This window comes from Melospiza georgiana, chromosome 6, assembly GCF_028018845.1.
Source record: "Melospiza georgiana isolate bMelGeo1 chromosome 6, bMelGeo1.pri, whole genome shotgun sequence".
NCBI classification, from domain to species: Eukaryota; Metazoa; Chordata; class Aves; order Passeriformes; family Passerellidae; genus Melospiza; species Melospiza georgiana.
The window spans coordinates 22,345,811-22,414,955 of NC_080435.1; the positions used below are offsets into that span (position 1 = coordinate 22,345,811).

General features: G+C 50.8%; 7 protein-coding genes and 4 pseudogenes across 7 annotated transcripts; 2 read left to right on the top strand and 9 right to left on the bottom strand.

Moving 5' to 3' along the window:
* Positions 1–2,682: 2,682 nt before the first annotated feature.
* LOC131084515 (mas-related G-protein coupled receptor member A8-like) lies at positions 2,683–3,618 on the bottom strand. Its single transcript, XM_058026058.1, has one exon. It carries the CDS (start codon positions 3,616–3,618, stop codon positions 2,683–2,685), a length of 936 nt encoding a protein of 311 aa, XP_057882041.1.
* A 14,370-nt stretch (positions 3,619–17,988) lies between these two features.
* On the bottom strand, positions 17,989–18,873 carry LOC131084913 (mas-related G-protein coupled receptor member D-like; annotated as a pseudogene).
* Positions 18,874–21,907: 3,034 nt separating this feature from the next.
* Positions 21,908–22,903, top strand: LOC131084914 (mas-related G-protein coupled receptor member A1-like). Its single transcript, XM_058026678.1, is given in 4 exon segments — positions 21,908–22,088; positions 22,091–22,354; positions 22,357–22,601; positions 22,604–22,903. Coding segments are annotated over 4 exon segments (990 nt in total).
* Positions 22,904–25,532: 2,629 nt separating this feature from the next.
* Positions 25,533–26,453, bottom strand: LOC131084525 (mas-related G-protein coupled receptor member H-like). The gene has a single exon (XM_058026067.1). It carries the CDS (start codon positions 26,451–26,453, stop codon positions 25,533–25,535), a length of 921 nt encoding a protein of 306 aa, XP_057882050.1.
* A 5,186-nt stretch (positions 26,454–31,639) lies between these two features.
* Positions 31,640–32,506, bottom strand: LOC131084915 (mas-related G-protein coupled receptor member H-like). The gene has a single exon (XM_058026679.1). The coding sequence runs from the start codon at positions 32,504–32,506 to the stop codon at positions 31,640–31,642; it is 867 nt and encodes a 288-aa protein (XP_057882662.1).
* Positions 32,507–36,564: 4,058 nt separating this feature from the next.
* On the top strand, positions 36,565–40,130 carry LOC131084916 (mas-related G-protein coupled receptor member X2-like; annotated as a pseudogene).
* A 73-nt stretch (positions 40,131–40,203) lies between these two features.
* On the bottom strand, positions 40,204–41,124 carry LOC131085000 (mas-related G-protein coupled receptor member H-like). Its single transcript, XM_058026772.1, has one exon. The coding sequence runs from the start codon at positions 41,122–41,124 to the stop codon at positions 40,204–40,206; it is 921 nt and encodes a 306-aa protein (XP_057882755.1).
* A 4,258-nt stretch (positions 41,125–45,382) lies between these two features.
* Positions 45,383–46,315, bottom strand: LOC131084917 (mas-related G-protein coupled receptor member H-like; annotated as a pseudogene).
* A 6,172-nt stretch (positions 46,316–52,487) lies between these two features.
* Positions 52,488–54,151, bottom strand: LOC131084918 (mas-related G-protein coupled receptor member H-like; annotated as a pseudogene).
* Positions 54,152–58,173: 4,022 nt separating this feature from the next.
* Positions 58,174–59,151, bottom strand: LOC131084564 (proto-oncogene Mas-like). Its single transcript, XM_058026136.1, has one exon. The coding sequence runs from the start codon at positions 59,149–59,151 to the stop codon at positions 58,174–58,176; it is 978 nt and encodes a 325-aa protein (XP_057882119.1).
* Positions 59,152–62,714: 3,563 nt separating this feature from the next.
* Positions 62,715–63,712, bottom strand: LOC131084919 (mas-related G-protein coupled receptor member H-like). The gene is given in 2 exon segments (XM_058026681.1): positions 62,715–63,343; positions 63,346–63,712. Coding segments are annotated over 2 exon segments (996 nt in total).
* Between the last annotated feature and the right edge of the window lie 5,433 nt (positions 63,713–69,145).

Sequence of the window (69,145 nt, forward strand, 5' to 3'; positions counted from 1 at the left end):
ATGCCCCTGCTGCCTTCTCCTGCAGGAATTGAGGTGGGAGGGCGACTCTGGGGATGTTTATTAATCAGGTGACTCAAGGAAACCCTCAGGCAATGCCCCAGGGTGCTTCATCACTGCAGTGGAAGGGATCAACAGGCTCAGACTGCCATGGAATCACTGAAATCATTCCCTGGTGTAATCATTGCTGCTGGCAGTGTTTTATTCTAGCCCCCCAAAGACCTTCTGGAGAAATTTCCTGAGGAACACATGGAGTAGTTCTTCCAGCATCTCTGTGAAAAACACCAATCACTTGTTTTTAAAATGTTAAAAGTTTAAGGGTAATAAAATGGTTATAAAATAGTAATATAATTAGAGTAATAATATTGTGGACAATTAGGATTTAGCAAAATATGGGACAATAAATATAAAGAGTTACAGACAGTCCAGGTGCATCTTTCTGGTGAAAATAAGCCTGAAAAAGGACACCCATTAACAGAGGATTAACCCTTAAAAGTAACAGCCTGTTGCATATTCATACATCTCATACATGATGCACAGCTTCCATTTAAACAAAGGATTCTCTCTGGTAAGTGTCAGCTTCTTCTTCTTAATTCTGATGGCATCTTCAGAACTGTGTGAGGCAGGAAGAAGTTAGTTTCTTCTGATAAGGGAGCAATAAATTCTTTTTATCTGAAAAATTTAGGTGTCCTGTGGTTGCTATCTCAGTATGAGTAACTCATTCCTCTCTTTTAATAAATGCATCTTAACATCCTTACATTTGAAACTTCTCTTTTTCTGTTCTTGGAGTGTTTTTTTCCACCAGTCCTCATCTCAACACATGAGCCCTTTGTTAATTTTTGTTTCCCTCTCCTCTGCCCAGCTGAGAGCAGGAGAAAGTGAGTGAACGGCTTTCATGGGTGCCTGGTGTTTGGCCAGTGCCAAACCATGACAGGCTTGCAGCAGGTTAGCAGCATCAGAGCCCACATTTTTTTACTGACAGTACCCTTGATGGTGCAATAAAAGTTATTGGAGATCAGATGTTGGGGTGCTGGGGTGCCCCTTGCAGCCTTTCACCAGAGCTCATCCTCCTCCTCCTCAGCCTTGGGAATACTTGTGGTTGTTTTTTCCTCATCTCACCCTTTGCAAGCAGGGACACCTTCCACTAGACTGGGCTGCTTCAAACCCCACCCAGCCTGGCCTGGAACACCTCCATGGATGGGGAGGCCACAGCATCTCTGGGAACCTGTGCCAGGGCCTCTCCAACCTGACAGGGAGGAATTTCTTCCCAATATTCCCCCTAACCCTGTTCTCGGGCAGTGGGAAGCCATTCCCCCTTGTCCTGTCACTTCAGGCCTTTGTCCAACGCGCCTCTCCAGTTCTTGGAGCCTCTTTAGGCCCTGGAAGGGTCTCTAAGGTCTCCCTGCAGCCTTCCCTTCTCCAGGCTGAACAGCCCCAGCTCAGAGACCTCAGAGAAGCCACAGGGAGGGGGTTGATGCCCCGTGGAGACAACGGTGACAAACACAGGTGTCACCCTGCTCCTGGAAGGGGGTGGCTCTGCTGAGGAGCACGGACTGCTCCTCCCCTTGGAGTTGCACCATCCCAGCCGGCTGAGGGAGAGGCCAAAGCCAGGGCAGGAGGAGAATTTCTGAAGGCACAAAACCACCAGCAATGAAATCAGTAAAAACCAGGTTTATATTAGGCACCAGCACACCAAAGTGCTGTCCCTGTCTGTGTGTTTGAGCGTGAGTGCAAGGGCAGGAGACAAAAGGACAGTAAGGATAAGGATTTAAAGGAAAATGGCCTAAAAGCTTTACAGCACTCCAACTTAACAGTACTTCAGTTACACCTTAAACTCAGCAATTCAGCAGAGGATTATCACTTAGCAGAATTTAACTTTATTTACGCCTGATAGTTCCTTCCAGGCCTGCCCCAGTGAGATGTCTCAGGTACTAACACAGCTGAGAGAGCAGCATTTCTGCCACATTTGCCCCAGCAGATGCAGACGTGTGTGCACACAGCCAGCCAGCCAGGCAGAGTGAGTGCAAGGTGCCTGTGAGCAATTGCCCTGGCAGGCAGTGAAATGCTCCCTGCGGATGCCTTTGCATCTCCTCCCTGGGCCAAGGGCTGGGCCTGCAGCCCTGGCGGGATGGGCCCAGGAGCCGTCGGCGTTCGGGGATCAGCCCAGGGCAGCAGCCGGGAGAGATCCCAGCTGGGAGAGGCCCCAGTGCCAGGGAGCTTCTGCTCAGCACTGCTGGGCCCAGCAGAGCTCCAAGGCTCTCCTTTGGGGCCGCTGCTCACAGGGCCCCAAGGCATGGGCGGCACTCACAGCAATGGCTCAGCCTGGCCACACTTGGGGCCGGCAGCTTCCTGGGACAGTGGCAGAGCAGGGATGCTGTGGCATCCAGGGCAGTACCATAATTTCCAAGGATGTTGATGAAAGATCAGGAGGTGGTTGGACAGCAGCAGTTGCTGAGAGCAGAGGGTGTTTCTGATCAGCGCCACAGGAGCTGAGCCCAGGGGCTGCTCCTCAAGGCTGAGGCCTCCCAAGCACGGATCAGAGCCCAGAGCAGCCTGGAAAGGGGCTGGGGATGCAGCAGCACAGGGAGGGTGATCCTGTGAGTATTTGTTGATCAGGAGACTCAAGGAATCTCTCAGCCACTGTCCTGGGGTCCTTCAGCAGTGCAGCAGGAGGAATGGACAGACTCAGAGCACTGTTCCCATGGCAGGATTATGGCTGTGGGCAGTGTTTTCTTCTGGCTCCTCAAAGACCCTCTGGAGGGATAGCCGGAGTGACCCCACAGTGCAGGGCGTCCAACACCTCCCCACAAGGATGTAGATGAAGGGTTTGATGGTGCTGTGGATGCAGGCGAGCAGGAAAAATAAATGGGAGGGCACAATGGTATAGGTGAGATACTGCAAGAAATTGCAGAGACTGAGGGGCAGGGTGAAGAGCAGAATGAGGCAGATAACAATGTCCAGCTTCTTGGGTTGCTGCTGCTGGGACCCAGGCTTGAAATGAGTGAAGAGGATTGTGCGGGAAATGAGCAGGAAGGGAGCACAGAGGAGGAGGTTGAAGGTGCGTATGGAGCTGAGGGACATCCAGCAGGCCTCAGATTGGTGGAACATGCACAGAGAAAGCATCATGGCAAAGACAATGACGAGAGTGAGGAAGAAGGCCCTGAGCAGGAAAAGCATGACCTTCAAGAGGTGCTGGGAACGGTGGCAGCAGAGCCAGAGTGGGCAGTGGATGGACCTGCCCCTCTTGATGCTGATGAATGTCAGCGTGTACAGCCACAAGCTGTGTGACAACAGTGACGTCCAGATATGAAACCTTATGTGTGATAAGGGCATGATGATAGAACAGGACACCTCCTCCAGCAGGAAGAGCAGAATGGACGGCAACATAATGAGGAGGAAGAAGAAGTCCAGAAGAGACAGCATGAGGACGTAAAGGATGGTGCTGTTCCTGGATGAAGTGCAGGAGCCAAGGAGCCAGAGCACAGCCCCGTTCCCAGCCAGCCCACAGAGGCTGATGGGCAGTGTCACACTGTGTAGGGCCACACTAGTGACATCTGTCTCACACAGATCATCTCCTTCAGTGGGTGAAGCAGGAGGTGGGGACACGGTGGTCACCTCCATGGATGGACACTGGGCAGGCAGTGGGATGTGGCCCTGGCTGTGGTCAGAGTAGATGGGCAGTCAGTGCTTGGAGAATCCATGGATGGACCATGTGGCTCCTCAGCAGCTCCCTGCAGTGGGAAAGATTCAGTGGGGAGGAGTGAGATGTGCAGGGGATTAAGACAGAAGAACTTGTGGGGTGGGAGAGGGAGGGTTTGGTTTTTCAGCAGTGGATGCAGAAGCAAAGCACAGGCCAGAGAAGGGAAAACCTCAGGAGGTCACTGCAGTCACCAGGAGAGGAAGTCAGGAACAGAGCAGCTGCTGCAGGAGAGGAAGGTGGGGTAGGGAGGAAGGCAAACATTCCACTGACCTGTTCCCTGTGGGGCAGCAGCAGGCAAAGGGCTCTGTGCAGATCAGCGGCGCTTCCTGGTCCCTCTTGCTCCTTTGGGATCCATGTCCTAAAGCGGCTCCTGCCAGGTCAGGGACATGAAGGAGAAAGTGCCCAGGTCATCAGGAGCTCCCCATTCCTATCCTGCTGGCTCCTCTCTGTGCGCTTTCCTGGTGTTGTTTCCCTACCCTTGGTGGAGTCAGGAAGGAGTAGGAAATTACATCTTTGGATACTTCCTCGGAGTTGTTTGTCTTGACTGTTTTTCTGCCATAGAGGATGAAGCTTGACATGCAGATTTCTTTACATGGCTGGTTTCCTCCTGATTAGAAAGTCTTTTCCAAATGGGACATTCTCCAAATGCTTCCCCTCTCTCTGCAGGTTTCTACCATTCCTCATTTATCTCCCCTGAGAGGTCATTGTCCCTCCAGCAGCAGAGAGCTGCTGGTGGGGCTGGTGGCACTGGAATGCTGCTGGCAGTGCTGGAAGTGCTCACAGCATCTGAGTGCTCAGAAACAACTCCCCTTCTAGGAAGAGGTCTGGGATCATTGCCAAAATTTTCCCTGGCCCCAAGAAAGAAAACTGAGCTGAGATTTCCCATTTTTGTCATTGCAATGCAGGCTCATTGCAATGACAATGCAGCCCAAGGGAAGTACAGCACTCAGTTGCTTGCAGCAGGTTATCAGCACTTACAGCCCACCCTGATCACTGCCAATCCCCATGATCATGCAATGAAAGCTATCAGGGACCAGGGTGCTGTGATCCTCTTTCCAGCCCATTTTTAGGGTCCAGCCTTCTCCTCCTCAGATTTGGGAGACCTTGGGTTTGTTTTACCTGACCCCATCCCTCAGGGCAACCTGTGCCAGGGCCTCAGCACCCTCACAGGGAAGGATTTCTTCCCAATATCCAATCTGACCCCACCCTCTGTCAGTGGGAAGCCGTTCCCCCTTGTCCTGTCACTCCATGCCCTTGTCCAAAGTCCCTCTCCACCTCTCCTGGAGCCCCATCTGCTTCTGGATCATGAAATGTTTGCCCTTGGAAGGACTGGGCTGGTGAGGGGGTGTGAGATTCCATAGCTGGGAACACAAACACGGGTTCAGCAGGGAAGAGAGGTGACAGTTCTGGTCCCAGGGCCAGCAGTTTGCAGGAGGAGCATCCCAGATCCCTGAGGCACATGTCAGCCTGGGTAGCAATCATCTCACCTCAGCTTTCTAGGAATTCCTTGAATTCACTGTAGTCTGCTGTCTGACTGCCAGAGGAGTGTAGATGATGACTCACAGGAAGCCTACATCTTTCTAAGGATTAATGCCAAGTGAACAGCATGGATTTCCCACGTCTCCGAAGAAATGACATCCTAAATCGTCCCTCTATTGTGTGTTTTGCTCCAGCTCGCACACAGAATTGATTATTGCATGAATCCTCTTGGAAACTGAATGGTGAGTGCTACTGAAAGTGTGGTATGCAAGGGCGAAAACTAGATTTGAATCAGAAATCAATGCTTCACAGGACATTTGTAGTGCAGGGTCCTGAGGATCCATCCCAGAAATAAGAATGGGCAAGTTCATGCACTTCAAAAGACAAGATTTCTGGATTGAGGTTGCCATAAAATAGAATAGAAGCTGAGCTGGAGCCCAAGTGCTTTGGGCACAGGTGTGGTTGCTGAGGCTCTCTCCCATTGCTCATTTCCCGGGCAGAGTGAAGAGCAGCTGAGGAGCAGAGCCCTGAGCCCGTGGCAGGCTCTGAGGCAGTTGCCTGTGTGTGAGAGCCCTGGAGAACACGAGGCAGCACGGAGAGCAGGGGCTGTGGCAGGAGCTGGGACAGAGCCCGCGCCGGACGCTGCTCGGGCTCAGCCCGCGGGCTGCGCTCCCCTTTCCCAAGGGACCATTCCAGGGAACCTCCTGCAGATCCCGGCCCAGGGACAGCAGCTGGAGCCTGGCAGCTGAGGGCAGTGCACTGCGGGCAAGTTCTCCAGGCTGCCAGAGGAAACCAGCTCAGACTCTTCTCTTCCACCTTCATCAGGGCCCCCTCATTGGGTGGAACCTGGTTATTGATTTTGGGGGCAGAACTGAGGTCTGTAGGGAATTAAAAGCTATAAATAGTGTGAGAAAAGGGATGGAATATTGAAATTGGTGTCCTGCTGAAGGAATCCAGCAGTTCAGTGATATCAACTGACACCTGAGAGTCCAGCTCAGATCCATCCCAAAGCCATTTGCTCTCTGATATCTCCATGGGCAATCCTCTCCTTCTCCAATTGTTTTCCTGCTCCAGCTCTGTCCTGTCTGCAGGCAGGAAGGAGGTATTTCCCTGGCTTTTGTGCCAGGCACACAGGACCAGGCTCCCACATCCTCCTTGCCATCTGTCCTGTCCCTCACCCCTCCCTGTGCTGCTCCACATGGAAGCTGTGGGTGGGAAAAGATGGGAAGAGCCACGTTTGGGGGACAGCAGCGTTGCTCTGGTGTGTCTGTTTGTCACCCCTGCAGCTGTGTGAGGGCAGGAGAAGCAGCAGAGGTGTCCCCATGAGCACTTTGTCCCCTGGCACGGAGGGAGCCAGCCCTGCCTGCTGGAGCCAGCCCGGTGGGAAGGCATCCCAGGGGAGCTGGAATGAGGAGAGCCACGACAACTGGAGCCAGTGTGACAGCAGGCAGTGGAGCAAAGTGCCTGTCCCGCTGCTGCTGCTGCTGTGCCTGTGTGGGATGGTGGGAATGGGGCTGTGCTCTGGCTCCTTGGCCAACAGCAGTCCCCTCCCTCTGATTTAGTTCCTGGCTGGGAGCTGTGAAAGGAATTCACCCCCTCTGGTAGTGCTGCCTTCCAGAGGGCTTTTGAGACTTTAGTGCTGTGCCAGGGCATATGGACAACACAGTGGAATCATCATCAAGTGGAATAATCATGAAAGATACTCAGCATAAAATAGAACCATAAAATATCCAGAGTTGGAAGGGAGCCACAAGGTTCATGGAGTTGAGCTCCTGGTCCTGCACAGGACATCCCAACAATCCCAGCCTGGGCCTGAGAGCATTGTCCAAATGCTCCTTGAACTCTGTCCAGCTGCTGCTGTGTGCAGCAGGGGAACTCCTGCCTGGGGTGGATGCTTGATGACATGAGGAATCCTCATGGAATGGTTTGGGTTGGAAGGAAGTTTAGAAATTATCTCATTCCAAGCCTTCAGTTGTGGGTAGGGGTACCCAGGATACCTCTTGCTTTGGTATTTCTGCTTTGAGTATTTGCTATTCAACATGTCTGAGCTTTGTCTGTCTCAGAAATGAGCTTCCCTACCCTGTGGAATATTAAAATTGTGTGGCCAAGGCTGAGAGCTCTTCCCATTGGTTTTTCTTGGTTTGTTTGCTTCAAACCAACAAGTAGATGGATAAAAAGTCTCAGCACAGCAGAGTAGAACAATTCCTGGTTGAATCCTATCCCTCCGCAGCAGCTCCTGAGAGATGGGAATACAATGTGTAGGCTTCACTCTGCGCGCTGTTGCACAGTGGTTAGAGGGGTTTGTGATGGCCTCTGGGAGGCTTTCTCCAGTAGGCATTCAAAATTTGGGCCTGTGGGCTATCTTGTTATGTGGAGAAGGTTGGTCTTTAACAATTCTTCGCACCAAAATTATTCTAGGATTCCGTGGAAAAGGAAGCTCATGTAGAGAATAGTCTGGATGACACAGGAGACAAGAAAGGTGCTGGGAAGTAGAAAAAGTACATTGGAGGATCATGATCCTCCTGCTCTTCCCTTGGGAGAAACCCCCGGGCTGAGTTGTTTTTCCTAGGACAAGAGGTTGTACCTTGGAAAGTTTCTGCTTTCCAATGGACAGGGAAACAAGAGTCAGGGAGAGAAAAACCCTCTCAGATGTCAGTCTCCCTCTTCTGTTCATTATTAACAACTCTGTTAATAAATGCTCCTTAGCTGTTTACCCTCACGTGTGTCTCCAAAGCCTGACTCACCACCCACAGCTTTCACTCTCGTTTCCCTTTCCAGAAGCAGTAGCACATTGGTTTCCCCTGGATTTAAGGCCAGTGGGAAAAGGAGGGACAACTTCCCCCTGAGCAAGAGATGTGGCTGCTGCCCAGGTCTCTCCCAGGAGGAATCAGGAGCTCTTGGTGCTGCCAACATCATCCCAAGCACTGCAGGCACGTGCCTTAGGAAGGGCTCTGGTATGAGGGACCTGCCCTGCTCCCAGACCAGCCAGAGGCTTTAGAATGGGATAAAAGAAGGAAATGAGCCATTTTGGACACTGTTTAACAGAGACAGGCTCTGCAGTGAAGCCTGGATGTTTATGCAATGAATTCTTGGGCCAGAACTAGAACTGTGAAAACAAACAGAAACTGTATAAGCAAACTTAGTTTAGTGACTAAGCAGCGAGAGAACACATGCAATCAATCAATATGATTGGTAAAGCAAGCTTCCGTTTATTTGGAGTACAGCGGCACTTTTATATGTTTTCAGTAATTATTCATACTCGTCGTTAGTTCATTGGTATAAAGCAAAAGGTTATGTTTACATACTCCTCTTACTTGGTGGTTTCTAACACAGAGTTCTTCCTCATTCTTGTCTCTTTTACTTCTCTATTTTTGAATTGCAAAACCTCTTTTCTTCTTCCTTCTTGCTGCTGTCCTTGCCCTCTTGACCTTGTCAGCATGATGCAGCATACTTTGCAAACTCCTTACCATGATTTAAGGTCTAGTTATGTCAAGTGAAGCCTACTTATGCTAAGCTAACAGGGGGTTTGCTTGTACAAGATTTCCAGGGACCCATGGCTCTGTTCATCCAGCCATTCTTCAACAGTTTAGGGGTAGTTTCTGAATGACAAAGATCAGGAGAGGCTGGGCTGTGGCTGGAGCTGCTGTGCAGAGTGGCTGTGCAGCTCCTCCTGAGGGTGGCCAGGTTCAGGATGGAGGTGCTCAAGGGCTTCCCTGGACACTGATGCTGGGGAACCAGAGGATGGATGGCCCCATTCTGCAGAAGAGCAGCATAACCCCCTAATTTCTGTGCAATTCAATGGTCCAAGCATCTGGTGATGGGAATTTCCATATTCCATGTACTTTCTGGATACAGGCACAAAGGATCAATTGAGTTCACTATCACTGCACTTTATTCAGAAGGATTTAATTCTGGAATTGAAGAATGTGAGACATTCCCACTGAAAGGATAAGGGAATGTTGCTGTCCCTCCCCAGCTCTGCAGCCCTACCTGGTGTCCCTTCCCATCAGCTGGGAATGCAGAGCTGGCTCTGCTGGACAGAAGGGGAAGGATGCTCCCTGTGATCCCAAGCCCTCTCCTGCCATCCAGAGGCACCAGCCCTGCAGGGATTTGGGAAATCACTGCCACTCCATGATGGGTGTGTCCCCAGGGATGAAGGTGTCCCATTCTTTGCAGGCAAGAGCTCCCTGGAAACACCATGAGAACTCATCTGCTGAGGCAAAGGAGATGGAGTTCATTCCCTGGGGCCGAGGCCATGAGGGTCATTGCATGGGGAATGGAGCTGGGGAACAGCACTGAGCCCAGCTGCACTGCTTGGAGCCATGTGGATGCAGGAGGGAGGAGGAAAGCCATGCTCCAATGTGCTCCCTGCAGAGCATCCCATAAAAATCACCCAAGGCAATGCCCATGCTCCCTTCTCCTTCAGGAATACAGCACCATGGGGAGGGTGATCCTGTGGATATTTATTAATGAGGAGGCTCAAGGAAACCTTCAGCCACTCTCCTGGGGTTCTTCAGCAGAGCAGTGGAAAGGATCAGTCGCCTCAGATCCCCATGTCCCTGCTGGCATCATCTGTCTGTGTTCCTTCTTCTTTCTGCTTCTCAAAGACCCTCTGGAGGGAGTCTCTGAAGGCCCCCACTGTACAGTGCCTCCAGCAGCTCACTATGGAGCAGGACCTCCAGGAACTCCGCATGGAGTTTTCTGTCTTCCAACTCCCCACCAAGAAGTAGATGAAGGTTTTGATGCTGCTGTGGATGCAGGTGAGCAGGAAAAAAATCTGTGATGGCACGAATGTAACTGAGCTGCTGCAGGAAATGGCAGAAGCTGAGGAGGAGAATTAACAGTGCAGTGATGTGGATAACGATGTCGCGCCTCTTTTGATATACATTCCAAGGCCAAAAGTCATCAGCCAGAGCAGCACCCAGTAGCAGGAGAACAAAGAGAGCCGGAAAAGGAAACGCAGGTACAGCACGGGCAGGATAAGAGAGCAGGACATGTCCTTCACCAGGAGGATGAGGGCAGAGGGGACTGTGAGGAGAATGAAGAGGAAGTCAGTGACAGCCATGCCACAGATGCAAAAGTTATCACCCTTCAGGCTGAGGAGGCCGATGACAGCCCCATTCCCAGCCAGCCCACAGAGGCAGATGAGCAGGGTCACACTGTGTATGGCCACATCAGTGATCTGTCTCACACAGATCATCTCCTTCAGTGGGTGAGGCAGGAGATGGGGACACGGTGGTCACCTCCCTGGATGGACGCTGAGCAGGCAGTGGGATGTGGCCCCTGGCTGTGGTCAGAGTGGATGGGCAGTCAGTGCTTGGAGAATGCAGGGATGGACCATGTGGCTCCTGAGCAGCTCCCTGCAGTGGGAAGGATTCAGTGGGGAGGAGTGAGATGTGCAGGGGAGGAGGGCAGTGGGAATGGTGGGGTCGGAGAGGGAAGCAGTAAGGTTGGGCTGTTCAGCAGGGGATGTGGAAGTAAAGCACAGGGCAGAGGAGGGGGGAGCTGGGGAGGGCCCTGCAGTCACTGGGAGAGGGTGTCAGGAACAGAGCAGCTGCTGCAGGAGAGGAAGGTGGGGTAGGGAGGAAGGCAAACATTCCACTGACCTGTTCCCTGTGGGGCAGCAGCAGGCAAAGGGCTCTGTGCAGATCAGCGGCGCTTCCTGGTCCCTCTTGCTGCTTTGGGATCCATGTCCTAAAGCGGCTGCTGCCAGGTCAGGGACATGAAGGAGAAAGTGGCCAGGTCACCAGGAGCTCCCCATTCCCATCCCTCTGGCTCCTCTCTGTGTGTTCTGTCCTGATATTGCTCCCCAGGGCTCAGTGGAGTCTCAGAGGAGTTGCAAGTTGCAGCTTTGGTTATGTCAGAGCCTCATCTCCTCTGAGATATCTATCTTTGGTTTTTTTTTGCTACAGAGGAAGTGACTTTTGTCAAAATCTCCAAATGAAATATTTTGCAAATGCCTCCCTATTTTCTCCTGATGAGAAACATTCCTGTCCTGCAGACTGTCCCTTTCTCCTACTGCCTTTTCTCTCCTGAGAGACTTGTACCATTCCTTCTGTTTTGCGGAGAAAAGAAGAAACTTCACAACTTTATAAAAGTTGTAAAGTTCGGTATGCAAGTCTCCCTACAAGGCATGCATACCTCTGAAGACCTCAGGTCTTCTTTTATCTCCCTTTCAAATGCATATGCATACAGTTTCACAATAAGTTCATACATATTCATTCTGTGTGACATTTAGCACCAGTTCTTCTTTATCAAAGGTATTTCTAAGTCGGGGTTCAATCGACCTTGTGGTCTTTTCTGTTTTTCTTTCTCTGTCTCTTTGCTGTCTTGGCATGCAAGTTTTTCCTTCAGCTTTGGCCTTACAGACTTTTCACTTTTTTTAGACACTTCACTTAATTCAGAATGGATCTTTACTCTGTCTCATTCCCCCCTTTCCTAGGAAATAAGTAAATTCTTTTACTTAATTAAAACCCTCACGACAATAAGTGTCTTTTAACGCTTCACTATGTACGTTTGACAAAGAGGTTAGTACAGCTGTTTGTTGTAGCATTCTCCAGTTCCAAATTAACAATATAATAGATAAGCTTATCCCAACTAATATTAGTAAAACTACAATGGGGTGGCACAACTTATTAAAGATTCTATTCGCAGTTGGTGACCACCCAAAGATCACATCCCACCAGTGATGATCCATATTTTGCTTTATTCTTTGTAGAACTCTGGTTATCTCCTTTGTATCATGTTGGACAGTAATTAAGGTTTCCTTTCCGCTTCCTTGGATTTCTTTCAAGCCTTCTAATAGGTCTTGGTGCTTAATTAATTGTTTTACCAATATAAGGTTCATCCCACTAGGGGTAGGTGGTAGTCTGTGATACATTGTGTAATTGGCTTAAATCAGCTGGTGGGATGTTACTGGTACTAAATACGAAAAATCACACCCAATAATCTTAACACAATCACAAATACAGAGATTAGAATGGTTTCTACTAGACAGAATAACATCATTGCTATTAATTTGTACAGCAGCACAGGCAGTTCTCAAGCATACACCCTTTTCCAGTATATACAGTTTTCTGGTCAGTGACTGGATGAATTTCAAAGTGACAAATACTCTGTTCAGTGTCTAAACACACATCTTGAACATTAATAGTATTGCTTTCACAAATGAATCTCATCTGTTCTCTAGTAATGCAGGATTCTAAGTTTACTGTCTGCCACTTTTCATTCATCTTTCATGCCCACACTCTATGTTCTGAAGGATAGAGTATTGTTTTTTCATGGTTTAAACTTAGAGCAACAATGGGATGGATAACATGAACAGTGGCATTATGTATGGTAAGCACAAAGGCAGTTGCCACATTATAAACAGGATCATAGGTGAAATTCACCATAGTCCACCAAGACTGAAACTTCCTTTTAAAATCAATTGCCTTATCTCACACAATTTCTTGAATTTCAGCTGGAAAATTACTTTCACCCTTTTCCCGTATGATCAGAGCTCTTGTTGCTTGCATCCATAAGTGTGCTTGTATACAACTGAAAGCTAAAGACACATTATCTCGAACTATACTAAGTGCTTCTACTATCAACTTGTGGTCTTGGTCCTCGGCCTTTTCATACTTCTTTACTTTGGCAGTACTTTTGAAATCTGTCACTGGCTAGTTTCTAATGCAAATGGAGATTACTATAAAGGCTGCTTCAATTTTGTTAGGCTAGCTGCTGCAGTGGCCAGTTTATTCACCAGTATTTCTGAATCAATTCCATTTAAAACTCTTAATCTTGTCTTCAATATGCTAGTTAGATGTTTGTTATGGGGAACAGGAACTGCTTTCTGTCCATGACCATCCCTCCCTGCCAGAGGGAGGTGCTGGGCTCACACTGAAAATTCAGACACACTTCACAAGTGTATCTGACAGAGGTTTAGGTCATATTTGAGGCAGATGTTTGTTCTGAAATGTAGAGACCTCAGGGAATCTCTTTCTCCTTCCAAAGCACCTGATTTCCTAGATGTGTGGCAAGCAGGAATGTCTCTCTTGGTCTACAAAACTTCACCCACCTTGCCCCTAGCTTCAGGTCTAAGCCTCAAGTAAATAATGAAGGGGAAGTCTGAGAGAAGAGCCTAAATTCATTGCAGTGCCTCAGAAGAAACTGGGATCAGGTTTCTGCTACTTGAAACACTCAGCACAAAAGTGATGCTCAAAATCCTACAGCCTGCTGCTGAGCTCTGAGGGGGGGATCTCTCTCTCTACTTCTTTTAAGCAGAATCTAACTGCCTCAGACTGGGACAATCACTGATCCAGATCTCAGTAGGAAAAGGGATAGCTATAAATAAAGAAAACCACCTCCCTTGCTTGGGTTAGTTCACCACTTGCAGTTCAGCACCCTTTACCAGTCATTGCCTGAGTGTTCAGCCAACTAGCTTGGAAAATGACCTAAGGAAACTGATTTCTTGGTGTTCCTGGTTTTAGGCACCAGGAGAGCTGGCTCCTTCCTTTCTTGTAGGAAGGAGGAGCAGGCTGGTTGGATTTTTGAGATGTTAATTTGCATTATTCTTTACTACGTTAGGTTCAAGTTTGGAGTTTGGGTAGAGTCTGAACTAGTATGGGGTGTATAAGGCCCTGCTGTGGTAAAAAGTGCAGTGTCCACTTTGAATTCAAATGAAAGTCTGATAGTAATTCGAGCTCAAAGGCAGGTCACTTCTACAGGCTGCATCAAGGTGAAATTACACCAACAGTCTGATTCACTTAGGTTATCACAGACTTCCTGGTGTTCATATACACCAGGGGAGGTTCAGACACTGGTTTCTCATAAGCTACCCTATTGATGATCTGGCACCCTACTTTGATTTCTTCTCCTCTGATTCTTTGAAGTGTCCACAGTTCTTGTTCTTGCCATTCTTGCTCCTCATACCTGATTCTCGTGGATTACTACAGTAGATATGTTTAAATCTTTTATCTCAGAAGGTTTTCCTATGGATCCAGTATACTGATTAAATGCCAGGGACTAAGGCCATTCAGCATTGCTTTGAATAGAGGTACTCTCAAGTTCTAAAATTTCAGTTATGATTACACACAAAACAATTCTACAAACTAAAATATGATTTACTCCCGACCGCAATGTACTCATTTTGCCTGAGTAAATTTTAATCTCAGTTCATTGTCTCCTGGCATCACTCCTCAAGGGGTTTCTGGGCCTTCTTCACCCGAGAGTGATGAATCCAGGCGTCTTGCTCCTTGATTTTGATTGCAGTGAAGGTGGTGAGAAGTACTTGCAGTGGTCTCTCTCACTGTGGTTCCGAAGTCTTCTCTGTAAGAGACTTAACATATACATCATCCCCAGGCTATCTAACTGGCTGTCTAACTCCCTGCTCCGAGTTCCAGCCACATGTACTCTGAGCTGGTTGCTTAATGCCACCATGTAGGTGGACATTCTGGACATTCTCTTTGCATTCTATATGGTCTTCTATAAGGCATTCCAAAAGGACTCAGCATTCTTTTAGCTCAAGGTTTAGTTTGAATTTGCAATAGTGCTAGTGGAAGAACTTGGGCTAGGGTAGATTAACTTCTTGCCCCAGTCTTATTCATTCTCTCCACCTGGTTGCTTGATTGGGGGTGGTATGGGGTATGAAGTTCCTAACCTATGCTCAGATGGCTACTAATCTGTTGCACTATTTTGGAAATGAAATGTGATTCTTTATCTGAGGATATCATGGCTGGAACTCTGAAGTGTGGTATTATTTCTTGTAAAAATAATCTGGTTACCTCTTGAGCTTTTACAGTTCTGGTGGGGAATGTTTCTGACCACTCTGAAAATGTATCTATTAATACCAGTAAATACTGATACCCCCCTTTCCTTGGGAGTTCTGAAAAGTTAATTTGCCACTGCTGTACAGGCCCATGGCCTCTCCCAGTCTGACCGAGTTTTGGCCGGGGGGTATTTTGGGGTTAGTCTGGAGGCAAGGATCACATTGTCGGCTTACCTGAGTGATAGTGGCATATAAATTCCTGACAACGATACAACGATTCTTTCAATCAGATGTGTGTTCTAGAAAGCCTGTGGAAATTACTGCTTCAAAGTCAACACTTCATTTCAATGCACTCTGTATCACTTGCAGCCTTGGTCATTTCGAAAAAGGAGCTACACTCTATAAAAAGCATTTAAGTAGTTAGACCTTAGTGTGCTTTCTAGTGCCCTTCCTTCACTAGTAACCACAAAAATTGGAAGGGATTACTAGCTCTCTTTCAATGGTAGCCCACCCCTTGCAGTTGTACGTCTCCTTTGATTAGTATTATTGTATTATGACTTACCTTCGAGGAAAATCTGTACTTCACTTTTTGCTGCTTTCTTTGCCTCTCCATCTGCCAGCTCATTTCTTTCTTCTAATTTTAAGCTCACTCTCTGGTGTGCTTTAACATGCTTTTTAGGTAGCTGAACTGCTTCCAGCAGCTGGATTGTCTCTTCTTTCCCTGTGAGGTCAGCAGTCCCCTCTCCTTCTAGATGGCTCCATGGTGCATGCACAACTCTGAATGCCTTTTGCTGTTTCTAAGGCATGGGTCAATGCATTTATCTCAGCATTCTGTTCGTAAGGGTCCAGACTCTATTACTTCTCTGCAGGTAGTCACTGTGAACTTTGCAATGTTGCTTTCTTGTCAGTGAACTAGGTCTCTGCATTGTCCGGAGGAGTGTCCCTTAAGTCTGGGCAGCTGGAGTAGGTAGCTTCAATGGTGTCTAGGCAACTATGGTGTACTGCTTCTCCGTGATTCCACTGAGAAAAGAAGCTGGGTTGACAATATTAGTCACCACTATCTCTACATCGTCTTGCTCTACTATGATGGCCTGGTATTTCAGAAACCTCTGTGGTGAGAGCCAGTGGCCACCCTTTACTTCCAGTACTGCGGACACTGTGTGGGACACTAGCACAGTCATTTTTGTCCTAGGGTAAACTTGCGTGCCTCTTGAATATTCAGCACAACTGCTGCTACAGCTCTGAGGCAACTTGGCCATCCTTTGGCTGTTGCATCTAGTTGCTTAGAGAAGTAAGCAACTGCCCTTCAGTATGGGCCCAAGTCCTGAGCCAATATTCCCTGGGCAATTCTTTGTGTGGAAAAATAGAAAGAATGGTTTACTTACATCTGGAAGTTTCAAAGCTGGAGTTGACATGAGGGCATTCTCTCTACCTGGCGAAAGGCCTGTGTGGTGTCTTTTGTCCACTGGAGATCTCTGTTTCCATTGGCAATAAGAGCATAGAGGGGTCTGGCGAACAGTCCATAATTATAAACCCACAGCTGGCACTACCCTGCCATGCCTAAGAAGGTTCGGAGTTCTTTCGTTGTCTGGGGTTTCAGGGTTTGGCATATGGCTTCCCTGCCTTAAAGTCTGCTGCTCAGCACTCACTTCTTACTCTAGGTAGATTACCTTCTGTTTCACTACCTGTGCCCTTTTCTTTGAGACTCTGCGTCTTTGGAGTCTTAGGAAATTCAAAAGGCTTACTGTCCAGGCTTCTCTTGCTTCCTTCGTCCAAGTGGCTACTAGAAGATCATCCACATACTGCAACAGCCTCCTTTCCTCTTGTGGAGCTTCCCGGGACTCTGGGTCTTTGCAAGCTGTTCTCCAGTCGGAGTGGGGAATCTTGAAGCCTTCAGGCACACGGACTATGTGAGCTTGTGTTTGAATGCAAAAATTTTCTGGCTGGCTTCGTGGATAGGGAGGCAAAAGAAGGCATCTCTTAGGCTTAAAACAGTGAACCAGGTTAGCTCAGGTGTTAAACAAGTTAGTAAGGTATATGGATTTGCTACTACAGGGTATAAATTCTGTGTTATCTTATTGACAGCTCTTAATCTAGTACTATCAGTTATTGGGCTGATTACAGACTTTTCACTTTTTTTAGACACTTCACTTAATTCAGAATGGATCTTTACTCTGTCTCATTTCCTTCCCTTCTCTGAGAGAGGTCACTGTTCCTACAGCAGCAGAGGGATGCTGGTGGTGCTGCTGGCACTGGAATGCTGGCAGTGCTGGCAGTGCTGATGAGTCAGGTGGCTGCTTGTCAGGAGTAACTCCTGCTTAGGGAGGAGCTCTGGGATCATTGCCAAAGCCTCCCCTGGGACCAAAGAAGCAGAGCTGAACTGCTCCCTATCCTATCCTATCCTATCCTATCCTATCCTATCCTATCCTATCCTATCCTATCCTATCCTATCCTATCCTATCCTATCCTATCCTATCCTATCCCATCCTATCCCATCCTATCCCATCCCATCCCATCCCATCCCATCCTATCCCATCCTATCCCATCCTATCCCATCCTATCCCATCCTATCCCATCCTATCCTATCCTATCCTATCCTATCCTATCCTATCCTATCCTATCCTATCCTATCCTATCCTATCCTATCCTATCCTATCCTATCCTATCCTATCCTATCCTATCCTATCCTATCCTATCCTATCCTATCCTATCCCTATCTCTGTACCCCATTCCCACCCCGTTCTCCATCCTCACCCCATCCTATCACATCCCACAGCTTTCCCAGATGGAGCTGCTCCCCCACTCTGAGTGTGGCCTGTCAGGCTCTGCTCTCCTCTGGCTTTGCCAGCATCCAGACCCCTCCAACCTCTTCTGACACTCTCCTGACCCCTCCAGCCCCCTCTGACACCTCAGAACACATCCGGACCTGATTTTTTTTAACCGGACAGCCCCACTCCTGGCCCACTCCACCAGGAACCCTGGCAGAGTTCCTGCTCCTCTTGGCCACAGCGTTCTGGGACCCAAGAGAGAGGAGGGAAGCCCAGCTCCAGTGTGCTCCTCAGGATCACACAGGATGATAAATGTGCCTGGAGCCAGTGCAGAAACAGATTTGGAGGCCTGCAGTGGTTTTGGGGCAATTTGGGGCAATGAAGGGTTTGATGGTGCTGTGGATGCAGGTGAACAGGAAATAAAACTTGGAGGGCACAGTGGTGTAGCTGAGCTCCTGCAGGAAATTGCAGAGGATGAGGGGCAGAGTGAAGAGCACAATGAGGCAGATAACAATGTCCAGCTTCTTGGGTTGCTGCTGTTGGGAGCCAGGCTTCAAATGAGTGAAGAGGATTCTGCTGGAAATGAGCATGAAGAGAGCACCGAGGAGGAGGTTGAAAGTGTGTATGGAGCTGAGAGATACCCTGCAAAAATCAGGTTGCTCAAACATGCACAGGGAAAGCATCATAGCAAAGACAATGATGAGAGTGACTAAGAATGCCCTGAGCAGGGCAAGCATGACCTTCAACAGCTGCTGGGAATGGTGGGAGCAGAGTCAGAGCGAGCAGTGGATGGACCGGCACCTCTTGATGCTGATGAATGTCAGTGTGCACAGCCACACGCTGTAAGAAAACAGTGACGTCCAAAAAAGGAACTTTATATATGACAAGGGCATGATGTTGCAACAGGACACATCCCCCACCAGGAAGAGCACAGTGGCGGGCAACAGAATGAGGAGGAAGAAGAAGTCCAGAAGAGTCAGCATGAGGATGTAAAGGATGGTGCTGCTCCTGGATGAAGTGCAGGAGCCAAGGAGCCAGAGCACAGCCCCGTTCCCAGCCAGCCCACAGAGGCAGATGAGCAGTGTCACACCGTCGGTGGCCACAGTGGTGACATCTGTCTCACACAGATCATCTCCTTCAGTGGGTGAGGCAGGAGATGGGGACACGGTGCTCATCTCCATGGATGGATGCTGGGCAGGCAGTGGGATGTGGCCCCTGGCTGTGGTCAGAGTGGCTGGGCAGTCAGTGCTTGGAGAATCCAGGGATGGACCATGTGGCTCCTCAGCAGCTCCCTGCAGTGGGAAGGATTCAGTGGGGAGGAGTGAGATGTGCAGGGGAGGAAGGCAGAAGAAATTGTTGTGTGAGAGAGGGAGTGTTGGGCTGTTTGGCAGCGGATGTGGAAGCAAAGCTCAGGGCAGAGGAGGGGGAGCTGGGCAGGGCACTGCAGTCACCGGGAGAGGGTGTCAGGAACCGAGCAGCTGCTGCAGGAGAGGAAGGTGGGGTAGGGAGGAAGGCAAACATTCCACTGACCTGTTCCCTGTGGGGCAGCAGCAGGCAAAGGGCTCTGTGCAGATCAGCGGCGCTTCCTGGTCCCTCTTGCTCCTTTGGGATCCATGTCCTAAAGCGGCTTCTGCCAGGTCAGGGACATGAAGGAAAAAGTGCCCAGATCACCAGGAGCTCCCCATTCCTGTCCTGCTGGCTCCTCTCTCTGTGCCCTGTCCTCATGCTGCTCCCGAAGGCTCGGTGGGGTCATAGGGCAGGTGGAAGTTGTTTTCCAACTTCAGCTACATCAGAGCTCCACTCCTCCTGAGTTACTTATCTTGAACATTTTTTTCCTTGCACCAAAGTAATTGGCTTTTGTCACAAGTCCACATGAAGGATTTTGCAAATGGCTCCTCATTTTCTTCTGATTAGAAACATTCCTTCCTTTCAGAATGTCCCATACTGCAACTGCCTTCTCTTTACCATTCCTCATTTCTCTTCCCTGAGGGGTCATTGTCCCTCCAGCAGCAGAGGGATGCTGGTGGTGCTGGTGGCACTGGAATGCTGCTGGCAGTGCTGGCACTTCTGGTGAAGCATCTGGCTGCTTGTCAGAAACTGCTCCCATTCTGGGAAAAGCTCCAGAACCATTGCCAAAACTACCCCTTTGCCCAAAGAAGCAAATCTGAGGCAAGAATTCCCATTTTTGCATTCTCCCCCAGGCTCACAGAGCCCAAGGGAAGGACAGCACTCAGTTGCTTGCAGCCAGGCTATCAGCACTTGGAGCCCACCCTGATTACTGCCAATCCCCATGATGATGCAATGAAAGCTATCAGGGACCAGGGTGCTGTGAACTCCCTGCCAGCCCTTCACCAGAGCTGCTCCTGCTCCTCCTCACTCCTGGGAACACTTGGGGTCGTTTGTGACACCTGATCCCAGACTGTCCCTTTGCAAGCAGAGATTACTGCCACTATACCAGATTGCTCCAAACCCCATCCAGCCTGGCCTTGGTGACTTTCAGGGATCCAGGGACAGCCACAGCCTCACAGTGCAGCCTGTGCCAGGGCCTCAGCACCCTCACAGGGAAGGATTTCTTCCCAAGATCCAATCTGACCCCACCCTCTGTCAGTGGGAAGCCATTCCCCCTTGTCCTCTCACTCCATGCCCTTGTCCAAAGTCCCTCTCCACCTCTCCTTGGAGCCCCATCAGCTCGTGGATCATGAAGTGTTTGCCCTTGAAAGGATTGGGCTGGTGAGGGGATGTGAGATTCCATAGCTGGGGACACAAACATGGTGTCAGCAGGGAAGAGAGATGACAGGTCTGGTCCCAGGGCCAGCAGTTTCCAGGAGAAGCATCCCAGATCCCTGAGGCACATATCAGCCTGGGTGGGAATCATCTCACCTCAGCTTTCTAGGAATTCCTTGGAATTCACTGTAGGCTGCTGTCTGACTGCCAGAGGAGTGCAGAAGATGACTGAAATGAAATCTGCAATTTTCTAAGGATTAAAGCCAAGAGAGCAGCATGGATTTGCCTCTGATAAGAAGTGACATTGCTGACATCCTAAATCGTCCCTGTGCTGTGTGCCTGTGCTGCAGCCCACACACAGAATTTATTATTGCACAAATCTGTTTGGAAACTCTGTGGTGAAGGGGATGTGCCACTGAAATTGTGACATACACACGGCAAAACTAGATTTGATTTAGAAAGAAAAGTTTAACAGGACATTTGTAGTGCAGGGTCCTAAGGATTCAGCCAAGGAATGAGAGGGAACAAGTTCAGGCAGTTCAAAAGACAAAAATTTTGGAACTGGGGTTGCTTTAAAAATCGAAGAGAAGCTGAGATGGAGCCCAAGTGCTTTGGGCACAGGTGTGGTTGCTGAGGCTCTCTCCCGTTGCTCATTTCCCGGGCAGAGTGAAGAGCAGCTGAGGAGCAGAGCCCTGAGCCCGTGGCAGGCTCTGAGGCAGCTGCCTGTGTGTGAGAGCCCTGGAGAACACGAGGCAGCACGGAGAGCAGGGGCTGTGGCAGGAGCTGGGACAGAGCCCGCGCCGGACGCTGCTCGGGCTCAGCCCGCGGGCTGCGCTCCCCTTTCCCAAGGGACCATTCCAGGGAACCTCCTGCAGATCCCGGCCCAGGGACAGCAGCTGGAGCCTGGCAGCTGAGGGCAGGGCACTGCGGGCAAGTTCTCCAGGCTGCCAGAGGAAACCAGGTCAGACTCTTCTCTTCCACCTTCATCAGGGCCCCCTCACTGGGTGGAACCTGGTTATTGATTTTGGGGGCAGAACTGAGGTCTGTAGGGAATTCAAACCTATAAATAGTGTGGGAAAAGGGAGGGAATATTGAAAGGAGTGTCCTGCTGAAGGAATCCAGCAGCTCAGTGATATCAACTGACACCTGAGAGTCCGGCTCAGATCCATCCCAAAGGCATTTGCTCTCTGATATCTCCATGGGCAATCCTCTCCTCTCTCCTCCAATTGTTTTCCTGCTCCAGCTGTGTCCTGTCCACAGCCAGGAAGGAGGTATCTCTGAGGTTTTTGTTCCAGGCACACAGGACCAGGCTCCCACATCCTCCTTGCCATCTGTCCTGTCCCTCACCCCTCCCTGTGCTGCTCCACATGGAAGCTGTGGGTGGGAAAAGATGGGAAAGCCACGTTTGGGGGGACAGCAGCGTTGCTCTGGTGTGTCTGTTTGTCACCCCTGAAGCTTTGTGAGGGCAGGAGAAGCAGCAGAGGTGTCACCATGAGCACTTTGTCCCCTGGCACGGAGGGAGCCAGCCCTGCCTGCTGGAGCCAGCCCGGTGGGAAGGCATCCCAGGGGAGCTGGAATGAGGAGAGCCACGACAACTGGAGCCAGTGTGACAACAGGCAGTGGAGCAAAGTGCCTGTCCTGCTGCTGCTGCTGCTGCTGTGCTTGTGTGGGATGGTGGGAATGGGGCTGTGCTCTGGCTCCTCAGCTTCTGCATCCCCAGGAACCCCATCACCCTCTGTGTGCTCAGCCTGGCCATGGCTGGCTCCACCTTCCTGCTCACCATCACCCTGGGGATATTTTCTGTCCCAGAGAGCTTCTGCCACCAGCTGGGCTCGTGGGCTGTGACAGCTGGGCTGAAGGTCCCCATCCTCTTGGCTTTCACTGCTGCTGTCTCCTCTCTGACAGCCCTCAGTGCTGTCACAGCTCTGTTTGTCCTCCCGTGTCGTGCTGGCCCTGCCCCTGCTCCCAGTGCTTCCCGGTGCTCCTGTGTGCCCTGCTCTGGCTGCTCTCCTTCCTGCTCACTGCCACCCTCCATTGCTGCCCTTTGGTGCCCATGGCCTTGGTGCTGAGCTGCCCCTTCTCAGTGCTCAGCCTGCCCTGTTCTGCTCTGGCTCTGCTGGCCAGGCTCCTGTGCTGCTCATGGAAACAGCTGCCAGGGAAGCTCTGTGCCCTGCTCCTGCTGCTCCTGTCATCTCCTTCCCCTTCCTCACTGCTGATTTTGGGCACTGGCTCTTGCTGAGGGCGTTTGACTTCTCTGTCTTTGCCCCCACCCCCTCTCTCCTGCTCACCTGTGCCCAGAGCAGTGCCCTCCCTCTGATTGACTGCCTGGCTGGGAGCTGTGCAAAGGAATTCACCCCCTCTGGTAGTGTTGCCTTGCAGAGGGCTTTTGAGGCTTTAGTGTCAGAGCCAGGGCATAGGGACAACACAGGGGAGTCATCATCAAGTGAAATCATCATGAGAAAGAGTCTGCATAAAAGAGAACCATAAAATATCTGGAGTTGGAAGGGAGCCACAAGGAGCATGAAGTTGAGCTCCTGGCCCTGCACAGGACATGCCAACAATCCCATCCTGTGCCTGAGAGCATTGTCCAAATGCTGCTTGAGCTCTGTTAGGCTGATGCTGTGCGCAGCAGGGGAACTCCTGCCTGGGGCTGTTGTGGGTGACACCAGGAATTCTCATGGAATGGTTTGGGTTGTGTCCTGGTTTAGGGTAAATTTGGGAGGAAACCTTCAAATGGGATCACTCTAGAAAAAAAAACTCAAGCAGCCCCTCCCCCAGCTGGTTCAGGAAAATATTTCCTAGGAGAAAGGTGGAAAAAACTGTTAATTTAACAAGCAAAGTATTCACAAGCATAAGAAATGAAAACAATATGAAACAATAAAAGCTCTTGCTGTTCTGAAGAGTTGGCAAAATTCAGTCCTTGTTGTGGAGTGCAGTTTGGCTCACTCAGTCCCTTATCAGTCCCTCTGGTGCTGGAAAATGCCGTGTCCCAGGCCCCGGTGGGCCACAGGTGTGAGCTCCCAGTGCTCTTCTGGGTTTTCAGTCCAGAGCAGGTTTGATCACTTCCAAGCAAAAGGAAAACCACAGTCTAGGGAGCTTGTCAGCCTCAGCCAGCTGCAAAAGCTTAAAAGCAAAGGAGAGCTCTGTGCTGCATGTCTGTGCTGCAGACAGCACGGTCTGGGAGCAGGAATGGGGAGGAGTGAGCGCAGCTTCTGAAAACAAACTGCTGCATCTGCTCTCCCCCTCTTTGCTCAAGAACCAGTCTGAAATGTGCAAAACCTATTTCTGGGCGAAACAGATGAATGGGGATAAAATTCAGCTCATAAAGTCACCCAGGACAGGTTGGAAGGAATAGTAGAGATCACCTCATTCCATCTCTCCTTCTTCTATGGGCAGGGACACCCAGGAAACCTTTTCCTTTGAAGTCTTGCTCTTTTGAAAGGAAGCTCAGGTGGGGAGTTGCCTGGGTGACGCACAAGACAAGGAAGGTGCTGGGAAGCAGAAAAAGTTCATGGAAGGATAATGGTCCTTCTGAACTTGCCTTGGGAGGGACTCCCTGGCTGAGTTGTTCTTCCCTGGACAAGAGGTTCTACCTTGGAAAGTTTTGGGTTTCCAAAGGACAGGAAATGGGAGTCAGGGAGAGAAAAACCCCCTGAGATGTCAAAGTCTGTGTCTTCTGTTAATCATTAACAACTCTGTTAATAAATGCTCCATAGCTGTTTAAGCTTATGTGCGTCTCCAAACCCTGACTCCACACATGACTTTCACCCTCACTTCCCTTTCCAGAAGCAGTGGCACATTGGTTTTTCCTGGATTTAAGGCAATCGGGAAAGGAGGGACAACTTCCCCCTGAGCAAGAGATGTGGCTGCTGCCCAGGTCTCTCCCAGGAGGAATCAGGAGCTCTTGGCACTGCCAACATCATCCCAACCATTGCAGGCACGTGCCTTAGGAAGGGCTCTGGTATGAGACAGGGACCTGCCCTGCTCCCAGACCAGCGAGAGGATTTAGAATGGGATAAAAGAAGGAAATGAGCCATTTTGGACACTGTTTAGCAGGGACAGTCTCTGAAGGGAAGCCTGGATGTTGTGTATTCAACAAAGTCAGGGGCTGGAATTACTACAGAAGCAAACAAAAGTATGAATGCAAACTTCATTGAGGGGTAGTTACAGACTGAGGAAGATCAGGAGAGGCTGGAGTGTGGCTGGAGCTGCTGTGCAGAGTGGCTGTCCAGCTCCTCCTGAGGGTGGCCAGGTTCAGGATGGAGGTGCTCAAGGGCTTCCCTGGACACTGATGCTGGGGAACCAGAGGATGGATGGCCCCATTCTGCAGAAGAGCAGCATAACCCCCTAATTTCTGTGCAATTCAATGGTCCAAGCATCTGGTGATGGGAATTTCCATATTCCGTGTACTTTCTGGATACAGGCACAGGAGTGCAGTGGAGTTCACTATCGATCCTGCACTTTACTCAGAAGGATGTAATTCTGGAATTCAAGAATGTGAGACATTCCCACTGAAAGCATAAGGGAATGTTGCTGTCCCTCCCCAGCTCTGCAGCCCTACCTGGTGTCCCTTCCCATCAGCTGGGAATGCAGGGCTGGCTCTGCTGGACAGAAGGGGAAGGATGCTCCCTGTGATCCCAAGCCCTCTCCTGCCATCCAGAGGCACCAGCCCTGCAGGGATTTGGGAAATCACTGCCACCCTGTGCTGGGTGTGTCCCCAGGGATGAAGGTGTCCCATTCTTTGCAGGCAAGAGCTCCCTGATGAAAACACCAAGGAACTCATCTGCTGAGCCAAAGGAGATGCAGTTCATTCCCTGGGGCTGAGGCCATGAGGGTCATTGCATGGGGAATAGAGCTGGGGAACAGCACTGAGCCCAGCTGCACTGCTTGGAGCCATGTGGATCCAGGAGGGAGGAGGAAAGCCATGCTCCAATGTGCTCCCTGCAGAGCATCCCACAAAAATCACCCAAGGCAATGCCCCTGCTCCCTTCTCCTGCAGGAATACACCACCTTGGAGAGCGTGATCCTGTGGTTATTTATTTATGAGGTGACTCAAGGAAACCCTCAGTCTTCGTGCCAAGATCCTTCAGTAGAGCAGTGGAAGGGATCAGCAGGCTCACACTCCCGTGTCCATGTCAGGATCATCACTGTGGTCAGTGTTTTCTTCTGTCTCCTCAAAGACCCTCTGGAGGGAGAGCCGAAGGGATCTCACAGAGCAGGGCCTCTGGCACCTGCCCACCAGGAAGTAGATGAAGGGTTTGATGCTGCTGTTGATGCAGGTGAGCAGCAAAACAACATCTGAGGACACAGTGATGTAACCAAGCTGCTGCAGGAAATTCCAGATGAAGATGATGCAAGTGAGGAGCACAATGATGAGGATAACGATGTCACGCCTGTTGGGTTGCTGCTTCTGGGAGCCCCACTTGGCCTTAATGAAATCAACTGTGTGAAAAATGACCACAGGTGCAAGAAAGAAGAGGAGGTTGAAGGTGTACATGGAGATGAGAGCTGCCCGGCAGTGCTCCTGCTGGTGTGATGGGCACAGGAATGTCACTGTGGGAATGACATTGAAGAGAGCAAAGAAGGCCCAGAATTGGACCCTGTCCAGGACCCACAGTAGGCGCGGAGGAAGGTCACAGCGGCAGCAGAGATTGCAGAGCTCGTTGATATACCACACATCGCTGATGTTCATCAGCCAGAAGAGCCCCCAGTATAAAGACACCACTGAGAGCTGGAAAAGGAAATTTAGGTACAGCAGGGGCAGGATATGAGAGCAGGATATGTCCTCCACCAGGAAGAGGAGGGAGGAGGGGGCTGCAAAGAGGAGGAAGAGAAAGTCAAAGAAAGCCAGGTCAAAGAAGCCAGTGTTCCCGCTTTTCACGTTGAGGAGGCCAATGACAGCCCCATTCCCAGCCAGCCCACAGAGGCAGATGAGCAGTGTCACACTGTGCATGGCCATGCTGGTGACATCTGTCTCACAGAGATCATCTCCTTCAGTGGGTGAGGCAGGAGATGGGGACACGGTGGTCACCTCCATGGATGGACGCTGGGCAGGCAGTGGGATGTGGCCCCAGCTGTGGTCAGAGTGGATGGGCAGTCAGTGCTTGGAGAATCCAGGGATGGACCATGTGGCTCCTCAGCAGCTCCCTGGAGAGGGAAGGACTCAGTGGGGAGGAGTGAGATGTGCAGGGGACGAAGGCCGTAGAAAATGTGGAGTGGGGAGACGGAGGGTTGGGCTGTTTAGCAGGTGATGCCGAAGCAAAGCTCAGGGCAGGGGAGGGCGGAGCTGGGGAGGGGCCTGCAGTCAGTGGGAGAGGGTGTCAGGAACAGAGCAGCTGCTGCAGGAGAGGAAGGTGGGGTAGGGAGGAAGGCAAACATTCCACTGACCTGTTCCCTGTGGGGCAGCAGCAGGCAAAGGGCTCTGTGCAGATCAGCGGCGCTTCCTGGTCCCTCTTGCTCCTTTGGGATCCATGTCTTAAAGCGGCTCCTGCCAGGTCAGGGACATGAAGGAGAAAGTGCCCAGGTCACCAGGAGCTCCCCATTCCCGTCCTGCTGGCTTCTCTCTGTGCCCTGTCCTGGCGTTGTTTCCCAGGGCTTGGTGGATTCATGGGGGGAGTGGGGGAATCGAAAATTGCAACTTTGGCTACTTCAGAACTCAGAGTTATTTCTGTTGGGTTGGGTGTGGGGTTTTTTTTTTTTTTTTTTTTTTTTTTTTTTTTTTTTTTCTTTTCCTACAGCACAAGTGGCTTTTGTCATAAACTCTAAATGAAGATTTTTGTGATAGTCTCCTTATTCTCTCCTGATGACAAACACTCCTTCCCTGCAGTGTCCCATTCTCAAACTGCTTTGCCTCTCTAGATAGGTTTTTATCATTCCTTCCTCATTACTCTTCCCTGAGGGATCATTGTCTCTCCAGCAGCTGGGGGATGCTGGTCGTGCTGGAATGCTGGCAGTGCTGGCAGTGTGGTGAGGCAGCTGGGCGCTTGTCAGAAACACCTCCTGTTCCGGGAAGGGCTCTGAGATCATTGCAAAAACATGCTCTGGTCCGAGGAAGCACAGTTGAGCTACTTCCTCCTTCTATCCTGATCCCATCCTCATTCCTGCTCCCCATCCCCATCCCCATCCTATCCCCATCCTATCCCCATCCCCATCCCCACCCCACTCTCCATCCTCACCCCATCCTATCTCATCCCACAGGTTTCCCAGATGAAGGTATTACCCTTACTCTGAGTGGGGCCTGTCAGGCTCTGCTCTCCTCCAGTGGGGAGATTTGGGATTGCAGGCATCCAGACTCCCTTCAACCCACTCCAAGCCTCTCCCGACCCCTACAAATCACTTGCAACACCCCAGACCATCCCCAGAGCCCCCTGTTCACCCCTGTGGGAATTCAGCACATCCCTCTGGATGTCCAGAGTTGCCGAGAACCACGTCGGGGGGCTTGAAGACCCGGGCATGTTGCCCAGAACAGCTGGTGGCTTGATTTTGATCCTTGCAATGAATTGCCAGCTTGGCATGGGGATGTGAAAGCCACACAGGTTTGAATGGTGTAATAATAGAATATTCACAGGGTGAAAATGCAGATTTTGGGATTTTTGGCATGCAGGTTATGGGGACAAGATGGAAGAATGAGGGCGTCTTCTTTCTTCTTCTTGTTCTCCATTTTCTGCTATGATGTGTGCACTTGGGGATGGTTTAGAATAGAAATGCACTGTCTAACATAGGTGATAGGTATTGGGAATTAAAAGTAAATATATGTAGTTTGTAGTATAAAAAGACGACAGCGCCTCGGGGGCGGTCAGAGTGCTGGTAGCTGCCGTGCCAAGCAGATCTTGGCTGGGCAGAAAGAAAATTTTGTAGATAAGAATTATTTAACAACATGAAGACTGAAAAGTGAAGAGTCCAGACTCATTCTTCAGAGCGCGGGCTGCTGCAGAACCATCCCATGCATCTCGGGGCAGAGAACAGACAGCCAGCCCGAGAACCCCAACAGCGCCGATCGTGCCCTGATCCACCAGGGACCCCCGGCAGTGTCCCTGCTCCTCCTGGCCATAGGGCTCTAGGGCCCAGGAGGGAGGAGAAAAGCCCAGCTCCAATGTGCTCCTCAGGATCACACAGGATGTTAATCGTGGCTGAAACCAGTGCAGAAACAGATTTGGAGGCCTGCAGTGGTTTTTGGGGCAAGTTGTGTAACAAGAAGCAAGAGTGCATGGCCAAGGGAAAAGTTAGAGGAAAGGTGACCTTTAATATCCGAGCACTCAGTGAATGCAACCAGCAGAGATCCCTCTGAATGATCCTCCAGGGTCAGGAGAGGACTTGGAGAAGGAGGTGGATGCATGGAAATGAGTCCTAGGAACGTGATGTTTATGTATTAGATAGGAAAGACAATTTAATGACTCTGTGTGGTTATGATAGATAAATCCCCTGTTGTAAAATCTCACCCCAAACAGAAATATGGAGAGATCCATCTGTGTGTCCTCTGCTTCCTAATGCTTCTCATTGTGTTGGAAAGTTTATTCTGGCTGATTTTGGTATCACACCCAAGTCCCATCTCCACTCCTCATGCCATGCCATGCCATGCCATGCCATGCCATGCCATGCCATGCCATGCCATGCCATGCCATGCCATGCCATGCCATGCCATGCCATGCCATCCCATCCCACCCCATGCCATGCCATGCCATGCCATCCCATCCCATCCCATCCCATCCCAGCCCATCCCATGCCAATGGGTTCCCAGTCCCTGGCCTCTCCCTGGCTGCAGGTGTGGCCTGTTGGGCTCTGCTGCTCTCCAGTGGGAGATTTGGGATTGGTGGCACCCAGAGCCCTCCTGCCCCCTCCAGCCCCTGTCTGCCTGATGCCTTGGGCTGGCTCCCTGGAACAGAGGCCAGAGCAGGTGAAGAGAATCAAAGGAGGCATTGATGAAAGGCCTTCAAAAGGTTCACCTTGGGCTCTCAAAGCCTCCGAGAGGGGCTGCACCCAAAATGGACAATGATCATGAGTTTTCCAGACAGATATAAGTCTGGTCCATTTACAAATCTGGGGTTAATCTTCCAATTACAGCTTCAGGTAATGAAGTCACTTAGGCCCAGTTTTGCCTCCCACAACACACTTTTGTCTGTACTTTTCTGGGCCTGAGGCAGTAGAGTGTCCTTGAATTTCAGGCCTAGAGGGATTGTTTTGTCTGACCAAAATGTGCAGACAGTTAACTAACACTTTTACATGGAGTTTAGAGTTACGCACCAATGCAGAATAGGGTATGAAAAATAGAAAGGCTAAACTCCTAAGGCATCATGCCCCCTCTGACATCCTCTAGAAGTTCCCCCCAGGCTGCCTTCCCCTCCAGACAGCCCCGCTCCTCTCCTGCCCCACTCAGGAGCCCCAGCAGTGTTTCTGCTCCTCCTGGCAATTCCATGCTTCTGCAGCCCAATGAACAGCAGTGGAGCCATCCCTGTAGTGCCTCTGGTTTGTGTCCAGAGGAGGTTGGGGGGCTGGAGAGCAGGGATGGAGCTGGGGAGGGGCATCTCCAAGAGAAAGACGGCCCCAAAGCCTTCCGGGGCAGGCTGGGGTGAGCAGCCCGTGGGGAGGGACTGGAGCCTGAGGCCCGGGGCTGGGAGGGATGGGAAGGACGGGAGGTGGGTGGGCTGCATGGGGAGTGGGATGGGAGGGTGGTGTAGGAGGGGTGGGACATGATGGAGCTGCTGGGAAGATGTGGTGGGAAGGTGTGGGATGTGGTGGGGCTGGAGAGAAGGTGTGGGGTGTGGTGGGGCTGGAGAGAAGGTGTGGGATGTGGTGGGGCTGGTGACCTCAGGGAAGCCCCAGAGAGGGGGGTGATGCCCCGTGGAGCCCATGGTGACAAACACAGGTGTCACCCTGCTCCTGGAAGGGGGTGGATGTGCTGAGGATCACGGCCTCCTCCTCTCCTTGCTGCTGCACCACCTGAGCCTGCTGAGGGAGCAGCTGAAGGCAGTGGAGAGGAAGAATTTCTGAAGGCAGAGACACCTTTGCACCTGGCTCACAAAATTGAAAATTAAAGATCTTTGAGGAGATATCTGCTGTGACACTCACATAGCACTCAGGGTGGGGAATGCTGAGCCTCTGGGCCATCGTGTCTGTGCCAGCCCAGCTCTGGCACTGGGGATCATGGTTGCTGCAGGGAGCACTAGCCATGGCTGTGTGCCCTCTGAAATCACGACATTTTTAGTCTAACAGCAAAAGTGTGTTAGACTAATAACAATTTGGAGTCAAAATTGTGAACATTTTTGAAATATCTTTGCCATAGACAGATTTAAAGAAACAACACTTTTCAGGCATTTTTTTGCATTATAATATCCAGCATTTTTTATACATACTCCCTATTTCTTACGTCATGGTATAGGTGTTTTGTTTCTTTTAATTAGTACTAGAATATGCCATCTATCTTAGTTAAATGGATAACCTGGGTTTTTTTCCAGTGAACTATATTTTAGTAAATTTGATGTACAGGCCTAGGAAATGGCTCCCTTATTGCCATTAAAATTATGTCTTGCAATTTTTTAATTACATCTTTTGGTGTGCATAGGCCTCTGATATCCTAAACGTCTCAAGTTATCATTCTTATTCTATGACATCCAATTTTTTCTAATTATATGATAAATTAAAAGTACTTTATTGATTTTTTTTCTCGATCTATTGAGTAAGTTCTCTATGGGGTATGCGCTGATGAAGTTTTCTACTGATACTCAGCCAATACAGATCTAAATCAAAACCAGCCAAAAAACCACAGTCAAATATGCCTTGACTCATTAAGCATCTTTCATTACAGAAATTCCTAAACAGTCACAGAATTCCTGGCTAACTACCTCTCTGTCCCCTCCCTCCAGCCACATTCCCGGCTGGCAGCAGCAGCCAGAGGAAGCCGGGAAGCGCTGGCAGAGGGGGCAAAGGCAGCTCATGTTTCACGGTGCTGTTTATTGATATCAGACCTCAGTGGGATGCAGGAACCAGGTGCCAGGGGGAATTCAGGGGTCACAGCTGTGTTGAGAAAGATGCATTTGGAGAAGACTGCCCTAGGACCCAAGAGGGAGGAGCAAATCCATGTTCCAATGTGCTCTGTGCAGAGCATCCCTCCCACATGGCCCTCTTCACTGCCTGTGCTCCCTTTCCCTGCAGGAATAAGGGTGGGAGGGTGATCCTAAGTCACTGCCCCATGGTCCTGCATGGGGGCACTTTAAGGGATCAACAAGCTCAGAGCACCCTGTCCATGGTGGCATCATTACTGGGGGCAGTGCTCCCTTCTGGCTCCTCAAACACCTTCTGGAGGCACTCCCTGAGGCACCCCATGGAGCAGCACCTCCAGCACTTTGTTACTGAGATGTAGATGAAGGGGCTGATGCTGCTGTGCATGCAGGCAAACAGGAGAACAACCCGGGGGGACACAGTGGTGTAGCCGAGCTGCTGCAGGAAATTCCAGAGACTGAGGGGGAGAGTGAGGAGCACAGCCAGGAAGACAATGATGTCAAGGCTCATGGATTGCTGCTGCTGGGAGTTACCCTTGAAGTGAATGAAGAGGATTGTGCTGGAAATGACCATGGATGGAGCAAAGACGAGGAAGTTGAGGATGTACAGGGAGATGAGAGCCCCACGGCAGCAGAGCTTGTGTTGCTGTGACTGGCACAGGGAATTCACCGCAGAAATGGCAGCGATGGCAGTGCTGGAAAGGGCCCAGAGCACGGCACTGACCACCACCCATGACAGGCCCTGGGGAAGGTGGCAGAAGACCCCAGGTGGGCAGAGCATGGACCTGCCCCTCTCGATGCTGATGGCCATCAGCCGGTACAGCCCTATGCTGTGGAACATCGGGAAGAGGAGGAAAAGGAAGCGTATGGATGGTGGGCGCCTGATGGAGGAGCAGGAGAAATGCTCCTGCAGGAAGAGGAGAGTGTAGGCGATCATGAAGATGAGGAAGAGAAAGGTGATGGCTAGGCCAAGGATGTAGGCAGTGATGGGTTTCATGGTGTCCCTGTGGATGTGGAACCCTAGGACCCAGAGCACAGCCCCGTTCCCAGCCAGCCCACAGAGGCAGATGAGCAGTGTCACACTGTATGGCCACATTGGTGACATCTGTCTCACACAGATCATGCACTTCAGTGGATTAGTTGGCAGGGGAGCACGATGCTCATCCCCATGATGGACGCTGGGCAGGCAGTGGGATGTGGCCCTGGCTGTGGTCAGAGTGGATGGGCAGTGAGTGCTTGGAGAATCCAGGGATGGACCATGTGGCTCCTCGGCAGCTCCCTGCAGTGGGAAGGGTTCAGTGGGGAGGAGTGAGATGTACAGGGGAGGAGGGTGGTGGAAATTGTGGATTGGGAGACGAAGGTGGGAGGGTTGGGCTGGTTAGCAGGCGGTTGATAAATAACTTAAAGAATAAATATTTTCAGTTATTTTGAAGCTGTTCAAAAGTGAAACAGCAAAAATTTTAAAGAATGTGTTATAGATGGATAATGAGATGATTGGCTCTCACAGTTAAGGGATGAATACTGTGTGAATATTAAGAGAAGCTTTATTGATGTATAATTATGTTACTGCAGTCTGTTCTTTAGATGTCCCCTGTTCTCCCCAGAGTTCCCTTCTCTCCCCTCTGTACTGTTGCCATCAGAGATCATGAGTCATCTAGGACAGGTAGAAAGAAGGAGTGTACAAAAGCTTGTTGCTGGGGTGGGAAGAGGTGCAGCATGAGAACACCTGACCCTTCAGCCAAGCTGCAGGAAAGCAGGCTCCAGCAATAAACACAAAGAAGGGCTGACTGACAGACTTTGGGAGGGGCCAGGTTTAGCTGATGCAACCCCCGGGGTATCAAAGGTGAAGCATCCATCTTGAAGATCAGTCAGCCACGTGGTGGGCAGCCATGAGGGAAGCTCCCAGGCCTGCTTCTCCTTTTTTAGTCCTTTTGTTGCATTTTTTGTTAACGTTTAATAAACCTTTAAAATTTTAAAAAGTGGGTGTTTGTTTCTCCCAGGATGTAAAGGCTGGCACACAGGATGACAAACATGGCAGGAACCAGTGCAGAAACGGATAAGGAGGCCTGCAGTGATTTGGGGCAAATTCTGGAACAGGAATCATGGCCAGAGGAAAAGTTAAAGGCAAGGGCATCTTTAATATGGCAGAATTCAATGAATGTGACCACTAGAGAGACACCACTTAAAAAACCTCCAGGATCATGAAAGGACTTGCAGGAGGAGGTGGAGACATGGAAATGAATTCTAGGAAAATGGTGTTTGTGTGTTTGATAAGAAATACTTTTTAATGCCTACATGGGGTTCTAATGGAATAAGACCCAGTTGTAAAGTCTCCCCATACACACAACACAAGGACAGATCCCTCTGCGTCCTGTACAGGTCAAGAATTCCTGCTTCCCCATTCGTTGCATTGTGTTAGAGAGTTTGTTCTGGCCCATTTCAATCTTAGGATACAGAAGGGATGCACAGGAGGAGAAAGATTTGCTGGGGAGGGCCCTGCAGTCACCGGGAGAGGGTGTCAGGAACAGAGCAGCTGCTGCAGGAGAGGAAGGTGGGGTAGGGAGGAAGGCAAACATTCCACTGACCTGTTCCCTGTGGGGCAGCAGCAGGCAAAGGGCTCTGTGCAGATCAGCGGCGCTTCCTGGTCCCTCTTGCTCCTTTGGGATCCATGTCCTAAAGCGGCTCCTGCCAGGTCAGGGACATGAAGGAGAAAGTGCCCAGGTCACCAGGAGCTCCCCATTCCTGTCCTTCTGGCTTCTCCCTGTTCCCTATCCTGGCGCTGCTCCCCAGGGCTCAGTGGGGTCACAGGGCAGACGGAAGTGGTTTTACAACTTTGGGTGCGTCAGAGCTCCACTCCCTTGGAGTTATTTATCTTGACTTTTTATTTCTTTGCTACAAAGTAATTGGCTTTTGTCAAAAGTCCACGTGAAGAATTTTGCAAATGGCTCCTCATTTTCTTCTGATTAGAAACACTCCTTCCCTGCAAGATGTCCGTTTCTCCAACTGCCTTCTCCCTCCCAAGAATTTCTACCATTTCTTGTTTCTCTTCTCATAGGAATCATTGTCCCTCCAGCTCCAGAGGGTTAATGGTGGCACTGGAATGCTGGCAGTGATGTTGAATTATCTGTTTGCTTGTCAGAAACAACTCCCATTCTGGAAATAGCTCCAGAATGATTGCTAAAACCTACCCTGGGCCCAAAGGAGCACAACTGAGAAAAGAATTCACATTTTTGTTATTGTCCCTCACGCTCACACAGCCCTAGGGAAGGACAGAACTGAATTGCTTGTAGCCAGGTCAGCAGCAGTTAGAGTCCACGCTAAATACTGCCAATCCCCTTGATGATGCAATGAAAGCAATTAGAGACCAGGTTTTGGGCTGCTGTGATTCCCTTTCCAGCCCTTCATTGGTGCTTATTGTCCTCCCCAGACATGCGAGCCCTTGTGTTTTTTTTTTACCTGACCCCATCCCTCAGGGCAGCCTGTGCCAGGGCCTCACCACCCTCACAGGGAAGGATTTCTTCCCAATATCCAATCTGACCCCACCCTCTGTCACTGGGAAGCCATTCCCCCTTGTCCTGTCCCTCCATGCCCTTGTCCAAAGTCCTCTCAAACTCTCCTGGAGCCCCATCAGCTCCTGGATCATGAAGAGTTTGCCCTTGAAGGGATTGGGCTGGTGAGGGGATGTGAGATTCCATAGCTGGGGACACAAACACGGTGTCAGCAGGGAACAGAGGTGATAGTTCTGGTCCCAGGGCCAGCAGTTTCCAGGAGGAGCATCCCAGATCCCTGAGGCACATGTCAGCCTGGGTGGGAATGTGTTCACCTCACCTTTCTAGGAATTCCTTGGAATTCACTGTAGACTGCTGTCTGACTGCCAAGGAAGTGCAGAGGATGACTCGGAGGAAATCTGCAACTTTCTAAAGATTAAAGCCAAGAGAGGAGCATGGATTTGCCTCTTCTCAGAAGAAATGCCATTGCAGACATTCTAAATCATCCCTGTGCTGTGTGCCTGTGCTACAGCTAAAACTCAGAATTTATTATTGCATGAATCTTCTTAAAACTGCCTGGTAAAGGTAAAGCTCTTCAGAAATTGTGGCATACACATGGCACAACTACATTTGAATCAGAAAGCAAAGTTTAACAGCACATTTCTAGTGCAGGGTCCTGAGGATCCACCTCAAGAATGAGAGGGGGCAAGTTCAGGCTGTTCAAAAGATAAGATTTCTGGATTGAGGTTGCAGTAAAATAGAAAAGAAGCTGAGATGGAGCCCAAGTGCTCTGAGCACAGGTGTGGTTGCTGAGGCTCTCTCCCGTTGCTCATTTCCCGGGCAGAGTGAAGAGCAGCTGAGGAGCAGAGCCCTGAGCCCGTGGCAGGCTCTGAGGCAGCTGCCTGTGTGTGAGAGCCCTGGAGAACACGAGGCAGCACGGAGAGCAGGGGCTGTGGCAGGAGCTGGGACAGAGCCCGCGCCGGACGCTGCTCGGGCTCAGCCCGCGGGCTGCGCTCCCCTTTCCCAAGGGACCATTCCAGGGAACCTCCTGCAGATCCCGGCCCAGGGACAGCAGCTGGAGCCTGGCAGCTGAGGGCAGGGCACTGCGGGCAAGTTCTCCAGGCTGCCAGAGGAAACCAGCTCAGACTCTTCTCTTCCACCTTCATCAGGGCCCCCTCATTGGGTGGAACCTGGTTATTGATTTTGGGGGCAGAACTGAGGTCTGTAGGGAATTAAGAGCTATAAATAGTGTGGGAAAAGGGAGGGAATATTGAAAGGAGTGTCCTGCTGAAGGAATCCAGCAGTTCAGTGATATCAACTGACACCTGAGAGTCCGGCTCAGATCCATCCCAAAGGCATTTGCTCTCTGATATCTCCATGGGCAATCCTCTCCTTTTCCAATTGTTTTCCTTCTCCAGCTGTGTCCTGTCCACAGCCAGGAAGGAGGTATATCCCTGGCTTTGGTGCCAGGCACACAGGACCAGGCTCCCACATCCTCCTTGCCATCTGTCCTGTCCCTCACCCCTCCCTGTGCTGCTCCACATGGAAGCTGTGGGTGGGAAAAGATGGGAAAAGCCACGTTTGGGGGACAGCAGCGTTGCTCTGGTGTGTCTGTTTGTCACCCCTGCAGCTGTGTGAGGGCAGGAGAAGCAGCAGAGGTGTCACCATGAGCACTTTGTCCCCTGGCACGGAGGGAGCCAGCCCTGCCTGCTGGAGCCAGCCCGGTGGGAAGGCATCCCAGGGGAGCTGGAATGAGGAGAGCCACGACAACTGGAGCCAGAGTGACAGCAGGCAGTGGAGCAAAGTGCCTGTTCCACTGCTGCTGCTGCTGCTGCTGTGCTTGTGTGGGATGGTGGGAATGGGGCTGTGCTCTGGCTCCTCAGCTTCTGCATCCCCAGGAACCCCATCACCCCCTGTGTGCTCAGCCTGGCCATGGCTGGCTCCACCCTCCTGCTCTCCATCACCCTGGGGATATTTTCTGTCCCAGAGAGCTTCTGCCACCAGCTGGGCTCGTGGGCTGTGACAGCTGGGCTGAAGGTCCCCATCCTCTTGGCTTTCACTACCGCTGTCTCCTCTCTGACAGCCCTCAGTGCTGTCACAGCTCTGTTTGTCCTCCCGTGTCGTGCTGGCCCTGCCCCTGCTCCCAGTGCTTCCCGGTGCTCCTGTGTGCCCTGCTCTGGCTGCTCTCCTTCCTGCTCACTGCCACCCTCCATTGCTGCCCTTTGCTGCCCATGGCCGTGGTGCTGAGCTGCCCCTTCTCAGTGCTCAGCCTGCCCTGTTCTGCTCTGGCCCTGCTGGCCAGGCTCCTGTGCTGCTCATGGAAACAGCTCCCAGGGAAGCTCTGTGCCCTGCTCCTGCTGCTCCTGTCATCTCCTTCCCCTTCCTCACTGCTGATTTTGGGCACTGGCTCTTGCTGAGGGCGTTTGCCTTCTCTGTCTTTGCCCCCAGCCCCTCTCTCCTGCTCACCTGTGCCCAGAGCAGTGCCCACCCGCTGATTGACTGCCTGGCTGGGAGCTGTGCAAAGGAATTCACCCCCTCTGGTAGTGCTGCCTTGCAGAGGGCTTTTGAGGCTTTAGTGCCAGAGCCAGGGCATAGGGACAACACAGGTGAGTCATCATTAAGTGAAATCATCATTCAAGATAGTCAGCATAAAATAGAACCATAAAATATCCAGAGTTGGAAGAGGCCTAAAAGAATCATGAAGTTGAGCTCCTGGTCCTGCGCAGGACATCCCAACAATCCCAGCCTGTGCCTGAGAGCATTGTCCAAGTGCTCCTTGAGCTCTGTCAGGCTGGTGCTGTGTGCTGCAGGGGAACTCCTGCCTGGGATGGATGCTGAATTATGTGAGAAATCCTCATGGAATGGTTTGGGTTGTGTCCTGGTTTAGGGAAAATTTGGGAGGAAACCTTCAAATGTGATCCCTCTAGAACACAAAATTCAAGCAGACCCTCCCTCCCAGCTGGTTCAGGAAAAGATTTGCTTAGAGAAAAGTGGAAAAATCTGTTTATTTAACAAGCAAAGTCTACACAAGGATAAGAAATGAAAACAATATGAAACAATAAAATCTCTTGCTGTTCTGAATGGTTGGCAAATTCAGGCAGTCCTTGTTGTGGAGTGCAGTTTGGCTCACTCAGTCCCTTATCAGTCCCTCTGGTGCTGGAAAATGCCGCGTCCCAGGCCCCGGTGAGCCACAGGTGTGAGCTCCCAGTGCTCTTCTGGGTTTTCAGTCCAGAGCAGGTTTGATCAGTTCCAAGCAAAAGGAAAACCACAGTCCAGGGAACTTCTCTGCCTCAGCCAGCTGAAAAATCCTAAAAGCAAAGGAGAGCTCTGTGCTGCATGTCTGTGCTGCAGACAGCACGGTCTGGGAGCAGGAATGGGGAGGAGTGAGCGCAGCTTCTGGAAACAAACTGCTGCATCTGCTCTGCCCCTCTTTGCTCAAGAACCAGTCTTAAATGTGCAAAACCTATTTCTGGTCTAAACAGATGAATGGGGACACAATTCAGCTCATAAAGTCATCCCAGGACAAGTTGGAAGGAACGGTAGAGATCATCTCATTCCATCTCTCCTTCTTCTGTCCCATGGGCAGGGACAGCCAGGAAACCTTTTGCTTTGAAGTCTTGCTCATTTGAAAGGAAGCTCGTGTAGGAAGTGGTTTGGATCACACTGGAGACAAGACATGTGCTGGGAAGCAGAAAAAGTACATTGGAGGATCATTGTCCTTCTGTACTTGCCTTGGGAGAAACCCCCTGGCTGAGCTGTTCTTCCCTGGACAGGAGGCTGCACCATGGAAAGTTTCTGGTGTCCAGTGGGCAGAAAAACGGGAGTCAGGGAGAGAAAAACCCTCCCAGATGTCAAAGTCTCTTCTGTTAATTATTAACACATCTATAATAAATGCTCCTTAGCTGTTTAACCTCACGTGTATCTCCAAAGCCTGACTCAACACCCATGGCTTTCACTCTCACTCCCTTTGCCGAAGCAGTGGCACATTGGTTTTTCCTGGATTTAAGGCAGTGGGAAAAGGAGGGACAACTTCTCCCTGAGCAAGAGATGTGGCTGCTGCCCAGGTCTGTGCCAGGAGGAATCAGGAGCTCTTGGCACTGCCAACATCATCCCAACCATTGCAGTGCCTTAGGAAGGGCTCTGGTATGGGACAGGGACCTGCCCTGCTCCCAGACCAGCCAGAGGCTTTAGAATGGGATAAAAGAAGGAAATGAGCCATTTTGGACACTGTTTAACAGGGACAGGCTCTGCAGTGAAGCCAGGATTTTGTTTATTCAAAAAATTCAGAGTCTGGGACTACCACAGTGGAAAGAAACAAAAACCATGAATGCAAATCTGATTGAGGGGTGGTTACAGAATGACAAAGATCAGGCGAGGCTGGACTGTGGCTGGAGCTGCTGTGCAGAGTGGCTGTGCAGCTCCTCCTGAGGGTGGCCAGGTTCAGGATGGAGGTGCTCAAGGGCTTCCCTGGACACTGATGCTGAGGAACCAGAGGATGGATGGCCCCATTCTCCAGAAGAGCAGCATAACCCCCTAATTTCTGTGCAATTCAATGGTCCAAGCATCTGGTGATGGGAATTTCCATCTTTAAAGCTCTTTTTGTTCACCTGTTCCAGGCTTCAGTGGAGTTCACCTTTCCTCCGGCACTTTGATATTCAGAAGGATTTAGCTGTGGAATTCAAGAATTTGAGACATTCCCACAGAAAGGATAAGGGAATGTTGCTGTCCCTCCCCAGCTCTGCAGCCCTACCTGGTGTCCCTTCCCATCAGCTGGGAATGCAGGGCTGGCTCTGCTGGACAGAAGGGGAAGGATGCTCCCTGTGATCCCAACCCCTCTCCTGCCATCCAGAGGCCCCAGCCCTGCAAGGATTTGGGAAATCACTGCCACCCTGTAGTGCTGGGTGTGTCCCCAGGGATTAAGGTGTCCCATGCTTTGCAGGCAAGAGCTCCCTGAAAACACCATGGAACTCATCTGCTGAGCCAAAGGAGATGGAGTTCATTCCCTGGGGCCGAGGCCATGAGGGTCATTGCATGGGGAATAGAGCTGGGGAACAGCACTGAGCCCAGCTGCACTGCTTGGAGCCATGTGGATCCAGGAGGGAGGAGGAAAGCCATGCTGCAATGTGCTCCCTGCAGAGCATCCCACAAAAATCACCCAAGGCAATGCTCCTGCTCCCTTCTCCTGCAGGAATACAACACGACGAGGAGGATGATCCCATGGATATTGATTAATAAGGAGACATAAGGAGTCTCTCAGCCACTTTCCCTGGGTCCTTCAGCAGAGCAGTGGAAGGGATCAGCCGGCTCAGACCCCCGTGTCCATGGCACTATCCTTTCTGTGGGCTTTTTTGTCTTTTGGCTCCTCAAAGACCCTCTGGAGGGAGAGCTGGAGGGACTCCACAGAGCAGGGCCTCCTGCACCTCCCTGCCAAGAGGTAGATTAAGGGTTTGATGCTGCTGTAGACACAGGTGAGCAGGAAAACAACCTGGGAGGGCACAACCGTGTAACTGAGCTGCTGCAGGAAATTGCAGAGACTAAGGAGCAAAGTGAAGAGCACAATGATGACGATAACGATGTCACGCCTCTTGGGTTGCTGCTGCTGGGAACCCCTCTTGGCCTTAATGAAATCAACTGTGTGAGAAATGACCACAGGTACAGCAAAGAGGAGCAGGGTGATGGTGTACACAGGGATAAGAGCTGCCCTGCAGAGCTCCTGCTGCTGTGTTGGGCACAGGAATGTTGCCGTGGGAAGGACAGTGAAGACAGCAAAGATGGCCCAGTATTGGACAGTGTCCACCACCCACACCAGACGCAGAGGAAGGTCGCAGCGGCAGCAGAACTTGCAGAAGTTGTGCATATAACGCACTGGGCTGCTGCGTGTCAGCCGGAACAGCGCCCAGTAGTAGGAGACCAATGACAGATGGAAAACGAAATTCATGTACATCATGGGCAGGATGGGAGAGCAAGACAAATCTTCCACCAGGATGAAGAGGGCAGAGGGCACTGCAAAGAGGAGGAAGAGGAAGTCAATGACAGCCAGGTCAAATATGCCAGCGTTCCTGCTTTTCAGGGTAAGGAGGCCGATGACAGCCCCGTTCCCAGCCAGCCCACAGAGGCCAATGATCACTGCTGCACTGTGTATGGCCACGCTGCTGACATCTGTGTCACACAGATCATCTCCTTCAGTCGGTGAAGCGGGAGATGGGGACACGGTGGTCACCTCCATGGATGGACACTGGGCAGGCAGTGGGATGTGGCCCTGGCTGTGGTCAGAGTGGATGGGCAGTCAGTGCTTGGAGAATCCAGGGATGGACCATGTGGCTCCTCAGCAGCTCCCTGCAGTGAGAAGGATTCAGTGGGGAGGAGTGAGATGTGCAGGGGAAGAGAGTAGTGGAAATGCTGGGGTGGGAGCGAGGGTGGGAGGGTTGGGCGGGTGTGCAGGGGATTGATAAAGAAGAGAGAATAAACTTTTTCAACTCTCCTGAAGTTGCTTAAAGATTAACTGGGCAAATTGATAAACATACGTAAAGATGTGGACCCTGGTGGCTGGAGCAAGTGCAGAAACAGATTTGGAGGCCTGCAATGGTTTTGGGGTAAGTTCTGTAACAAGAAGCAAGAGCACATGGCCAAAGGAAAAGTTCAAGGCAAGGTCATCTTTAATATCACAGCACTCAGTGAATACAACCACTAGAAGCCCCTCTGAATGAATCTCCAGTGCCATCAGAGGACTCCCAGTAGGAAGTGGATGCATGGAAGGGAGTTCTAGGAAACTGGTATTAATGTTTTTGTTTAAGGTGTTGTGAAAAATGCATGTATTTTATGATTGGCTTTTCGCGAATATTATATGTATTGTGTTAGAAAGTAATGCTGTATTAATTCTCTTAAGTAGTGTGTTAAATATAGTTTTAGGTTATGAAAATTGTTAAAATAGAAACTATGCTATGTAAGATGCTTTGTTTAACAGAAAGGGCTTGCAGCGAGATAGCAGCCACAGGACACCTAAATCTTTCATAGAAAGGGAATTTATTGCCTTCTTATCAGAAGAAACTAACTTCTTCCCGCCTTGGAGGTGCTGTTAGGATTAGAAGGAAGAAGCTGACACTGACCAGATGGAATCCTGTGTTTGAATGGAATTTATAAATCATGCATGAAGTGTATGAATATGCAACGGGTCATTGTTCTTAAGGGTTAATCCTTTGTTAAGGGGTGTCCTTTTTCGGGCTCGTGATGACCAGAAAAAGGTACCCGGACATCCGTAACTCTTTGTTTTTATTGTTTCATGTTGTCTTAATTCAATATGTCCAAATTGTTATTAATCTAATTGTGTTACCATTTCTTTAACCATTTTATTACTATTAAACTTTTAAAAATTTTAAAAACAAGTGATTGGCGTTTTTCACAGTGTTCTTAAGAAAAGAAAAACTTTTTAATGTCTATATGTGGTTATAATGAATAAAAACATGGTTTAAAGTCTCACAACACACACAAAAAAATTGAGAGATCCTTCTGCATGTCCTGCTGCATAATACTTCCCTTGGTAACACCACTGGTGTATGTTAGCTACTTTATTCTGTCTGATTTTGTTATCACTCCTCATCCATCGCATCCCATCGCATCCCATTGCATCGCATCCCATCGCATCCCATTGCATCGCATCGCATCCCATCCCATCGCATCGCATCGCATCCCATCCCATCCCATCCCATCCCATCCCATCCCATCCCATCCCATCCCATCCCATCCCATCCCATCCCATCCCATCCCATCCCATCCCATCCCATCCCATCCCATCTCATCCCATCCCATCCCATCCCATCCCATCCCATCCCATCCCATCCCATCCCATCCCATCCCATCCCATCCCATCCCATCCCTCCCATCCCAACCCGATGGGTTCCCAGTCCCTGGCCTCTCCCTGGCTGCAGGTGTGGCCTGTTGGGCTCTGCTGCTCTCCAGTGGCAGATTTGGCATTGGTGGCACCCAGAGCCCTCCTGCCCCCTCCAGCCCCTGTCTGCCTGATGCCTTGGGCTGGCTCCCTGGAACAGAGGGCAGAGCAGGTGAAGAGAATAAAAGGAGGCATTGATGAAAGGCCTTCCAAAGGTTCACCTTGGGCTCTCCAAGCCTCCGAGAGGGGCTGTACCCAAAATGGACAACGGCCATGAGTTTTTCAGACAGATATACATTTGATCCATTTACGAATCAAGGGTTAATCCTCCAATTACAGCTTCAGGTAATGAAGTCATTTAAGCCCAGTTGGCCCTCCCCCACTTCATTTTTGTCTGTACTTTTCTTGGCCTGAGGCAGTAGAGTGTCCTTGAATTTCATGCCTAGAGGGATTGTTTTGTCTGACCAAAATGTGCAGACAGTTAACTAACACTTTCCATGGAGTTTAGAGTTATGCACTAATGCAATACAGGATATGAAAAACAGAAAGGCTAAAATCCTAAGGCATCATGCCCCCTCTGACATCCTCTAGAAATTCCCGCCAGGCTGCCTTCCCCTCCAGACAGCCCCGCTCCTCTCCTGCCCCACTCAGGAGCCCCAGCAGTGTTTCTGCTCCTCCTGGCAATTCCATGCTTCTGCAGCCCAATGAACAGCAGTGGGGCCATCCCTGTAGTGCCTCTTGTTTGTGTCCAGAGGAGGTTGGGGGGCTGGAGAGCAGGGATGGAGCTGGGAAGGGGCATCTCCAAGAGAAAGACGGCCCCAAAGCCTTCCGGGGCAGGCTGGGGTGAGCAGCCCATGGGGAGGGAGTGGAGCCTGAGGCCCGGGGCTGGGAGGGATGGGAAGGACGGGAGGTGGGTGGGCTGCATGGGGAGTGGGATGGGAGGGTGGTGTGGGAGGGGTGGGACATGATGGAGCTGCTGGGAAGATGTGGTGGGAAGGTGTGGGGTGTGGTGGGGCTGGAGAGAAGGTGTGGGGTGTGGTGGGGCTGGAGAGAAGGTGTGGGGTGTGGTGGGACTGGAGAGAAGGTGTGGGGTGTGGTGGGGCAGGGGAGAAGGTGTGGGGTGTGGTGGGGCTGGAGGGAAGGTGTGGGGTGTGGTGGGGCTGGTGGCCTCAGGGAAGCCCCAGAGAGGGGGGTGATGCCCCGTGGAGCCCATGGTGACAAACACAGGTGTCACTCTGCCCCTGGAAGGGGGTGGCTGTGCTGAGGATCACGGCCTCCTCCTCTCCTTGCTGCTGCACCACCTGAGCCTGCTGAGGGAGCAGCTGAAGGCAGTGGAGAGGAAGAATTTCTGGAGGCAGAGACACCTTTGCACCTGGCTCACAAAATTAAAAATTAAAGATCTCAGGGGAGATCTCTGCTGTGACACTCACATAGCACTCGGGGTGGGGAATGCTGAGCCCCTGGGCCATCGTGTCCGTGCCAGCCCAGCTCTGGCACTGGGGATCATGGTTGCTTCAGGGAGCACAAGCCATGGCTGTGTCCCCTCTGACACCAAGAAGTTTAAGTCTATCAGCAAAACTGTGTTAGACTAATAAGAATGTTTTAGTCCAAATTTTGAATATATTGGAAATATATATATGTCATAGACAGGTTCACAGAAACAACACATTTCAGGCATTTTTATGCATTATAATATCCCAGACTTTTTATAGATACTCCCAAATGTGGACACAGTTTCTTACGTCATGGTATAGGTGTTTTGTTTCTTTTAATTAGTACTAGAATATGCCATCTATCTTAGTTAAATCAATAACCTGGGGTATTTTTCAGTAAACAATATTTTATTAAATTTGATGTACAAGCCTAGGAAATGCCTCTCTTATTGCCATTGCAATTTATGTCTTGCAATTTATTAATTATGTCTTTTGGTATGTATAGGCCTCTGAAATACTAAGCCTCTCAAGATATCATTCTTATTCTTTGACATCCAATTATTTCTAGTTAAATGATGACCATTAAAAGTACTTTATTGAGTTTTTTCTCTACCTATTAAGTTCTCTATGGGGTATGCGCTGATAAAGTTTTCTACTAGCACTCAGCCAACAGAGATCTAAATCAAAACCAGCTAAAAAAACACAGTCAAAAAAGCCTTGACTAATTAAACACAGTTCATTACAGAAATTCCTAAACAGTCACGAATTCCTGGCTAACTACCTCTCTGTCCCCTCCCTCCAGCCACATTCCCGGCTGGCAGCAGCAGCCAGAGGAAGGCGGGAAGCGCTGGCAGAGGGGACAAAGGCAGCTCAGGGTTCACGGTGCTGTTTATTGATGTCAGACCTCAGTGGGATGCAGGAACCAGGTGCCAGGGGGAATTTTGGGATCACAGCCGTGTTGGGAAGGATGCATTTGGGGAACAGTGCTCTAGGACCTGTGAGGGAGGAGCAAATCCATGCTCCAATGTGCTCTGTGCAGAGCATCCGTCCCATATGGCCCTTTTCACTTCCTCTGTTCTCTTTCCCTTCAGGAATAAGGGTGGGAGGGTGATCCTCAGTCACTGCCCCATGGTCCTGCATGGGGACACTTGAAGGGTTCAACAGGCTCAGATCCCCCTGTCCATGGTGGCATCATTACTGGGGGCAGTGCTCCCTTCTGGCTCCTCAAACACCTTCTGGAGGCACTCCCTGAGGGACCCCATGGAGCAGCACCTCCAGCACTTTGTTACTGAGATGTAGATGAAGGGGTTGATGCTGCTGTGCATGCAGGCAAACAGGAGAACAACCTGGGGGGACACAGTGGTGTAGCCGAGCTGCTGCAGGAAATTGCAGAGACTGAGGGGGAGAGTGAGGAGCACAGCGAGGAAGACAATGATGTCAAGGCTCTTGGATTGCTGCTGCTGGGAGCTACCCTTGAAGTGAATGAAGAGGATTGTGCTGGAAATGACCATGGATGGAGCAAAGACGAGGAAGTTGAGGATGTAGAGGGAGATGAGAGCCCCGCAGCAGCAGAGCTTGTGTTCCTGTGACTGGCACAGGGAATTCACTGCAGAAATGGCAGCAATGACAGTGATGGAAAGGGCCCAGAGCACGGCACTGACCACCACCCATGAGAGGCCCTGGGGAAGGTGGCAGAAGAGCCCAGGTGGGCAGAGCATGGACCTGCCCCTCTCGATGCTGATGGCCGTCAGCCGGTACAGCCCTACGCTGTGGAACATCGGGAAGAGGAGGAAAAGGAAGCGTATGGATGGTGGGGGCCTGATGGAGGAGCAGGAGAAATGCTCCTGCAGGAAGAGCAGAGAGGAGGGGACCAAGAAGAGGAAGCTGATGATGGCCAAATCAAGGATGTAGGCAGTGATGGGTTTCATGGTGTCCCTCTGGATGCGAAACCCGAGGAGCCAGAGCACAGCCGCATTCCCAGCCTGCTCATAGAGGCAGATGAGCAGTGTCACACTGTGTGTGGCCATGCTGGGGACATCTGTGTCACACAGATCTTGCCCTTCAGTGGGTTAGTTGGCAGGGGGGGACACGATGTACATCCTCTGGATGGGTGCTGGGCAGGCAGTGGGATGTGGCCCCTGGCTGTGGTCAGAGTGGATGGGCAATCAGGGCTTGGAGAATGCAGGGATGGACCATGTGGCTCCTGAGCAGCTCCCTGCAGTAGGAAGGATTCAGTGGGGAGGAGTGAGATGTGCAGGGGAGGAGGGCAGTGGGAATTGTGGGGTGGGAGAGGGAGGTGGGGGGGTTGGGCTGTTTGACAGGAGGCTGATAAATAACACAGAAAATAAATATTTTCAGTTCTTCTGAAGTTTTTTAAAAGGAAAGTTGCCAAAATTAAAACAATGTGTTATAGATGGATAATGGGATCATTGGCTCTCACAGTTAAGGGATGAATACTTTGTGAATATTAAGAGAAGCTTTATTGATGTATAATTATGTTATTGCAATCTGTTGTTTACATGTCCCCTGTCGTCCCCAGAGTCCTCTTCTCCCCCCTCTGTACTGTTTCCATCAGAGAGCCTGAGTCATCTAGGACAGGTAGAAAGAAGGGGTGTACAAAAGCTTGTTGCTGGGGGGGGAAGAGGTGCAGCATGAGAACACCTGACCCTCCAGTCAAGCTGCAGGAAAGCAGGCTCCAGCAATAAACACAAAGAAGGGCTGACTGACAGACTTTGGGAGGGGCCAGGTTTAGCTGATGCAACCCCCGGGGTATCAAAGGTGAAGCATCCATCTTGAAGATCAGCCAGCCACGTGGTGGGCAGCCATGAGGGAAGCTCCCAGGCCTGCTTCTCCTTATTTACTCCTTTTGTCGCATTTTTTGTTAAGGTTTATTAAACCTTTAGAAATTTTAAAAAGTGGGTGGTTGTTTCTCGCAGGATGTAAAGCCTGGCAGACAGGATGACAAACACGGCAGGAACCAGTGCAGAAACAGATCAGGAGGCCTGCAGTGGTTTTGGGGCAAATTCTGGAGGAAGAAACAACAGTGCTTGGCCAGAGGAAAAGTTCAAGGCAAGGGCACCTTTAATATGGCAGCATGCATTGAATGTGACCCCTCTTAATAAACCTCCAGGATCATAAAAGGGCTTCCAGGAGGAGGTGGATGCATGGAAATGAATTCTAGGAAAATGGTTTTTGTGTATTAGATAAAAAAAAAAAACTTTTTAATGCCTACATCTGGTTCTAATGTGTGGGAACTCAGCACAGCATTCCTGATGTGCAGAGTCACTGAGACAACCCTTGGGGGGCTCGGAAGTCCTGGAACGTTGCCAGAAGTGTTTGGTGGTTGGACTTTAATCCTGCACAGGAAGCAACACCTGTATGAGGATGGGAGGATCACATGGGGATAAATGGTGAAGGGATAGATTAATTATAGAGTGAAAACACAGGTTTTAGAATCTCGGTACAGGGGCGTTCTAGGGGACAAGATGGAGGAATTAGGGCGTGTCCTGTCCTTCTTCTTCTTCTTCTTGTCATCCATCTTCGGTGGTGATGGTGGCACTTTGAGATTGGTTCTTACTGAATGTGCACTTGTCAATAAGGGTGAAAGGTATTGGGGAGAAAAGGTAAATATCTGACACGTAGTTTTTGGTATAAAGATAAGTGACCGCCCCGAGGGCAGGCAGTGAGCTCATGGCTGGCTTGCTGTGCGGACCTCTGTCAGGCCGGGAGAAAATATTGTAGATAAAAACTATTAAACAACACTGAAGAACTGAAAAACCTGAAGACTCCTTTCGTCCTTTGGAGTGTGGGCTGCCCCAAGGCCATCCAGAGCCTTTCCAGGCCATTAGAACAGCCGAGGAATGGGACACTAATGGATTAATACCCCGTTGTAAAGTCTCACCATACACACAACACAAGGAGAGATCCCTCTGTGTCCTGTGCAGGTCAATGATTGCTCATGCTTTGAACTGTGTCATAAAGTTTGTTCTGGCCCATTCCAGTATTAGGATGCAGATGGGATGCTCAGGAGGAGAGAGAGGAGCTGGGGAGGGCACTGCAGTCACCGGGAGAGGGTGTCAGGAACAGAGCAGCTGCTGCAGGAGAGGAAGGTGGGGTAGGGAGGAAGGCAAACATTCCACTGACCTGTTCCCTGTGGGGCAGCAGCAGGCAAAGGGCTCTGTGCAGATCAGCGGCGCTTCCTGGTCCCTCTTGCTCCTTTGGGATCCATGTCCTAAAGCGGCTCCTGCCAGGTCAGGGACATGAAGGAGGAAGTGCCCAGGTCACCAGGAGCTCCCCATTCCCATCCTGCTGGCTCCTCTCTGTGCCCTGTCCTGTTGTTGCTCCCCAAGGCTTGGTGCAGTCATGGGGGGAGTGAGGGAATCAAAAATTGCACCTTTGCCTACTTCAGAAATTGAGTTCCTCTGAGGTATTTATGTTGGGTGTGGGGTTTTTTTTGGCATATTTTTTTTCCTACAGCGGATGTGGGTTTTTTCAGATGCTCTAAATGAAGATTTTTGTGATTGGTTCCTCTTTCTCTCCTGATGAGAAACACTCCATGTCTGCAGAGTGTCCCATTCTCCAATTGCCTTCCGTCTCTAGATAGGTTCCTACCATTCCTCATTTCTCTTCCCCAAGGGGTCATTGTCCCTCCAGCACCAGAGGGATGCCGGTGGTGCTGGTGGCACTGGCAGTGCAGGCAGTGCTGCTGAGGCAGCTGGGTGCTTGTCATAAACAACTCCTGTTCCAGAAAGGGCTCTGAGATCATTGCAAAAACATGCTGTGGGCTGAGGAAGCACAGCTGAGTGGCTTCCTCCTATCCTGATCCCATCCTCATCCCTGCTCTCCATTCTCACCCCATCCTATCACATCCCACAGGTTTCCCAGATGGAGCCGTTCCCCACTCTGAGCGTGGCCTGTCAGGCTCTGCTCTCCTCCAGTGGGGAGATTTGGGATTGTCAGTAGCCAGACCCCCTCCAACCTGCTCCGAGCCTCTCCTGACCCCTGCAAAACCGCCTCCATCACCCCACACCGTCCCCGGGGCCCCCTTTTCACCCCCAACAGCCGTGATTCTGCCATGATCCTTCTGGGACCCTCTGCAGTGTCCTTGCTCATCCTGGCCATAGGGTTCTAGGACCCAGGAGGGAGGAGGAAAGCCCAACTCCAGTGTGCTCCTCAGGATCACACAGGATGATAAACGTGGCTGTAGCCAGTGCAGAAACAGATTTGGAGGCCTGCAATGGTTTTGGGGGAAGTTCTGTAACAAAAAGCAAGAGCACATGGCCAAAGGAAAAGTTCAAGGCAAGGTCACTTTAATGTCTCAGAGAATACAACCACCAGAGACACACTCTGAATGATCTTCCAGGATCAGGCAAGGACTTGGAGAAGGAGGAGGATGCCTTTGAATGGGTCCTAGGAATGTGATGTTTATGTATTAGATAACAAACACATTAATGACTGTGTGTGGTTATGATGGATAAAACCCCTGTTCTAAAATCTCACTGCACAGACATCAGGGAGAGAACCTTCTGTGCAGGTAGGGAATTCCTACTTCTTAATGCTTCCCATTGAGTTAGAAAGTTTATTTCAGCTGATTCAATGACAGATGGAATGCACAGGGCAGAGAAGGGGTAGCTTGGGAGGGCACTGCAATCACTGGGAGAGGGTGTCAGGAACAGAGCAGCTGCTGCAGGAGAGGAAGGTGGGGTAGGGAGGAAGGCAAACATTCCACTGACCTGTTCCCTGTGGGGCAGCAGCAGGCAAAGGGCTCTGTGCAGATCAGCGGCGCTACCTGGTCCCTCTTGCTCCTTTGGGATCCATGTCCTGAAGCGGCTCCTGCCAGTTCAGGGACATGAAGGAGAAAGTGCCCAGGTCACCAGGAGCTCCCCATTCCCATCCTGCTGGCTCCTGTCTGTGCCCTGTCCTGGTGTTGCTCCCCAGGGCTTGGTTGAATCACATGGGAGTGGGGAAGTCAAAAATTGTAACTTTACCTGCTTCAGAAATTCAGTTTGTCTGAGTAATTTACCATGCATGTGGTTTTTGGTTTCTTTTTATTTTTATTTTTTTTTCTTCAGAGGAAGTAGCTTTTCTCAGAAGCTCTAAATGAAATTTTTTGTGATTGTGTCCTCATTCCCTCGTGCTGAAAAGCACTCTTCCCTGCAGAGTGTCCCATTGTGCATCTGCCTTCCCTCACCTGACAGGGTTTTATCATTCCTCGTTTCTCTTGCCTGAGGGGTCATTGTCCCTGCAGCACCAGCTGGTGGTGCCGGTTGCACAGAAATGATGCTGGCAGTGCTGGCAGTGTGGGTGAGGCAGCTGGGTGCTTCTCAGAAACAACTCCTGTTCCGGGAAGGGCTCTGAGATCATTGCAAAAACATGCTCTGGTCCCAAGGAAGCACAGTTGAGCTACTTCCTCCTCCTATCCTGATCCCATCGTCATCCCTGCTCCCCATCCCCATCCCACCCCACGCCCCATCCTCACCCCATCCTATCACATCCCACAGCTTTCCCAGATGGAGCTGTTCCCCCACTCTGAGCGTGGCCTGTCAGGCTCTGCTCTCCTCCAGTGTGGTGATTTGGGATTGTCGGCATCCAGACCCCCTCCAACCCGCTCCGAGCCTCTCCTGACCCCTCTGAAACTGCCTGCAACACCCCACACCATCCCTGGGGACCCCTGTGCCCCGGAAAAGCCCCGATCCTTCCCTGATCCACCAGGGAGCCCTGGCAGTGTCTCTGCTCCTCCTGGCCATGGGGTTCTTAGACCCAGGAGGCAGGAGGAAAGCCCAGCTCCAATGTGCTCCAGAGCAGGACAGAGGATGGTAAATGTGGCTGGAACCAGTGCAGAAACATATTTGGAGGCCTGCAGGGGTTTTGGGGCAAGTTCTGTAAGAAGAAGCAAGAGCACGTGGCCAAAGGAAAAGTTCAAGTCAAGGTCACCTTTAATATCTCAGCACTCAGTGAATACAATCACCAGAGACCACTGCGAATGATCCTCCAGGGCCAGGAACGGACTTGGAGAAGGAGGTGGATGCATGGAAACGAGTACTAGGAAAGTGATGTTTATATAATAGATAAGAAACACACTTTAACTGTAGTGTGAGGTTATGATGGAAAAAAACCCTGTTGTAAAATCTCACCCCAAACAGAAATATGGCGAGATCCATCTGTGTGTCACCTGCTGCCTAATGCTTCTTATTGTGTTGGAAAGTTTATTGTGGCTGATTTTGGTATCACTCCCAATTCCCATCTCCTGTCCTCATGCCATGCCGTGCCATGCCAAACCACGCCATGCCATGCCATGCCATGCCATGCCATGCCATGCCATGCCATCCCATGCCATCCCATTCCATCCCATCCCATGGCCGCTCCGCGTGTTGAGGCTCTGCCCATCAGGCCCTGCTGCTCTCCAATCAGGTTCAGGATGGAGGTGCTCAAGGGCTTCCCCGGACTCTGATGCTGGGGAACCAGAGGATGGATGGCCCCATTCTGCAGAAGAGCAGCATAAGCCCCTAATTTCTGTGCAATTAAATAGTGCAAGCATCTGGTGATGGGAATTTCCATATTGCATGTACTTTCTGGATACAGGCACAGGAGTTCAGTGGAGTTCATCATTGACCCTGCACTTTCCTCAGAAGGATTCAATTCTGGAATTGAAGAATGTGACAAATTCCCACTGAAAGGATAAGGGAATGTTGCTGTCCCTCCCCAGCTCTGCAGCCCTTCCTGGTGTCCCTTCCCATCAGCTGGGAATGCAGGGCCGGCTCTGCTGGACAGAAGGGGAAGGATGCTCCCTGTGATCCCAACCCCTCTCCTGCCATCCAGAGGCACCAGCCCTGCAGGGATTTGGGAAATCACTGCCACCCCGTGCTGGGTGTGTCCCCAGGGGTTAAGGTGTCCCATTCTTTGAAGGCAAGAGCTCCCTGGAAACACCATGCAACTCATCTGCTGAGCCAAAGGAGATGGAGTTCATTCCCTGGGGCTGAGGCCATGAGGGTCATTGCATGGGGAATAGAGCTGGGGAACAGCACTGAGCCCAACTGCACTGCTTGGAGCCATCTGGATGCAGGAGGGAGGAGGAAAGCCATGCTCCAGTGTGCTCCCTGCAGAGCATCCCACAAAAATCACCCAAGGCAATGCCCCTGCTCCCTTCTCCTGCAGGAATACAGCACCATGGGGAGGGTGATCCTATGGATATTGGTTAATGAGTAGACTCAAGGAAATCCTCAGCCACTGTCCTCGGGTAACTCAGCAGAGCAGTGGGAGGAATGAAAAGGCTCAGACCCCTGTGTCCATGGCAGGATCATTTCTGCATGCAGTTTCTTTTTCTGCCCCTCAAAGACCCTCTGGAGGGAGAGCCGGAGGGACCCCACGGAGCAGGGCCTCCAGCAGCTCCCCAACAAGAAGTAGATGAGAGGTTTGATGCTGCTGTGGATGCAGGCGAGCAGGAAAACAACCTGGGAGGAAACAGCGATGTAACTGAGGTGCTGCAGGAAATTGCAGAGGCTGAGGAGGAGAGTGAAGAGCGCAATGATGAGGATAACAATGTCCTGCCTTTTGGGTTGCTGCTGCTGGGAGTCCCACTTGGAATTTATGAATTAAACTGTGCTGGAAACGAGCATGGGTGTAGCGAAGAGGAGCATCATGATGATGTACATGGAGATGAGAGCTGCCTGGCAGAGCTCCTGCTCATCTGATGGGCACAGGAATGTCACTGTGGGGATGAGAGCAAAGAGAGCAAAGAAGGCCCAGTATTGGACACTTCCCACCACCCACCTCAGGCGTAGAGGAAGGTTACAGTGACAGCAGAACTTGCAGAGCTTGTCCATATATACAACACGCCTCCTGGGCATCAGCCATAACAGCGCCCAGTAGTAGGAGACCACTGAAAGCTGGAAAAGGAAACTCAGGTACAGCAGGGGCATGACAGGAGAGCAGGACACATCCTCCACCAGGAAAAGGAGGGCAGAGGGGACTGTGAGCAGGAGGAAGAGGAAATCAGTGACAGCCAGGACAAAGAAGCGATAGTTGGGGATTTTCAGGTTGAGGAGGCCGATGACAGCCCCGTTCCCAGCCAGCCCACAGATGCAGATGAGCAGGGTCACACTGTGTATGGCCACGGTGGTGACATCTGTCTCACACAGATCATCGCCTTCAGTGGGTGAGGCAGGAGATGGGGACACGGTGGTCACCTCCCTGGATGGACGCTGGGCAGGCAGTGGGATGTGGCCCCTGGCTGTGGTCAGAGTGGATGGGCAGTCAGTGCTTGGAGAATCCAGGAATGGACCATGTGGCTCCTCAGCAGCTCCCTGCAGTGGGAAGGATTCAGTAGGGAGGACTGAGGTGAGGGGGGTCGGCTGTTTGGCAGGAAATGTAAAAGGGAAGCTGAGGGCAGAGGAGAGAGGAGCTGCGGAGGGCCCTGCGGTCACCCGGAGAGTGTGTCAGGAACAGAGCAGCTGCTGCAGGAGAGGAAGGTGGGGTAGGGAGGAAGGCAAACATTCCACTGACCTGTTCCCTGTGGGGCAGCAGCAGGCAAAGGGCTCTGTGCAGATCAGCGGCGCTTCCTGGTCCCTCTTGCTCCTTTGGGATCCATGTCCTAAAGCGGCTCCTGCCAGGTCAGGGACATGAAGGAGAAAGTGCCCAGGTCACCAGGAGCTCCCCGGTCCTGTCCTGCTGGCTCCTCTCCGTGCCTTGTCCTGATGTTGCTCCCCAAGGCTCGGTGGGATCATAGGGCAGATGCTATTTGTTTTACAACTTCAGCTGCGTCAGAGCTTCGCTCCAAGTATTTATCCTGAATAATTTTTTCTTCGCGACAAAGAAAGTGACTTTTTTCACAAGTGCACATGAAGAATTTTGAAATGGCTCCTCATTTCTTTCTGATTAGAAACATTCCATCCCTGCTGAATGTCCTACACTCCAACTGCCTTCTCTCTCTCTACCATCGCTCATTTCTCTTTTCTGAGGTTTCACTGTCATTCCAGCAGCAGAGGGATGCTGGTGGTGCTCGTGGCACTGGAATGCTGCGGGCAGTGCTGTTGAAGCATTTGGGGGCTTGTCAGAAACTGCTCCTATTCTGGCAAGAACTCCAGAACCATTTCCAAAACCTCCACTGGGCCAAAGGAAGCACAAATGAGGCAAGAATTCCCATTTTTCTCATTCCAGTGCAGGCTCACCGAGCACAAGGGAAGAACAACCCTCAGTTGCTTGCAGCCAGGCTATCAGCACTTGGAGCCCATCCTAATTACTGCCAATCCCCTTGATGATGCAATGAAAGTTATGTGGGACCAGGGTGCTGTGAACTCCTTGCCATTCCTTCACCAGTGTTCCTTCTGCACCTCCTCCCAAGTCGTGGGAACACTTGGGGTTGTTTTTGTGGTTGTCTGATTCCAAACTGTGCCTCTGCAAGCAGAGACAACTTCCACTATGCCCAATTGCTCCAAATCCCATCTAGCCTGGCCTTGGACATTTCAAGGGATCCAGGGACAGCCACAGCCTCTGTGGGCCATGTATGGCAGGGCCTCAGCACCCTCACAGGGAAGAACTTTTTCCCAATATCCAATCTGACCCCACCCTCTGTCAATGGGAAGCCATTCCCCCTTGTCCTGTCACTCCATGCCCTTGTCCAAAGTCCCTCTCCACCTCTCCTGGAGCCCCATCAGCTCCTGGATCATGAAGTGTTTGCCCTTGAAAGGACTGGGCTGGTGAGGGGATGTGAGATTCCATAGCTGGGGAAACAAACACGGTGTCAGCAGGGATGGGAGGTGATAGTTCTGTCCGAGGGCCAGCAGTGTCCAGCAGGAGCACCCCAGATCCCTGAGGCACATGTCAGCCTGGGTGGGAATCATCTCACCTAAGCTTTCTAGGAATTCCTTGGAATTCCCTGTAGTCTGCTGCCTGACTGCCAGAGGAGTGCAGAAGATGACTCAGAGGAAACCTGCAACTTTCTAATGATTAAAGCCAAAAGAGCATAGATTTGCCTCTTCTCAGAAGAAATGCCATTGCTGACATCCTAAATCATCCCCTCTGCTGTGTGTCTGTGCTGCAGCTGAGCCACAGAAATTATTATTTTATGAATCTTCTTGGAAACTGTGTGGTGAAGGTGAAGTACCACAGCAATTGTGGCATAAACATGGCAAAACTAGATTTGAATCATAAATCAAACTTTAAGAGGACATTTGTAGCGCAGGATCCTTAGGATCCACCTCAGGAATGAGAGGGGGCAAGTCCAGCCTGTTCAAAAGAAAAAAATTTTGGAATTGGGATTTTTTAAAAATGAATGAAAGAGAAGCTGAGATGGAGCCCAAGTGCTTTGGGCACAGGTGTGGTTGCTGAGGCTCTCTCCCGTTGCTCATTTCCCGGGCAGAGTGAAGAGCAGCTGAGGAGCAGAGCCCTGAGCCCGTGGCAGGCTCTGAGGCAGCTGCCTGTGTGTGAGAGCCCTGGAGAACACGAGGCAGCACGGAGAGCAGGGGCTGTGGCAGGAGCTGGGACAGAGCCCGCGCCGGACGCTGCTCGGGCTCAGCCCGCGGGCTGCGCTCCCCTTTCCCAAGGGACCATTCCAGGGAACCTCCTGCAGATCCCGGCCCAGGGACAGCAGCTGGAGCCTGGCAGCTGAGGGCAGGGCACTGCGGGCAAGTTCTCCATGCTGCCAGAGGAAACCAGGTCAGACTCTTCTCTTCCACCTTCACCAGGGTCCCCTCATTGGGTAGAACCCGGTTATTGATTCTGGGGGCAGAATTGAGGTCTGTAGGGAATTCAAACCCATAAACACTGTGGGAAAAGGAGGGAATATTGAAAGGAGTCTCCTGCTGAAGGAATCTAGCAGCTCAGTGATATCAACACCTGACACCTGAGAGTCCAGCTCAGATCCATCCCAAAGGCATTATTTCTCTGATATCTCCATGGGCAATCCTCTCCTTCTCCAATTGTTTTCCTGCTCCAGCTCTGTCCTGTCCACAGCCAGGAAGGAGGTATCTCCCCGGCTTTTGTGCCAGGCACACAGGACCAGGCTCCCACATCCTCCTTGCCATCTGTCAAGTCCCTCACCCCTCCCTGTGCTGCTCCACATGGAAGCTGTGGGTGGGAAAAGATGGGAAAAGCCACGTTTGGGGCACAGCAGCGTTGCTCTGGTGTGTCTGTTTGTCACCCCTGCAGCTGTGTGAGGGCAGGAGAAGCAGCAGAGGTGTCCCCATGAGCACTTTGTCCCCTGGCACGGAGGGAGCCAGCCCTGCCTGCTGGAGCCAGCCCGGTGGGAAGGCATCCCAGGGGAGCTGGAATGAGGAGAGCCACGACAACTGGAGCCAGTGTGACAGCAGGCAGTGGAGCAAAGTGCCTGTTCCACTGCTGCTGCTGCTGCTGTGCTTGTGTGGGATGGTGGGAATGGGGCTGTGCTCTGGCTCCTCAGCTTCTGCATCCACAGGAACCCCATCACCCCCTGTGTGCTCAGCCTGGCCATGGCTGGCTCCACCTTCCTGCTCTCCATCACCATCACCCTGGGGATATTTTCTGTCCCAGAGAGCTTCTGCCACCAGCTGGGCTCGTGGGCTGTGACAGCTGGGCTGAAGGTCCCCATCCTCTTGGCTTTCACTGCTGCTGTCTCCTCTCTGACAGCCCTCAGTGCTGTCACAGCTCTGTTTGTCCTCCCGTGTCCTGCTGGCCCTGCCCCTGCTCCCAGTGCTTCCCGGTGCTCCTGTGTGCCCTGCTCTGGCTGCTCTCCTTCCTGCTCACTGCCACCCTCCATTGCTGCCCTTTGGTGCCAATGGCCCTGGTGCTGAGCTGCCTCTTCTCAGTGCTCACTGTCCAGGTTTAGAGCAAATTTTTGGAAGAATCCCCCAAAGGGGCTCCGGTGGGAAAAGCACATCCAATCAGCCCCTCCCCCTCACTGCTCCAGGAGGGAAAAATAATACCTCCTTGGAGAAAGGTGGAAAAAAAGTGTTTATTAAACAATAAAACCAAAACAATATCAAACAATGAGACCCCTTGACACTCTAAAAGAGATGACAAACTGAGAAAACCCCATCCCCGGGTTGCAGCTCAGCTCACTCAGTCTCTGATCAGTCCCTCTGGTGCTGGAAATGTCGCAGGCCAGGCCCGGCCTCGTGGGCCACAGCTGCAGCTCCAGTGCTCTCCTGGGTGTTCAGGCCAGAGCAGTTTCATGAGGTCCAAAGAAAAGGAAAAAAAAACAAAACAAAACCACAGTCCAGGGAACTTCTTTGCCTCAGCTAGCTAACACAAACTAAAATGCAAAAGAAGAGCTCTGTCCCACTGTCTTTCTGCAGACAACAACAGTCCAGGAGGAGGAATGTGGAGGAGTGGAGTACAGTGTCTGAAAACAAACTGCACGCTTCTTCTCTCCCCCGCTTCACTCATTGAAGCACTCTTAAAGGTACAAAACTTATTATTCAAAATAAACAGAATGAGACAACTGGGGATAAAAGCATCATATAGTCAACCCAGGACACCCAGTGAGAGGTCTCAGGTACTAACACAGCTGAGAGAGCAGCATTTCTGCCACATTTGCCCCAGCAGATGCAGACGTGTGTGCACACAGCCAGCCAGCCAGGCAGAGTGAGTGCAAGGTGCCTGTGAGCAATTGCCCTGGCAGGCAGTGAAATGCTCCCTGCAGATCCCTTTGCATCTCCTCCCTGGGCCAAGGGCTGTGGCATCCAGGGCAGTACAAGAATTTCCAAGGCTGTTGATGAAAGCCCAGGAGGTGGTTGGACAGCAGCAGTTGCTGGGAGCAGAGGGTGTTTCTGATCAGCAACACAGGAGCTGAGCCCAGGGGCTGCTCCTCAAGGCTGAGGCCTCCCAAGCACGGATCAGAGCCCAGAGCGGCCTGGAAAGGGGCTGGGGATGCAGCAGCACAGGGAGGGTGATCCTGTGGGTATTTATTGATCAGGAGACTCAAGGAATCTCTCAGCCACTGTCCCAGGGTCCATCAGCAGTGCAGTGGAAGGGATCAACAGTTTCAGACCCCCGTGTCCACAGAGGGATCATTTCCAGAGCCAGTGTTTTCTTCTGGCTCCTCAAACACCCTGTGGATTGCCTTCCTTAGGGAGTGTATGGAGGAGTGCTTCCTGCAGCTCTCCATGGAGCAAGGTCTCCAGCAGCTCCCCATAAAGCAGTCTCTCTTCCATCTCCCCACCAAGAAGTAGATGAAGGGTTTGATGCTGCTGTGGATGCAGGTGAGCAGGAAAACCACCTGGGAGGGCACAACGGTGTAACCGAGCTGCTGCAGGAGAGACCAGAGACTGAGGGGCAGACTGACGAGTGCAATGAGGAAGACAACAACATCAAGCCTCTTGTGTTGCTGCTGCTGGGAGCCAGGCTTGAGATGAATGAAGAGGATTGTGCTGGAAATGACCATGGGTACAGCAAATAGGAAGAGGTTGAGGGCGTACATGGATATGAGAACCACCCGGCATTGCTCCTGCTCGTGTAACTGGCACAGGGAAGTCACCGTGGGATTGACAGCAATGACAACAAAGAGGAGGGCCCAGTACAGGACACTCATCACCACCAACAGCAGGTGCTCAGGAAATTGGCAACCACAGAAAAACAGGCAGAGGACAGACCTGCACCTCTGAATGCTGATGAATGTCAGCCGGTACAGCCCTATATTGTAGGTGAACAGTGACAGCTGGAAAAGCAAGCTCATATACAGTGGGGACATTATAGCAGAGCAGGAAACCTCCTCCACAAGGAATACCAGGGTAGAAGGGACCATAAAGATGAGGAAGAGGAAGTCGGTGATGGCCTGATAGAAGATGAAGTCAGTGATGGCATTAATGTGCAGGAGCCAGAGGAACACGCCATTCCCAGCCAGCCCACAGAGGCCAACAAGCACCATCACAAAGTCCATGGCCATGCTGAAGACATTGATCTCACACTGACCAGGTCCGTCAGTTGGTGAACTAAAAAGAGAGGACATGGGGCTCACCTCCATGGATGGACGCTGGGCAGGCAGTGGGATGTGGCCCCTGCCTGTGGTCAGAGTGGATGGGCAGTCAGTGCTTGGAGAATCCAGGGATGGACCATGTGGCTGCTCAGCAGCTCCCTGTAGTGGGAAGGATTCAGTGGGGAGGAGTGAGATGTGCAGGGGAGGAGGGTGGTGGAAACTGTGGGGTGGGAGGTTTGGGCTGCTTTGTAGAGGATAGATAAATTAGAGAGAATAAACATTTTCAACTCCCCTGTATTTGCTCCAAGACTAACTGGTCAGAGAGATAAATGAATATAAAAATGTGGACACAGGGTGATAAATGTGGCTGGAGCCAATGCAGAAACAGATAAGGAAGCCTGTAGTGGTTTGGGGGCAAGTTCTGTAACAAGAAGCAAGAGCACATGGCCAAAGGAAAAGTTCAAAGTAAGGTCACCTTTAATATCGGAGCATTCCGTGAATATGAACACCAGAGAGCCACCTGAATGAACCCCAGGATATGAAGGGCTGTTCAGTAGGAAGTAGATGCCTGAAAATGAGTTCTAGTAAAATGGTATTTATCTACTAGACAAGAAAAAAATTTATTATATGTGTATGGTTATAATAATTAAAAACATTGTTGTAAAGTATCACAACACAAACAGAAATAAGGATAGATGATTCTGCATGGCCTGCTGCCTAATGCTTCCTTTGGAACCACCATTAGATGGTGTTAGGAACTTTATTCTGCCTGACTTTTGTATCACACCTCATCCCTATCTTCACCCTACTCTCAATCCAATTGCATGCCATGCCATGCCATGCCATGCCATGCCATGCCATGCCATGCCATGCCATGCCATGCCATGCCATGCCATGCCATGTCCATCCAATGCCATGCCATGCCATGCCATGCTATCCCTTCCCATGCCATGCCATTGCCACACCATGCCATGCCATGCCATGCCATGCCATGCCATGCCATGCCATGCCATGCCATGCCATGCCATGCCATGCCATCCCATCCCATCCCATCCCAGTTCCTGGGTTCCCATTCCCTGGCCTCTCCCTGGCTGCAGGTGTGGCCTGTTGGGCTCTGCTGCTCTCCAGTGGGAGATTTGGCATTGGTGGCACCCAGAGCCCTCCTGCCCCCTCCAGCCCCTGTCTGCCCGATGCCTTGGGCTGGCTCCCTGGAACAGAGGCCAGAGCAGGTGAAGAGAATAAAAGGAGGCTTTGATGAAAGGCCTTCAAAAGGTTCACCTTGGGCTCTCAAAGCCTCCGAGAGGGGCTGCACCCAAAATGGACAATGGTCACTAGTTTTTCAGACAGATATAAGTTTGGTCCATTCACAAATCAGGGGTTAATCCTCCAATTACAGCTTCAGGTAATGAAGTCATTTAGCCCCACTTTGCCCTCCCCCAATTTACTTTTGTCTGTACTTTTCTGGGCCTGAGGCAGTAGAGTGTCCTTGAATTTCAGGCCTAGAAGGATTGTTTTGTCTGACCAAAATGTGCAGACAGTTAACTAACACTTTCCATGGAGTTTAGAGTAATGCACTAATGCAGTGCAGGATATGAAAAACAGAAAGGCTAAAATCCTAAGGCATCATGCCCCCTCTGACATCCTCTAGAAATTCCCCCCAGGCTGCCTTCCCCTCCAGACAGCCCCGCTCCTCTCCTGCCCCACTCAGGAGCCCCAGCAGTGTTTCTGCTCCTCCTGGCAATTCCATGCTTCTGCAGCACAATGAACAGCAGTGGAGCCATCCCTGTAGTGCCTCTTGTTTGTGTCCAGAGGAGGTTGGGGGGCTGGAGAGCAGGGATGGAGCTGGGAAGGGGCATCTCCAAGAGAAAGACGGCCCCAAAGCCTTCCGGGGCAGGCTGGGGTGAGCAGCCCGTGGGGAGGGACTGGAGCCTGAGGCCTGGGGCTGGGAGGGATGGGAAGGACGGGAGGTGGGTGGGCTGCATGGGGAGTGGGATGGGAGGGTGGTGTGGGAGGGGTGGGACATAATGGAGCTGCTGGGAAGATGTGGTGGGAAGGTGTGGGGCGTGGTGGGGCTGGAGAGAAGGTGTGGGGTGTGGTGGGGCTGGAGAGAAGGTGTGGGGTGTGGTGGGGCTGGTGACCTCAGGGAAGCCCCAGGGAGGGGGGTGAGGCCCCGTGGAGCCCATGGTGACAAACACAGGTGTCACCCTGCTCCTGGAAGGGGGTGGCTGTGCTGAGGATCACGGCCTCCTCCTCTCCTTGCTGCTGCACCACCTGAGCCTGCTGAGGGAGCAGCTGAAGGCAGTGGAGAGGAAGAATTTCTGAAGGCAGAAAGACCTTTGCACCTGGCTCACAAAATTAAAAATTCATGATCTCAGTGGAGATCTTTGCTGTGACACTCACAGAGCACTCAGGGTGGGGGATGCTGAGCCCCTTGGCCATCATGTCTGTGCCAGCCCAGCTCTGGGCACTGGGGATCAGGGTTGCTGCAGGGAGCACAAGCCATGGCTGTGTCCCCTCTGACACCAAGACGTTTAAGTATCACAGCTAAAATGTGTTAGACTAATAAAAATTTTGAGTCAAAATTGTGAACCTATTGGAAATATATTTGCCATAGACAGATTGAAAGAAACAGTATTTTTATCGGCATTTTTATACACTGTAATATGAAAGATTTTTTTCTAGATACTCCCAGTATTGCGCCCAGTTTTTTTATGTCAAGGTAATGGTGTTTTGTTTGTTTTTATTCCTACCAGAATATGTCCTCTCTCTTAGTTTAATAGATAACCTGCGAGTTTTTCCTGCTAAACAATGTTTTAATTAATTTTATGTACTGGTTAGACATTTCCTACAAATTAAGTTTTCTGAGGTGTACAAGCCTAGGAAATAGCTCTCTTATTGCCATTGCAATTTATCTCTTGCAATTTATTAACTAAGTCTTCTGGTACGTATTGTCCTCTGAAATCCTAATTCTCTCAAGATACCATTCTTATTCTATGATGTCCAATTAATTTCTATTTATATGAAAATCATTAAAAATACTTTATTTAATTTTGTTCCCCAACTCTTGACTCAAATCTTGAAGGGCTATGGGTCCATTGAGTTTTCTACTGACACTCAGCCAATACAGATCTAAATCAAAAGCAGGTAAAAAACCACAGTCAATTATGCCTTGACTAAATAAACATAGTTTGTTATTAAATTTCAAAACAGTCACAGAATTCCTAGCTAACTAGCTCTCTGTCCCCTCCCTCCAGCCACATTCCCGGCTGGCAGCAGCAGCCAGTGGAAGCCGGGAAGCGCTGGCAGAGGGGGCAAAGGCAGCTCAGGGTTCACAGTGCTGTTTATTGATATCAGACCTCAGTGGGATGAAGGAACCAGGTGCCAGGGGGAATTCTGGGGTCACAGCCGTGTTGGGAAGGATCCTTTTGGGGAACAGTGCTCCAGGACCTGTGAGGGAGGGTCAAAGCTCCAATCATGCTCCAATGTGCTCTGTGCAGAGCATGCCTAACACATGGCCCTTGTCAAATGTCCCTGCTCCCTTTTCCTGCAGGAATATAGAGCAGGAGCGTGATAGCATGGATGTTTAATAATCTGCAGGCTCAAGGAAAACTTCAGTCACTGCCCCATGGTCCTGCATGGGGGCACTTGAAGGGTTCAACAGGCTCAGACCCCCTGTCCATGGTGGCATCATTACTGGGGGCAGTGCTCCCTTCTGGCTCCTCCAACACCTTCTGGAGGCACTCCCTGAGGGACCCCATGGAGCAGCGCCTCCAGCACTTTGTTACTGAGATGTAGATGAAGGGGTTGATGCTGCTGTGCATGCAGGCAAACAGGAGAACAACCCGGGGGGACACAGTGGTGTAGCCGAGCTGCTGCAGGAAATTCCAGAGACTGAGGGGGAGAGTGAGGAGCACAGCCAGGAAGACAATGATGTCAAGCCTCTTGGATTGCTGCTGCTGGGAGCTGCCCTTGAAGTGAATGAAGAGGATTGTGCTGGAAATGACCATGGATGGAGCAAAGACGAGGAAGCTGAGGATGTACAGGGAGATGAGAGCCCCACGGCAGCAGAGCTTGTGTTCCTGTGACTGGCACAGGGAATTCACCGCAGAAATGGCAGCGATGGCAGTGATGGAAAGGGCCCAGAGCACGGCACTGACCACCACCCATGAGAGGCGCTGGGGAAGGTGGAAGAGGAGCCCAGGTGGGCAGAGCATGGACCTGCCCCTCTCGATGCTGATGCCGTCAGCCGGTACAGCCCTAGGCTGTGGAACATCCGGAAGAGGAGGAAAAGGAAGCGTATGGATGGTGGGCGCCTGATGGAGGAGCAGGAGAAATGCTCCTGCAGGAAGAACAGAGTGGAGGGGACCATGAAGATGAGGAAGAGGAAGTTGATGATGGCCAGGTGAAGGATGTAGGCAGTGACGGGTTTCATGGTGTCCCTCTGGATGCGGAACCCGAGGACCCAGAGCACAGCCCTGTTCCCAGCCAGCCCACAGAGGCAGATGAGCAGTGTCACACTGTGTGTGGCCATGCTGGGGACATCTGTGTCACACAGATCATCTCCTTCAGTGGGTGAGGCAGGAGATGGGGACACGGTGGTCACCTCCATGGATGGACGCTGGGCAGGCAGTGGGATGTGGCCCCTGGCTGTGGTCGGAGTGGATGGGCAATCAGTGCTTGGAGAATCCAGGGATGGACCGTGTGGCTCCTCAGCAGCTCCCTGCAGTGGGAAGGATTCAGTGGGGAGGAGTGAGATGTGCAGGGCAGGAGGGCAGTGGGAATTGTGGAGTGGGAGAGGGAGGTGGGAGGGTTGGGCTGGTTAGCAGGAGGCTGATAAATAACGTAAAGAATAAACATTTTCAGTTCTTCTGAAGTTGTCCAAAAGTAAAGTGGCCAAATAATAAAAGGATGTAAAGACTGGCACACGAGATGATAAATGTGGCTGGAGCTGCCAGTGTAGAAGCAGATAAGGAGGCCTGCAGTGGTAATTGGGCCAATTCTGGAACAAGAAACAACACTGCTTGGCCAAAGTTCAAGGCAAGGGCACCTTTAATATGGCAGCATTCATTGAATATGACCCCCAGAGACACCCCTCTTAAAATACCTCCAGGATTATAAAAGGACTTCCAGGATGAGTTGGATGCATGGAAATGAGTTCTAGAAAATGGTGGTTTTGTATTAGAAAAGAAATACTTTTTAATGCCTACATGTGGTTCTAATGGATAAATACCAAGTCGTAAAGTCCCACCATATACACAACACAAGAATAGATCCCTCTGTGTCCTATGCAGGTCGAGAATTCCTGCTTCCTCATGCTTTGCGTTGTGTCAGAAAGTTTGTTCTGGCCCATTTCAGTATTAGGATACAGATGGGATGCACAGGAGAAGAGAGAGGAGCTGTGGAGGGCACTGCAGTCACCAGGAGAGGGTGTCAGGAACAGAGCAGCTGCTGCAGGAGAGGAAGGTGGGGTAGGGAGGAAGGCAAACATTCCACTGACCTGTTCCCTGTGGGGCAGCAGCAGGCAAAGGGCTCTGTGCAGATCAGCGGCGCTTCCTGGTCCCTCTTGCTCCTTTGGGATCCATGTCCTAAAGCGGCTCCTGCCAGGTCAGGGACACGAAGGAGAAAGTGCCCAGGTCACCAGGAGCTCCCCATTCCCGCCCTCCTGGTTTCTCCCTGTTCCCTCTCGTGGTGCTGCTCCCCAAGGCTCGGTGGGGTCACAGGGCAGGTGGAACTTGTTTTACAACATTGGGTAAGTCAGAGCTCCACTCCCTTGGAGTTATTTATCTTGAATTTTTATTTCTTTGCTACAAAGTAATTGGCTTTTGTCAAAAGTCCACGTGAAGAATTTTGCAAATGGCTCCTCATTTTCTTCTGATTAGAAACACTCCTTCCCTGCAGGACGTCCCTTTCTCCAACTGCCTTCTCCCTCCCAAGTATTACTACCATTTCTTGTTTCTCTTCCCATAGGAATCATTATCCCTCCAGCTCCAGAGTGTTACTGGTGGCACTGGAATGCTGGCAGTGATGTTGAATTATCTGTTTGCTTGTCAGAAACAACTCCCATTCTGGAAATAGCTCCAGAATCATTGCTAAAGCCTGCCCTGGGCCCAAAGGAGCACAATTGAGAAAAGAATTCACATTTTTGTTATTGTCCCCCAGGCTCACAGAGTCCAAGGGAAGGACAGCACTCAGTTGCTTGCAGCCAGGTCATTGGCACTTAGAGCCCACCCTGATTACTGCCAATCCCATTGATGATGCAATGAAAGCTATTAGAGACCAGGTTTGGGCTGCTGTGATTCCCTTTCCAGCCCTTCATTGGGGCTTATCCTCCTCAAGCCTCAGACTTGGGTGCACTTGTGTTTGTTTTTACCTGACCCCATCCCTCTGGGCAGCCTGTGCCAGGGCCTCAGCACCCTCACAGGGAAGGATTTCTTCCCAATATCCAATCGGACCCCACCCTCAGTCAGTGGGAAGCCATTCCCCCTTGTCCTGTCACTCCATGCCCTTGTCCAAAGTTCCTCTCCACCTCTCCTGGAGCCCGATCAGCTCCTGGATCATGAAGTGTTTGCCCTTGAAAGGATTGGGCTGGTGAGGGGATGTGAGATTCCATAGCTGGGGACACCAACACGGTGTCAGCAGGGAACAGAGGTGACAGTTCTGGTCCCAGGGCCAGCAGTTTCCAGGAGGAGCATCCCAGATCCCTGAGGCACATGTGAGCCTGGGTAGGAATCATCTCACCTCAGCTTTTTAGGAAATCCTAGAATTCACTGTAGTCTGCTGTCTGATTGCCAAGAGATTGTGGAAGAGGACTCAAATGAAACCTGCAACTTTCTAAGGATTAAAGCCAAGACAGCAGCGTGGATTTGCCTCTTCTCAGGAGAAATGCCATTGCTGACATCCTAAATCATCCCCATGCTGTGTGCCAGTGCTCCAGCTTGCACAGAGAGTTTATTATTGCATTAATCTTCTAGGAAACTGTATGGTGAAGGTGAAAAACCTCTGAAATTGCAGTATACAAGGGGGAAAACTAGATTTGAATCAGAAACCGAAGTTTAACAGGAAATTTGTAGTGCGGAGTCCTTAGGATCCACCTCAAGAACGAGAGAGGGTAAGTTCAGGCTGTTCAAAAGATAAAATTTCAGGATTGAGGTTGCTATAAAATATAATGCAAGCGGAGATGGAGCCCAAGTGCTTTGGGCACAGGTGTGGTTGCTGAGGCTCTCTCCCGTTGCTCATTTCCCGGGCAGAGTGAAGAGCAGCTGAGGAGCAGAGCCCTGAGCCCGTGGCAGGCTCTGAGGCAGCTGCCTGTGTGTGAGAGCCCTGGAGAACACGAGGCAGCACGGAGAGCAGGGGCTGTGGCAGGAGCTGGGACAGAGCCCGCGCCGGACGCTGCTCGGGCTCAGCCCGCGGGCTGCGCTCCCCTTTCCCAAGGGACCATTCCAGGGAACCTCCTGCAGATCCCGGCCCAGGGACAGCAGCTGGAGCCTGGCAGCTGAGGGCAGGGCACTGCAGGCAAGTTCTCCAGGCTGCCAGAGGAAACCAGGTCAGACTCTTCTCTTCCACCTTCACCAGGGCCCCCTCATTGGGTGGAACCTGGTTATTGATTTTGGGGGCAGAACTGAGGTCTGTAGGGAATTAAGAGCTATAAATAGTGTGGGAAAAGGGAGGGAATGTTGAAAGGAGTGTCCTGCTGAAGGAATCCAGCAGCTCAGTGATATCAACTGACACCTGAGAGTCAAGCTCAGATCCATCCCAAAGCCATTTGCTCTCTGATGTCTCCATGGGCAATCCTCTCCTACTCCAATTGTTTTCCTGCTCCAGCTGTGTCCAGTCCACAGCCAGGAAGGAGGTATCTCCCTGGCTTTTGTGCCAGGCACACAGGACCAGGCTCCCACATCCTCCTTGCCATCTGTCCTGTCCCTCACCCCTCCCTATGCTGCTCCACATGGAAGCTGTGGGTGGGAAAAGATGGGAAAAGCCACATTTGGGGGACAGCAGCGTTGCTCTGGTCTGTCTGTTTGTCACCCCTGCAGCTGTGTGAGGGCAGGAGAAGCAGCAGAGGTGTCACCATGAGCACTTTGTCCCCTGGCACGGAGGGAGCCAGCCCTGCCTGCTGGAGCCAGCCCGCTGGGAAGGTGTTAGTCTTGCCTTCCAGAGGGCTTTTGAGGATGTACCAGAGCCAGGGAACAGGGACAACACAGGGGAGTCACCATCCAATGGAATCATCATGAAAGAGAGGCATCTTAAAATAGAACATAAAATATCCGGAGTTGGAAGGGACGCACAAGGATCATGGTGTGGTATAGTTGTTACCCTCTGCAAGAGGCCCAGATAAACCTGAGTGGGAATGAAAATGCAACACATAAAAATCATGCTGCCAGCTGTTAATCAAAGTTCACCATGTTCTTAACTCTGTCAACAAAAGATGTTATTTACATGTGTTAAATAGAAGATTCTATATGGAATGCAACATTGGCGGCATATGAAGAATTAGTTCTGATGTTTTGTTGTTCTGTGAAAATAAGTGAAAGGTATATCTGATAGCAGCCAATTCTAAAATCTGCAGAGAGGCATCCTTTAACATTAATACCCTTTTATGCCACTGGGCAGAGTCACCTCCATGCCAAATCACTGCAGCTCTGTGTGTTTTGCTGGATGCCTCTGTAAAAACAGTTGGTCCGTTGACAGGGGTCAGTGCTGTGGTGACAGCTTTCCATACAGGGGGAGGTTTCCCATATCTGTCCATAAATGATGTGAGGGATAATGGATAGGTAATTGCAAAAAAAATTTTGCAAGCATGGTTTGAAAACTGGTGTCCTCTGATAGCAGCCATGCCACATTGTCTTTCCTTGCAGGTATGTAGATGGGATGTGGATCCTGGCCATGGAGAGTTAGTTCCTGCTCTCTACCTTTCTTAACTGAGAACATATCATTAACAGTGCACACAGTCTTTGTTGCTGTGTAAGGCAAGCATAACCATTCTAACACTTGCAAAGGGTCTTTATCATTAACAAACCATTGAAACAAAACAGCTGAAGGTTGAAATTTGCTAGGAGTTATAGCAGGTACACAGATTTGTCAGGATCCCATCTCCAATTCCGTCAGTTTTCTATTGCTTGAGCACAGTGTGCAAGGGCAGTTTTAGCTTCTGGGGTCAATTGTCAAAGTGAGTACAGTTGGGGGTTTCTTCTGAGTAAGCCAAATAAAGGGTGTAAAAGCTCTGTAGACAAACCAAAACCAGGACACAACCAATTTAAGGAACCTAGCAGTTTCTGTAATTAATTTCAAGTTAGTGTGTCTTTAACACAAAGCCTTAAAGAATGAGGGCTGATGGTCTATTGCGTAATTCTCCATCCTAGATAATGCCATGGGGACTCACGATGAGTCCTGCATTTTGAATTTCCTGCATGACAGCTACCTGAATAGAACATAAAATGGATTGATCATGAGCTGCGAGTAAAATGTCATCCATATAATGATATATGGTTGCAGTAGGAAATTTAAGACAAACAGGCTGTAGGGCAAGATCGACTACCCTTTGGCAACACCTGCCTTGTGGCAGTACAGTCCAGTGAAATCTCTTCATTGGTTCTGGGTGGTTTAAGGCAGGCATGGAAAAGGCAAACTGAGGTGCATCATCAGGATGTAGAGGGATGGTAAAGAAACAGATTTTTAGCTCTAAAATTAGTAAGGGCCAATTGAGGAGAATCATTGTGGGTGATGGAAGCCCAGGCTGCAGAGCCCCCATAGGTTCAACAACTGCATTTATTGTCCATAGATCCTGTAATAATTGTGGCTTGCCATTTTGCTTACGTGTACAGAACATAGGGGTGTGCCAGGGGATAGAAAATGGATTGATATGGCCTGATGACAAGCGTTCTTCCATAAGCTGTTTTAAATTCAGTAGCTGTTCCTTTCCTAGGGACCATTGTTCGACCCACACAGGGTCTTCAGTCCGCCATGTGAATTTACATGTGTCCAGTACTTGATTTTGGAACGGCTGATCAATGGGCCCTATGAAAAGGCCCTGCTGTGAGGTTGA

Bases quoted from the DNA above. Each gene is read 5' to 3' on its own strand.
- LOC131085000 (XM_058026772.1), bottom strand. From the start codon at position 41,124: ATGGAGGTGACCACCGTGTCCCCATCTCCCGCTTCACCGACTGAAGGA.
- LOC131084515 (XM_058026058.1), bottom strand. From the start codon at position 3,618: ATGGAGGTGACCACCGTGTCCCCACCTCCTGCTTCACCCACTGAAGGA.
- LOC131084915 (XM_058026679.1), bottom strand. From the start codon at position 32,506: ATGTGGCCATACAGTGTGACACTGCTCATCTGCCTCTGTGGGCTGGCT.
- LOC131084564 (XM_058026136.1), bottom strand. From the start codon at position 59,151: ATGGAGGTGAGCCCCATGTCCTCTCTTTTTAGTTCACCAACTGACGGA.
- LOC131084525 (XM_058026067.1), bottom strand. From the start codon at position 26,453: ATGGAGGTGACCACCGTGTCCCCATCTCCTGCCTCACCCACTGAAGGA.